The sequence below is a fragment of the Bactrocera tryoni genome, unplaced genomic scaffold, assembly GCF_016617805.1.
Source record: "Bactrocera tryoni isolate S06 unplaced genomic scaffold, CSIRO_BtryS06_freeze2 scaffold_25, whole genome shotgun sequence".
Lineage (NCBI taxonomy): Eukaryota > Metazoa > Arthropoda > Insecta > Diptera > Tephritidae > Bactrocera > Bactrocera tryoni.
Window position 1 is genome coordinate 7230377 of NW_024395977.1, and position 72089 is coordinate 7302465.

Below are 72089 nucleotides of genomic sequence, written 5' to 3' on the forward strand. Positions count from 1 at the left end.
ATATGATTCCCTCATGCTTTCTTAAGAAATGTGCCAAATATATATACCAACCCCTAGCAAAACTATTTAACTCATCTCTTATGCAAGGCTTATTTCCATCCATATGGAAAAAGTCATTTATAATTCCTTTGCATAAGAGTGGATTTAGGTCATCTATTGAAAACTATAGGGGAATAGCAAAGTTGTCTGCAATACCTAAACTTTTTGAAGCAATTATAACAGACGACATAACCTTCCGGATCTCTCCACTAATTTCTTGTTCTCAGCATGGTTTTTCGTAAAGGGAAATCTACCACAACTGATTTGCTTGAATTTGTATCACATGTATCAACGGGCTTTAGGGAGAATAAGAATACTGATGTTATATATACAGATTTTAGTAAAGCTTTTGATAAAGTAAACCATTCAATTCTTTTGAATAAAATTGATCTTCTTGGTTTTCAACCAATATTTCTAAAATGGGTTGCTTCTTATCTTAGTAATAGAATTCAACAAGTCATATTTAAAGATACTTTTTCTGACATAATCAATGTTCCTTCAGGCGTTCCTCAAGGTGAGCCATCTTGGTCCAATTCTGTTCTTGTTATTTATTAACGACATATCATCTGTTGTTAAGTTTTCAAAAGTTTTATTATATGCTGACGATGTAAAACTTTTTAAAACATATACTTCAAACAGCGAAAGATGTCAGTTGCAAACAGACTTAAACAACCTAGTTTCTTGGAGTGATAGAAATGACATGCCATTGAACCTTAAAAAATGTAAAACGATGTGCTTTTCACGTAGAGCTGTAGACCCTACCTCATACGCAATACAAAACTTTAGGTTGGAGCAAGTATGCAGTTTTGTTGATCTGGGAGTAACTATGGACCCCAAACTCAATTTTAATCTTCACGTATCTTCCACGGTTTTTAAAGCTAAAGGCGCTCTTAGTTTTGTTAAACGTTGGTCTAAAAGAATTTAGAGATCCGCTTACCACAAAAATTCTTTTACATCTCTGGTGAGGCCTATATTGGAGTATGCTTCTGTGGTTTGGAACCCTAGTTACCAAGTCCATTCGGATAAGTTAGAGTCCGTTCAAAACATTTTTTGCCTTAAATCATTTGCATTGGGATTCCAGTTTAAATCTTCCCCCTTACATTAACCGTTTAAAACTTATAAATCTCCCGACACTCGCTAGTCGTAGGGAGATGCTTGGTATAATATTTCTTGTAAAACTCATGAATGGGTCAGTCTGTAGCCCATCTCTCTTATCTGATATTAATTTTAACGTTCCCGGTCGCCCTACCAGACAGTTTAGACCCTTACTTTTAAAATTTTCTAGAACAAATTTTGAGTTAAACGAACCATTCCGCCGTATATGTCATGATTTCAATTTTCATTCCAGCACATTTGATCTAACAGACTCACTCTTTACCATTAAAAAAAATTATTTTATTTACTCTTAACAAGTAACATTTAATAATTATAAACTTTAATCTAATTCTTAATTTCGGCTGTTGAAATTTTTGTTTCTGTAGCTGAGCAGCTTAAGATCGCAACGCTTAAAACTCTCTTGCCTTTTATGACTCGGCTAATTCCGCTCGTTCGCGGATTGCGCCCCTCGCGTCGGTGGGGCGGGAGGAGGGTAATCGTTGGGTATTATTATTATTATTATATCAATTGATATGATAGCATGTAAACGTATAAAAATATAAGCCAAAAGGCCAACAGACGTCTGTAAAAGCAATGTATGTATATTTCTGAGTATAAATTTCATTGAATTCTCAGCTCTGTTCACTCATTTCTGTTAAAATTTCTGCTGCCGAGCCAAAAGTGGTGAAATCCACTAATTGAAAATTCATGGCTCTTGACAGTTTACACGCTTGTCCGTAGTTGACCTTCTCTATGTTATACGTTCTCTGCAAATAGTTTAGCGGTTGCAACAGTTAATAACAAGTCGCTTACACGTTTGCTAACAGATACCCGTCTTGTAGTGTTGCCATTGGGATTGGCAATGTTTGTGTTTGGGGACTTGCTATCAGGAAATAAAACCATAGGGTTTGCCCCCTTGCACGGGGCAAGAATTGTATATATTTCCTCTTGGTGCACCGGCACAACAACAAACACACGCAGAAAATTATTTGCAATGGCTGTAAAATATGTCAGACCAAAATCCATGTACCTATATTTGCGTGCGATGTCACGCAAAAATATAATTGCAACTTTGTTTTAGTTGTCATAAAGACATATTACGTCGCTAAAGTGTTGAGGAAGGTAAGTTTTAAATAGATTTTATTATTTCTATTTAAATTATAACGATTTGTTACAGTTTATTTTGTTAAACATGTATGCAGAAGGAGCGCCAATTCACAATAGCCATGCATAGTAGTCATTCACAATAAATTGACCGAATCAGCCGTTCATATATCACTAGATTCTGCAACGGGTGCTCTCAAGCCCTTGTATATTTCGGCGAAGTATTTTTGCAATCTGCAATCTTGCAAGAGCAAGCGAATACCCCTCATGTTCACACCGAAATTTTAAAGGGATTATATTAGATTTTGGTTGCAAAGATGAAAAAAAGCTGTTTATGCCATTCCTCAATTCAATATTTATCAAAAGAAAAGATTGTTATATAGTATTTTGAAATAACAGATGTCTGGTTTTAAATATTTTCAATATAATGAAAATAATGGACGCATTTTTTGATTTGTTGAGTCGATTTTCGGGTGAAATTAGATTCATTGCTTTAAAAAAATTTGATTATTTACTTTTTTTTCTATTTGTAGTGTCTAAATCAGCTGTCGTAATGTAATAGATTTAAAATGCTGACAAGTAGATGGTGCAAAATCAGAGTCGCACCGAGAGACTATATCAGCTCGAACCTACCCTACTTCACAGATTCTTGGAAATGTACATTGCCTATGGAGATGGGGCGTCACAGGTTAATGGTTTTTATTTCCATAAGAATATTGAAGAGATAATATGTACATGCTTAGCTTCGATCGCATGATGGCAGCAAAATTAAAAGCACATACTCCATTTATTTTAAGTTGAGTAAACTGCAATTTGGCGTAATAATATTCAAATCATAAATTTTAACAAAACATAACAAATAGTAATTAAAGAAATACATATGTATGCATTTATATGATTAATATTTTACAGATTTTTGTCAGCATAAGTATACATATATCATTGCTCGTATTTAAATAATTAATTTATTTGGTAAATAAGCATTGTGGAACCATTATTTAAGCCTTAAATATGAAATTTATTTTCCAAAATATACATTTATAGAAAAGGGTATCTTTCTACCTTTTCTTATTTTCCACATAATTTTTTTAAATGTTTTAAACGGTCTGTCATTTGTCGAGATGGCTTTATTATGGTTTTTAACCCGACTTGGTTGAAGGCAATTCAACATAAGATCAACCAAACTCTTTGTTGGCATTGCAAACTAACCACATTCTGAGAAGACTTCACAACTGATTTGTGAAGAAATATTTGTGAGGTTTGTTGAGAGGTTATTCTTGCTCAAGCCTTACAAGAAAAACGCACAAAATCTTACCACACGAGGTGAAAAGCACTTTGCTGTGCACCAGCTGTTTTACAAAAACATAGAAGAAAAAATAAAGAAATGGACAACCAATAAAAGTGAATAATTTTGCAAATCTATTAAATTTGGTGCACATATGCATTATATTTCATTTATTTTTAGTATTTCAAATTGTGGAAGAACTACTTAGGATCAGCATATTATTTAAACATAAATATCTGTTTATCCGCACATGTATTAAATACATATATACATACATATGTATATACACATAAAATCTTGTTTGAATTATTTAAAAATAAATATGTATAAGTTATTTTATTCATACTTAGAAGGAAGTAAAATGTACAAAGACCGTAAGCTACATATGAATTGTAATAGGCAAATACTTCTAATAGATAACATCTTTGGAATACTTCCTCCATTCTATTTAAATAAAACAATTGAAATTATCGAAACAAACACCACCGATTTTGTATTGTGTGGTTTGCTTTCAAACATCACAAATTTTTAAGGTATTTGTGAGCATTTGAGCTTTCGAAATCACGTCAACATACGGTAATCCTCTCAAGTAACAAAAACCTTACAATAGTGAGGGTGATGAGTTTTGTGAGGAATGAGAATAGAGCTGTAATATCAAATAATTTACCTGCGAACAATTTCCGGCAATAAAGCATTCCTCATCACCGTATACAACAACCCTGCAAGACGAATATAAAATCATACAAACAATTCGTGCGCCTTGATCTCTTCAACAATTTCTCAATTGAACAAAACATAAGTACGAGAGAACTGCAACGAGTAATAAATTTTTGTTCATAATCGGGTATTGATCCGTTACTCTGTCTGATTCTGTCAGTTCGATTCATGCACACGAATCGAACCGTTTGTCTTCAAATCAGCGATAGAGAACAATTTGATTCACTACCAATCAGCTTATACATGATTTGTTTATGAACGTTCGCATTAGCAGAAAATGCCCGAAATCATGCAGACTCGTGCTTCAATGAATGAAATTATCGACAGCGTTCGGTTTGTATATCATCCCCTAAACAATGATTTACTCGTGTACATCTGTTCTATTTCAAATACATTTGTATGTACATATATACATATGTTGTATGTATAATGGAAATTCGCGTACATACAAACAACAAATGTATGTACATATGTATATACGTACTGGATGATGATGGAATTTATATTGTGTACGCATCGAAAATTTGTATCGTTCGCACATTTTCAAAGCTGATACATTTTTTGCCATACATAATTCAAATCAATTCAGCAGAAAGTTGTTTTGTTTCACATCAATTCAAAAAATCGTCTCAACGCTATGAACTGACATAATACGATTTGAATCGAAGCCAATCATACCGATCACTCGATCGTGAGCCGAAGAACAGATTTTTCGTGTTGCACCAAATCAGTTGACGCCGGCGAGTACTCGAATTGATCAACAATGTTGTCTATGATGAACTGAATTGATTTGATTGTGTTTTTGGCACGAGTGTTTGTTCTGATTTAATCATACTCGTTGCAGCTCTCTGATAAGTACCTACCCTGCAAGACGAGTATCTTTTAGCAAATGTGTAAGCGACTTGTTATTGTTGTCTTTTGCAAACGTTAAACTACATATTTGCGAGTGGGAAAAAAGTAACACATCGCCATTTGATGTTCAATAATTTTTTCGCTCTCAGTAATTGCAAATATGGCATGCTGGCTTGTTCTAAGTTATTTTTTTTTTCAATACTTCTTTATTTATTGGATCTGTGAAGCCTACCGATAAGTATTCAAATCTTAAATCTATTTAAAACCAAAGAAGCTCAAGAATGTGGTTGAGCGTTTTTGGTAGAACGTTGCTCTCTAGTAGGTTGGTAGATCACTTCTGTTTAAGTGAGTTAAGCATCCACTTCCTCTACTCGATAAAACTGGCGCATCTTAATGGAACAGCTCAACTCAGCACGTCCAATGACACCATACTCACTCACCACACTTCTACATCATTCAACCCACTCAACAAAGAGAATGGAAAAAAGGGAAAGGGTTCACAATTCGTTCGATACAATTCGTCACCTGAAGTTCGCCCGTCAATACATCAACATTCGCTTAAGCACTGCGCCGGGTCGACACCTACGCTTCTCTACCGCGATTCTACATTGTTACTTCGATGTGCGGAAACTTGATCGTCAACAAAAATCAAATCATCTTCGACAGTGTATTCTCGCCGTCCCTCTTGTTGGCCTTTAATTTTATTAAAATTAAAAGTTAAAACATTTTGATATTAAAATTTATAAGTTCCTTAATTTATATTGTTAAAATAAAAGCAAAATATACTTTTATTTAAGAGCGTGTGTTCTTATAAATTTTGTATCTCTTTAAACTTCTTTTTAAACGTGTTTGATTGCAGTAATTTGCCAAGGCATTAGCCAATGGGTTTGGATGTTCGCGAAGTTTAGAAATACATATAACTTTGCTGTCCTCTATCTCCTTCTTTACCATAGGAATATCAAGATCTTTATGAATGTTTTCGTTACGAATGTACCATGGTGCACCCGTGATTCTCCTAAGCATTTTAGATTGGAACCTTTGTATTTACATTATATCAATGTTGGTTGCACAGGTCGTACCCCACAGTAGAATGCCATACATCCATCGGATTTATGATTGCATTGTATAACAGGACTTTGTTGTCTAGGCTAAGTTTGGATTTTTTATTTAATAGCCAGTTTAAATTTGCAGCTCTTATCTTCATGCAAGTTATTTTACTAGATACATATATGTTTTCTCCACGTAATACCAGGATAAGTTACTTCATTCGTTTGGGGTACTAGATGTATTTTTTTGCATTTTTGCTCAATAAAATTTATACGCCAGTTGGCTCGCCATTCTTCGACAAAAGTTATGTGCTGCTCTTGATGCTCTGATTGGGCATTTGTTAAGGCTTTCTAGAGCTGTATCATTCGCGAAAGTGGATGTCAATACGTTAGTAGCTGTTGCAATGACTGCTGTATATATATACATACATATTATGTACAGAGTTGCAAATCGTGCCGTGATGCTTTTTCGGATTTAGCTCTCTTATGATTCTAGTAACTTCAGAAGTAGAAGTCCTAATAGATGCAAGCGACTCGTTAGAGGTATTGGGCAAGGTTGGCAACTTAAAGTTCGTCTTTGAGCAATTGGGTTGAAATACCTTTGTTAGGTGATTTGCAAGCAATTTTCCTTACCCTCATTACTACGTGCGCAATTACTATTCAAATGTCTTAGAGGCATGTTGAAATCTACTGGTGGCTTGAAATACTTTTGAGTTTTCCAAACGGAGCTTTGTTTGCTAAATTTTGGACACAGTTCCTTTATATAATTTTCAGTATTGTGTTCCTCTTCGCGTTTAAGCCCTTTTTTTAACTTTCGTACAGCAGATTTCAGTTGAAGCAGAGTTGAAGAGAAACGATTTAACTGCCTTTCACGTCTACATCTCCTTTTCTCGTTTATAAGTTTCTCTATTTCATTATTGGTGATCTTTCTAAAGCCAACTGGTTTATTGTTTCGTTTTAGTGTTGGCAATACATCTGCATTAGTTATTATCATTCTCATTTCATTATTAAATTCTCTTATACTTTCATCAATGTATTCCTGTATTTATTTTGCATATTGCAATATTGATGTGGCTGCTGATATATTTTCCATACTTCAACCAGTTAATTTTATGTGATGTTAGAGAAACTTTTGGCTCAAATATCATGGGCTGTTCGTATAACTTTATTAGTACATGAGAATGATCAGATGATAAGTCTGCACATGTATCATCTGTCATAAGCGATCTATCTATACTTTAGACCGATTTTTTAGTGACATTGTTTTAGCTTTAACTTTGGTGTAGGGAGAGATTCTAAAGCATATTATATAATCAAAATCAAATTGGATTTCTAATCAACACTGCCATTGCCACCATACGCTTTTCCATGCGGATGATTTGTAGCATAGAGTCTAAATCCTGGTATATTGAAATTATTTTTGTTTTTTAAATGAGTTTCTGATATAAGCTTTACATCTATTTTTTTTCAGACAGAAATCTGATAATCTCTAATTTATGTTGGCTAACACCGTTAGCATTCCATATACAGATATTTAGTAAGTTCATTTTTACTTAATAAATTTTGCAGCATTTGATTTTGCGCCAGTTGCATTTGTACAATGCTACCTTTCACCACATTTGCATGGCTTTCTTGCATATTATTATTGTTAGAAGTAATATGATTTGAACTTTTATCTGAGGTGACTATAATTTCATTACGGGGTGTTTTTAACATTTGGTTACGACGTGCTTGAATGCCCTGTGACAACTTCGATTTCAAATCTTTATATATAGGACAACCTCAGTAGTTAGTAATGTGATTTCCTCCACAATTGCTGCATTTTTTATTTAATTCATCTTCCCTAAGGGTGCATTTAGAAGTGAGATGTCTACCGCGTAAAGTGCAATATGATTTGGTGTGCCCATGTTCTTGGCAGTTAGTATATTGTACCGGAAAGTTTCTTTGGTGTGGTTCTTCAACAGTTACTCTACAATGCAGCAAATATTTCAGATTATATATAGGATGGGTCTCATTTTTTTTTTAATTTTTCAGAATTCGGCAACAATTAAATTTTAAAGATTGGCTGTGGTGACAAAGGCAAAATATATGCATATAGACTCAAAATTGTAAATGTGCAAAAACCAAAAATATGGTGACAAAACCATATGCATAACTGTACAAACAAAACAAAAAAAAAACACAACGATACATAAATCGGGCGTAAAATGTAAAAGCACCAATAAAACCTACACTAAAAGGTAACAAACATGCGCGAACAATTAAAACAAATATACTTGCAAGCAAAACAACAGCGCATGGAGGTAGCTGGAGCACGTAAAGAGGAACAAAATGCATTCATACATCAAAAAAGCCCTTGAAGGAATAAAGTGGGAGTATACAATCCACTTTTTCATAATATGTAATATGCATATAAGTATAAAAAAACGGATTTACATACTAATATAAAAACCGGAACTCAAAATTCGTTTTATCAACATTATAAAACGGTTACCAAACTTAAAAGATCCAGGTGTACAGCCCTATTCTGATAAAAACCTTACAACTGGTTTGTGAGGTTTTCTGTGAGATTTTTTTTGCTGTGAACCAGCTATTTTACAAACAAAGACAAACAAGACAAAATAAAGAAATGGTCAACCAAGAAAAGTGCGTAATGCTGCAAATCTTTTTAATTTATTTTTATAATTATTTCAACATAAACATCTTTTTATATTAAATACATATGTTTGTACATTAGGGAGCTTTTTTTGAACTATTCATTGTTTTATATACCCTCATAAAATTTCGTTGGAAATACACTAAAGAAAATCCCTGAAAATTTGAGCTCTTAATATTAACCCTAATGACTGGACTAAGGCACAAAAAATTTTCCATTGAAAATACACGAAAATCGTTATTTTTTATCTTTAAATTTCTATAGCTCAGAGACATTTTATGGCATCGCTTTGACTTTAGACACATATGTATGTGGAATATATATTCCTCAGGAATTGAATCTACAAAAGTGCCCAGTGCGACAAAGTCGAAACCCACACCGCCGAGGTAGTACGGGGCTCTAAACCTGATTTTTCCACAAAAATCGTATTTTTTTGTTTTTATCTCGCTATCATTAATACTTCTCGAGATATTCGGCTTTTTAAGTAAGGCTTTATGGAATTTTCATAGATGATATGTAATAGTAATATTTGCAATATTTGAAACAGAAAGAAAAGAAGAGGATGCGGCTCGAATAATTCGCTACAATATGATGGCTTCTCTCTAAATAATTCAAATATTATATTTCATTTATGCTTTCTAATATATTATTTATTCACTCTCATATTATATATTTTTTTAAATTTTATTTAAATAAATTCTTGAAATAACAATATCACTTCATGTTTTCAAAATAAACTTGAACTATGTTACAAAAAGAGAGAGTTCATGCGCCTCGTTAGCCTTTCTTCCATAGATCTTTTTTTAATTCCAAAGCTTCTTTTTGGAGAGTATATTAATTAGGCAAAGTTTTCTCCAACTGTCTAATTTTGTTTAAAATTCCTTTGCGATTCCATGCAATAGTTTGCCCTCCTCAACTGAACTCTTTTGGAAGGAGTCGAGCGATCTTGCATATGTGGAGAAGAAAAAGGTGAGTCTTCAAGGGTCACATCGGCGAAAATAGGTGATACATACTCGACACCTAATGCTTGCCCTCTTGGTGCAACTGCCTCCCTTATCTGAATAAGCCGGGCCACACTCTCCTCCATTGGGCTTAGCGACTGCTCTAGAGGTGTACCACCAGTCACAAGTTGTTCCTATTATTAGCAAGATTTTTTTAATTTGCTTTATAGCGAATCCACACTTAATAAAAAAATTTATTTTTATTTAATAGTTTTAATCTCATAACCATTACTTACTCGTCCCCATTCGTAGACAGTTCAGCTTGGTGGCCATAAACAATTCAACTGCAATGCCACACTTTCCAACAATTTGGTTTTTGAATTTATTGCTTCCAAACTGTGGCTTTACTTTTCCAACTTCTGGATTCTTCTCCATTAGTTCCACTACTTTTTGTTGAAACTTTTCAGTCTTGCAGCTGTCTAAAGAACGGTGTCCATAAGAACGTGTAATATTTAACAGATGTCGCTTGAAGTCTGTCACTCTCTATGTGTTCAGCAACTGAATTGTGAGGTTATTCTTGCCCAAATCTCACAAGAAAAATGAACAAAAGACTTACCACATGAGTTGAAAAGCACTATGCTGTGAACCAGCTATTTTACAAAAACTAAAAATACAGAATAAAGAAATGGACAACAAATAAATGTAAGTAATTTTGCAAATATATTAAATTTGGTGCATATATTATGATTTAATTTATTTTTAGGAATTCACAATGTTGAAGAGCAACTCAGGAGCGGTTGCAGCATTACAGCATATTATTTATACTTGAAATGTTATTATTGCATGACAATAGGGTGAGACAAAACAGTCGGCTGGCAAGGTTATGGCATCCGTTTTTTGCACTACTGAGCCAGTTAAGATCCATTGCACTGCGTATTTGACAGCAGCTGTATTCTGCCATTCCTAATATTTAGCAATTGTATTATATCTGAGACTGGATCAGTTTGCAATTGTTCACACATATTTACCAGGTTGTTCAATAAGTTGTCCCTTGATAAGAAAAACACAATTTTATGATGCAAAATACATTTTATTATTAAGTATAATCTCCCTGAACAAATGGGAGTCGCAACAATTCGAACTCTTTAATTCAAGGATTTTAACCTTTGTCAAAATCCTCTTGTGACACAGTGCATTGTCCTGATGATAAAAGATTTTTTTCTTCTGCAAACCCGATCTTTTTTCACGGTCCAAAAGGTTCCAATAATATTCAGAATTAATTGTTTTACCAGTTTGCAAGTAATCCACAAACAAATTCCTCTCGCATCCCAAAAAACTGATGCCCAGAAGGTTGGCCGATTTCCGGACACGAACTCGTCTCGAAGCCGAACAACCAGGTTCACAGCACTCTTTAGCCTCGTGTTTTGATTCAGGATCATGGTGATGGACCTAAATCTCATCCATAGTGATGAATCGATGCACAAAATCCACTTTATCCTTTTTAAAACGTTCCAAATATTGCTGAGGAAGACGCATTCGAATGTGTTTTTATTCCATTTTTTACGAATGCGGGACCCATTGTGCACACAGCTTTCTAAAACCCAAAATTTCACTTAAAGTATGACTCACACTGCCTAATAAGATTTGTATACTAAATCTCTTTCAGTCAATGGACGATCTTCCAAAACCATATCCTGTATTTTGGCTTGATTTCTGGTGTTGATGCGCTTTTTGGACGTCCTTCGAACGTCTTCAAGGTACGACCACGTTTAAATTCAGCAACCCATCTTTTTACTGTTTTAATTTTAGCTAAACCATCATTATACACTTTTAATATTCGTTCGTGAATTTCATTTGATGCTACACCTTTCGAAAATAAGAATTTTAGAAGGATTAAAAAAACACTGTGACACGGCGTCACTACATGGATTGTAAACAAATAGTATGAAGAGTACATTGTAGAAACCTACAAGTAACAAATCCTATCATTTTCTCCCATACATACACAGGCGAAAGCTTACAGAATGACAGAAATTACATTAAGAATGCCATAGAATAAGGGAGACTCAGGGCAAAAGGCCAGGCACTTCAATAGGATTTCCTAAATATTCTACTACTAAAACTACCAAAAAAGGCTACATAAAGTGTGTTGCCGTTTTATGATATACAATTTATTACTTTAAGTACGTTTTTGTTAAATTTTCAACTATATTTCGATTATTAAAATTCATAAACACTAAATTTACCTAGTTTTGATTAAAATTTTATTAATTGTATCGAAATATTGGCAAATTTTTCCTATTTGAATAAAAATATTTAAAGAATATTTGTGTAACTACTTAAAAATACAATGTGTTTCGTGTAACCGTGTGATGTAAAAAGCCTTTTCAACGGCTATATTTTTAAGCAGAAAAATCTTTTGAAGTTTAGATTTTTTAATGTGATTAACTTTTAGTTATAATCTGCTGTTATACATATCTGCATTATCTACACTTCGTCCAGAGTAAGTTTATTAACATCCATTGTATAAAATATGTTAATAATGGTGTTATCATATAACAGGATTCCTTTTCGAAAATGTGTTAATGGTTGCAGTTTGGGGGTGCCACTTTATCCCTTCCCATTGGAATGAGAAATATCCAGGTGAGTATATAAATAAGTGATATTAAGTATTAGTAAATAAGTGATATTAGTATGAAGGCTAATATATGTTAGTGCGACGAATTAAATGTTAGGAAAATTTTGTGAAAATACGAAAACAAAATGTGAATAAGTCCGTCCGAAATTCTGAAGTCGCTATTTTATAAAAAACGAATTAAGGATTACGATTTGAGTGCATGCACCTGGAATGTCCGGAGCCACTGCCCTGCTGGTTGATGTCTCCGTTAGAGTGAAGGCTGACATCACCGCCGTCCAAGAAATGCGATGGACGGGACAAGGACAGAGACGAATAGGTCCTTGTGACATTTACTACAGTGGCCATATAAAGGAGCGCAAGTTTGGTGTGGGATTCGTGGTGGGAGGGAGACTCCGTCGCTGAGTACTACCATTCACCCCGGTGGATGAACGTCTAGCCACAATCCACATCAAAGCGAAGTTCTTCAACATATCGCTGATTTGCGCCCACGCCCCGACGGAAGAGAAGGACGATGTGACCAATGATGCCTTCTATGAGTGCTTGGAACGCACCTAAAAGAGCTGTCACCGCCACGATATCAAAATCCTGCTTGGCGACTTTAACGCCAGGGTGGGCAAAGAAGGTATCTTTGGCACTACGGCCGGTAAATTCAGCTTCCACGATGAAATATCCCCACATGGGTTGAGACCGTGTTGCAGTGGAGAGAAAATAGGCTGCCTACCTCGCAACGTTACGATCGACCACAACAAAAGTGATCTAGTGATCTAGTGATCTCAGAGCATTCTTAATTTATGGAGGGAACACTTCTCCAGTTTGCTGAATGGCAGTGAACGTACAACACCAGGAGAAGGCGATCCCGATTCCCCAATCGATGATGATGGAGCAGACGTTCCATTGCCCGAACATGAAGAAGTTCGAATAGCAATTGCCCGCCTGAAGAACAACAAAGCGGCAGGGGCCGACGGATTGCCGGCCGAGCTATTCAAACACGGCGGCGAAGAACTGATAAGGAGCATGCATCAGCTTCTTTGTAAAATATGGTCGGACGAAAGCATGCCCAACGATTGGAATTTAAGTCTGCTATGCCCAATCCATAAGAAAGGTGACCCCACAATCTGCGCCAACTACCGTGGGATTAGTCTCCTCAACGTCGCATATAAGGCTATATCGAGCGTATTGTGTGAAAGATTAAAGCCCACCGTCAAAAAACTGATTGGACCTTATCAGTGTGGCTTCAGACCTGGAAAATCAACAACCGACCAGATATTCACCATGTGCCAAATCTTGGGAAAGACCCGTGAAAGAAGAATCGACACACACCACCTCTTCGTCGATTTCAAAGCTGTTTTCGACAGCACGAAAAGGAGCTGCCTTTATGCCGCGATGTCTGAATTTGGTATCCCCGCAAAACTGATACGGCTGTGTAAGCTGACGTTGAGCAACACCAAAAGCTCCGTCAGAATCGGGAAGGACCTCTCCGAGCCGTTCGATACCAAACGAGGTTTCAGACAAGGCGATTCCCTATCGTGTGACTTTTTCAACCTGCTTCTGGAGAAAATAGTTCGAGCTGCAGAACTTAGTAGAGAAGGTACCATCTTTTATAAGAGTGTACAGCTGCTGGCGTATGCTGATGATATTGATATCATCCCCGCAAAACTGATACGGCTGTGTAAGCTGACGTTGAGCAACACCAAAAGCTCCGTCAGAATCGGGAAGGACCTCTCCGAGCCGTTCGATACCAAACGAGGTTTCAGACAAGGCGATTCCCTATCGTGTGACTTTTTCAACCTGCTTCTGGAGAAAATAGTTCGAGCTGCAGAACTTAGTAGAGAAGGTACCATCTTTTATAAGAGTGTACAGCTGCTGGCGTATGCTGATGATATTGATATCATCGGCCTTAACACCCGCGCCGTTAGTTCTGCTTTCTCCAGACTGGACAAGGAAGCACAACAAATGGTCTGGCAGTGAACGAGGGCAAAACGAAATATCTCCTGTCATCAAACAAACAATCGTCGCACTCGCGACTTGGAACTGACGTCACTGTTGACAGTCATAACTTTTAAGTCGTAGATAATTTCGTCTATCTTGGAACCAGCGTAAGCACCACCAACAACGTCAGCCTAGAAATCCAACGCAGGATAACTCTTGCCAACAGGTGCTACTTCGGACTGAGTAGGCAATTGAGAAGCAAAGTCCTCTCTCGACAAACAAAAACCAAACTCTATAGGTCCCTCATAATTCCCGTCCTGCTATATGGTGCAGAGGCTTGGACGATGTCAACAACTGATGAGTCGACGTTGCGAGTTTTCGAGAGAAAAGTTCTGCGAAAGATTTATGGTCCTTTGCGCGTTGGCCACGGCGAATATCGCATTCGATGGAACGATGAGCTGTACAAGATATATGACGACATTGACATAGTTCAGCGAATTAAAAGACAGCGGCTATGCTGGCTAGGTCATGTTGTCCGAATGGACGGAAACACTCCAGCTTTGAAAGTATTCTTCGTCGGGGGAAGCAGAGGAAAAGGAAGACCTCCACTCCGTTGGAAGGACCAGGTGGAGAAGGACCTGGCTACGCTTGGAATATCCAATTGGCGCCACGTACCGAAAAGAGGAAACGACTGGCGCACTGTTGTTAACTCGGCTATATAATAAAAAAGAGCGGCATTGCGTTTTTTTAGAAAACAACAGTACTAATTTGCTAATACATATATATTAGAGAAAGTCAAAGTTTAAACATGGACAAAAACAAACGCAATATTAAGCCTTTTAATGTGAAATTGATGATGTACAACCAGAGAAAATTTCTGATCAACGGACAAAGAATGAAAAGGGTGCTAAAGATATACTTATTCAATGTTGGATTATCGATTGAATTTGACTCAGGAGGTGTCAAAATAAAACGAAATGGTTGCATAATCGTTGAGAGTATGTATAATAATAATGTTTCTAGCATTGCTTTTAAGTTATGTCTAACAGCTTATGCAGCTCTCAATAATAATAAATATAAATTGTGGCATCCGTAGTAGATTAGGACATATGTATTAGCAAATGAAAATTTAAAGAAATAATTCGAAATGATTTGTTCAAAAATACAAACATTCTAAAAACTACTATGCTTGCATAAATGGAAAGAAGCGTGGTTGCCTATGAAGAAAGTAAAAGATAAAGACTATGTACAACGACCTCTATTTATATATGTATACATTCAGATATCTGTGGTCCAATTTTACCTACTTCAATAGATGACAAAAATTATTATGTGGTTTATATTTCAATTTAAAGGTTGTGAACTTGCATATACTTGTAGATAACGGAAGCGAATATTTATCTATTGAGATGCGTGAATACTGTGTGGAAAAAGGTATAAACCTAGTAATATTCCAGAAATATTTCTACTAAATGGTGTGTCCGCACGCATGATTAAAACCAGAGATAAAGAGATGTCCAACTCCTCTCTCACTGGAAGTGAGAGAACAATTGCTAAACGTCAAAACCACCTAAACTTTGACAGTTGACTGGATTGGGGAGGTTTTGACCTTTTGTAATTGGAAAAGAGGGACGACCAGATTAAAATCCCGCCAAATTATTACTCGAACGGAGAAATTTTTCATTTTTTTGTCTCCATTTGTAACGGCCATTAGTTCGAAGAATAACGAATGCAAAACAGTACGTAAGTTGAAAGATGTGAGTCTATTTTAACTTTTATTAAATAAACTTGCATTTATTTAATACTTTTTATTTATTTTACAGATAAAATGCCGAAAACAACCAGCAGTTGGAGAAAATGTGTTGTTGGCTGCAACGAGGGAGGAAGAACATTTAGTTTTCCAAACAGTGAAACGGACCTCGAACGGTGAGTGAAAAACATTAAATAGTGCAAAAAGTGTTTGTGAATTTGTGAAAAATTTCGATGAAATCAGTGTTTCGATTGTGCAATAAAAATAGTAATTTTGGATAATAAAATTGAATTTCCTTGCGTTTTTATACTCTCGCAACAAAGTTGCAAAGGAGAGTATTATAGTTTTGTTCACATAACGGTTGTTTGTAAGTCCTAAAACTAAAAGAGTCAGATATAGGGTTATATGTATATACCAAAGTGATCAGGGTGACGTGTAAAGTTGAAATCCGGATGTCTGTCTGTCCGTCCGTCCGTCCGTGCAAGCTGTAACTTGAGCAAAAATTGAGATATCATGATGAAACTTGGTACACGTATTTCTTGGCTCCATAAGAAGGTTAAGTTCGAAGATGGGCGCAATCGGCCAACTGCCACGCCCACAAAATGGCGAAAACCGAAAATCTATAAAGTGTCATAACTCAGCCATAAATAAAGATATTAAAATGAAATTTGGCACAAAGGATCGCATTAGGGAGGGGCATATTTGGACGTAATTTTTTTGGAAAAGTGGGCGTGAGCCCGCCCCCTACTAAGTTTTTTGTACATATTTCGGAAACTACTATAGCTATGTCAACCAAACTCTATAGAGTCGTTTCCTTCAGTCATTTCCGTATACAGTTCAAAAATGGAAGAAATCGGATAATAACCACGCCCACCTCCCATACAAAGGTTATGTTGAAAATCACTAAAAGTACGTTAACCGACTAACAAAAAACGTCAGAAACACTAAATTTTACGGAAGAAATGGCAGAAGGAAGCTGCACCCAGGCATTTTTTAAAAATTGAAAATGGGTGTGGCGTCGCCTACTTATGGACCAAAAACCATATCTCAGGAACTACTTTACCGATTTCAATGAAATTCGGTATATAATATTTTCTTAACACACTGATGACATGTACGAAATATGGGTGAAATCAGTTCCCAACCACGCCTTCTTCCAATATAACGCTATTTTGAATTACATCTGATGCCTTCTCTGCATAATATACACATTAGGAACCAATGATGATAACGGAATAAAACTTTACACAAATACGGTATTTGAAAAATATGTAAATGGCGGATAATGAAATCTCGATTATCACTTTATCATGCGAGACAAAGACATTTTGTTAATTTTCATTATACTACATTATATTTTTTTTTCGTGCTCACCAACACAGTGACGGTGACAGATCCTCTCATGCCGACCACTGCTGTAGATTGAATAAAGCATCTAATCTAAATAATTAATAGTATAATGAAAATTAACAAAATGTCTTTTAAGGATATATTCCCTATTATCTTTAAAATACTTGGAACAAAAAAGGCACTGCATGACACCAAAGGCATTTAGAATCATAAAATATTTCTCGCAGGACATATTTGGTTTTGCGCTATAGTCTTGCGATAATATGATACGAGACTTTCGCATTGGCTCTCACTTTTCTCTCAAACGCGTTCCCTGATTATTTGACAGCGAAGGAGATCAGGGAATTTCGATCAGCTGATTTCAGAAAAGGTGGGATGCCAGAAGTACACCGCTATAATTACTTGTCGAAATTAGTGTGAAATGAAATTTCATTGAACTGTGCGAACATATTTTGGCAAAATAAATGTTTATATAAATTAATTAATGATTTTGCATTTTAGCATTTATATATGTATGCATTTTCAAAGTGTTAAATTTAGTGTTTTGTATAATTTATTAAATACTCAATCTAATATTTTTCAGCAGTGGCATCATTGGCAAATGTTATAAAAAATGCGAGTTTTGACAGCTCTCTCTCGAATCAAAGAGTCTCGCATCATATTATCCATCAGGAATAATTGGATGCCCAACTTATTCCAATGTGAGAGCGCCTCAAAATAAGCGTTTTTTATAACATTTTCCATTGTGGCCACATCGAACAAATTAAGAATTTTTGGGCATTTAAATTAAAACGCACAACGTTTATTACGATTGCAAATTATTATATATTGGACTTTTAATATATGGCGAAACCACTTAAATCCTTTTTGATGATTTTATGATATATTAAAGCAACTGACTTTCGATCTTTCAATACTTAATAAGGTGAATTAAGCCTGTTAGTTGTCAATTAATGAATGTTTTTAATCATTTGTAATAGAAAACGATTTCTATTATGCATCAAATTACAAAACGTTTCATGAAATATGTTTAAATTTCGCATTTTCTTTGATTTTTATTGTTTTAAATTTTTATTAACGATCTTGAACGGCGGCAACAAATTTCTCCGTTCACATATATTTTTGGTATAATTTCAATCTGGCCGTTCCAGTCATTCCAATTGCAAAACGTCAAAACCTACCCAATCCAGTCAACTGTCAAAGTTCGGTAGGTGAGCGGCTCTCACATTTCCAGTGACAGGAGAGTTGGGCATCCCATTATTCCTGTTATCCATGATGCTGGCTCGACAACGACTAAACGATAGAGCGTAAGCGTACGTGTGAAGTTAGTTTGCACAATTGTGCTAAGAAATGCCGACCACTGGAATAAAGCCACTTATGGCTTTAAGCAAGCGGCACGATGTTAGTTCGAAGCAGGGATAATGGGATGCCCAGCTTATTCCAGTGTGAGAGCGCCTCAAAATAAGCGTTTTTTATAACATTTTCCATTATGACCAGATCGAAGAAAGTAACAATTTTTGGGCATTTTAATTAAAATACCTAACATTTATTACGATTGTAAATTATTATATATCGGTTTTTTTAATATATGGCGAAACTACTTAAGTCCTGTTTTATACTTTTATAGTATATTAAAACAACTGACTTTTGATCTTTCAATACTTAATAAGGTGAATTAAGCCTGTTAGTTCTCAATTATTAAATGTTTTTAATCATTGGTAACTGAAAATTAATGCTACTATGCATCAAATTACAAAACATTTCATGAAATGTATTTAAATTTCGCATTTTTATGATTTTGATTGGAAACAAATTTCTCCGTTCACATATATTTTGGTAAAATTTCAATCTGGCCGTTCAAGTCATTCCAATTGCAAAACGTCAAAACCTACCCTATCCAGTCAACTGTCAAAATTCGGTAAGTGAGTGGCTCTCACATTTCCAGTGACAGGAGAGTTGGGCAACTCTTTATCTCTGGTTTGAAGTATTTGAACAAATAATAAAACAAATTTTTGAGCTCAATGCCGAAATTTAATAGGTTGTTATGATATGCACACGTCCTGTTTTCTGTACAGCAATAAGTATTAAAAGTAGATACACAAACAATAACAACAATGAATTTTGGCAATGCCTTAAAATAGTTTTGAGATATCTTAAAGGCTCCATAGATATTAAATTATGTTATGTTAAAAACAAATAAGTATAAAAATACTATAATCGGATATGTTAATTCCTGTTGGGCCGGAAATACAACAGCTATATCGGATATATGTTTGAAACATTTTATTCCTGTTTAATTTGCTGGAATTCACAAAAACAAAATTCAGTTGCTGCTTCATCTACAGAAGCAGAATATATGGCTCTATTTTAAGCAGTGAGAGAGGTCATGTGGTTGAAATCTTCAACGAAGGGAATTAAGTTTGACATTAAAGAACAAATAAAATTATATGAAGATAACCAAGACTGCATACACATTGCTAATATCCTACTAGGCATACAAGATAGAAACATATCGATATTAAATATTATTTTACTTGGGATGAGATTCAAAATAAGCTAAAAGTACGTTTACTTATGAACTTAATCTCGTTATAAGCTTGTTCAATAATCTACCCGTTTACATAGGCAAAGATTATCAACTGTCAAATTTGTTGTATTTGTATTCTTCTTGGTGAATTGTAAAGTTTCGTGAATCAATATTTTTACTCGTGAACTAAAAAAGAAAGAATAATAAAAATTAAAGATATGGACGAAAAACAAACGAACCCGATTGTATACTTGATTACGAAGATTGCTGTCAGTAATATGAAGTTGGCAGAAATACGGAAAAGATGACAACTTAGATTGGAAAAAAATATTAACTGAGATAAAAATGCAAAATTCCTTATTGCTTTTTGTAATAAATAACAATAGGCCAAAACGTTTGTGGAAACACGTAAGCAATTACATCATTTTATAAAATTCCCACTTGACGTTGTATTGTAGGAAAGGCACGGTAATTTTTGGGAGCTTGACGCTGCTTTCAATAGTGACCAATTCTTGAAGGAGAGCTTCAGAATGAATCGGAAATCATTAAAAATTTTATGTAATGAGCTAACAAACATTGGCAAACGTGATACTACATACAGGCAATGTATTCCATTAGAAAAAAGAATAGCTATCGCTTTGATGCCCTTGGTTCTTCTGCTGAGTACAGAACAGTTGGAAGACTATTCGGGGTTTCCAAAGCGTCTGTATGTTTTATCCTTAAAGACTTTTGCAGAGCGATGTGGAACATACTATCGCCTAAATATTTAGCCAGCTCATTTCTTACGCAAGAAAAAATTACGGAGTGCGTTGAAGGATTTAGAAAAATTAAAATTCCCCAATGTCTGGGCGCAGTATGTAAGTTTATGAATTTGAAATATTTTACCAATAACATGCAAATACAATTTATTTCAGATGGATGTCATATTGAGATTAGGCCCTCCGCATCTGATGCTGTTGACTATTTCAACTACAAAGGTTGGTACTGAATGGTTTTACTAGCCCTCGTAGACTACAGGTAAGTTAACAACATACATGTTTTGGAAAATACTTAAAACATTTTTTTAGATATACATAGGTTTATGTACATTAATGTTGGAGCACCTGGTCGTTGTAATAATTCCCAAGAATTTTGCGAAACCCTCTGCTTAAAGAGAATGCGAAAAACCTTTGTGACACTAATATCCCAATTGTAATTTTTGGAGACTCGGCGTTTTGCTTTACTCCGTTTCTAATGAAGCCCTATCCCTATAACCAAGCCGCTGAGGACCACGAGAATATTTTCAATTACCACTTATCTAAATCTCGAAGGGTTGTGGAGAACGCTTTTAGCCACCTAAAGGCAAGGTTTAGAAGGATAGGGAAAGGAATTGACAATGATATTAAAAACGCTATATTAATAATAAAATGTTCTTGCGTCTTGCATAATTTTGTAAATGAAATGAATGATAGCATAAACACGAAATGGTTGCAAATGCAAATAAATTTCGAAAGCGCACAGCCACGAGAGCAACCCAATCCATTATTCAGTTCAGGAACCGACGACCCTAATGCAGAGAACATCAGAAATGTGTGTTTTCATATTAATATATCACAATATATCAATATGAATTCATTAACAAAAGAAAATAATTCATAAGAAAAACAAAATAATTAATAAAAACTTAAAATTTATATACATACATAACAATATAAAATAAAAAAATCTTCTCCTGGGCTAGATATATGCTTCGTGGTGTAAAACGTAATTGCTTTGCTTAAATGCTAAGAATTTTTCGAGAATGGCTTTCTTTATCTTTAATTGCTTCAATTTCCGCCTTAATTTTTCTATTTGAATCCCGGAATTCCTCCAAAAATTCATTGTGAATATTATTTGAGGTATGCTTTTTTCTTTCCCTTGCAGGTTCCTCGTCTACAAACAGCAATTCTTCCTGGGAATCCAGCGTAATGGAAGAGCTGTTAAGGGGTGATGCACAGTCTACAACTTCGTGAACTGTAATAAATTAGTTTATAAAAATAAATATAAACTTTTCAAATTTCTGTTTTTTTACTAACCTGTGCTCTCCTCCACAAATGTTGGCAAATTAAAGCTTTTATAGCTCCAGAGGTTACTATTTATTCTAGGGTAGAATTCCCATATCGAAGGGCTGCCGCCAGAGGAACCCATAGATTTCCTATCATCTCTGTAAAATTTTTTGTAATTTTTTGAAAACTTTTATTTGAATAAATGCACATGCATATTAAATAAACTTTATAAATTATATATTTCCATACAAATTTCATTAGCGGAATATACATGCCCCTTTGTGGACATATCCTTAAAAACGTGAGAATTACGTTTTACACTACGAAGCTGTGGCAATTTTTCCTCCGACAAGCATAAAAGAAGTTTAACTTCCTCTTTGTTCTACCTTGATCTCTTTTTCCGGCACGATTCCGATTACTTTGGCGGAGGGGTAAAAAAAACGAATTTCCGTATAAATGGGGTATCTACGGATAGGGGAGCTCCTCCAGAGGAGGAATATCCAAAAATAATGTAAAAATTACTAATATTTTTTAAAATATTCACGATTAAAAGTTCAAAAATTTGCACTAAGAAAACATAATATTTCTCTATGTTTCACAAAAATTTTTCACATTTTTTACTTTGTATATTTAAATACAAACTCTAAGCTTTGAAATAAGCTCACATTTCACATTTATTTTTAAATTTTTAAGCTAAATTTTGTAATTTAAAAATCACTTAGCACACTCATCGTTGAAAAGGTTAGATTGTTTACAATTATGAGGAAAACGAGCCTTGCCACATCTTAAACAGTAAATATGTAGGATTTTTAACAATTTTTCTTTGTTTGTTTTATCGCGTGATTCTTTTTTCTATATTAACCATAAAAAAATACTTTCTACATAAGTATATGTGTAATACGTAATTTATGTGACTGAAGTACTTTCGCGAAGTACTCCTTTATGCATTGGCGGCCTTCGGTCGCGCTTTAAAAAAATAACCCTGGTCGAGCGAATACCCGGGGTGACTGAAGTACTTTCGCGTAGTACTTCTTTCTGCGTTGGCGGCCTTCGGTCGCTCTCTAAAAAAATAACCCTGGCCGAGCGAATACCCGGGGTGACTGAAGTACTATCGCGTAGTACTCCTTTCTGCGTTGGCGGCCTTCGGTCGCTCTCTAAAAAAATAACCCTGGCCGAGCGAATACCCGGGGTGACTGAAGTACTTTCGCGTAGTACTCCTTTCTGCATTGGCGGCCTTCGGTCGCGCTCTAAAAAAATAACCCTGGCCGAGCGAATACCCGGGGTGACTGAAGTACTTTCGCGTAGTACTCCTTTCTGCGTTGGCGGCCTTCGGCCGCGCTCTAAAAATAACCCTGGCCGAGCGAATACCCGGGCTGACTGAAGTACTATCGCGTAGTACTCCTTTCTGCGTTGGCGGCCTTCGGTCGCTCTCTAAAAAAATAACCCTGGCCGAGCGAATACCCGGGGTGACTGAAGTACTTTCGCGTAGTACTCCTTTCTGCGTTGGCGGCCTTCGGCCGCGCTCTAAAAAAATAACCCTGGCCGAGCGAATACCCGGGGTGACTGTAGTACTTTCGCGTAGTACTTCTTTCTGCGTTAAAAATAAAAAACATATTAACTTTTTGCTGACAGATATAATAACCAAAAAATATAACCACTTTATATCCGAAACTCATATTTTAAATATAATAATATACATATATATCGTCACCTAAAATACAAACCAATGTATCATAAAAAAATAAATGGAAATCGCGGACAGATATAATAACCAAAAAATATAACTACTTTATATCCAAAACTCAAATTTTGTTTCAATATGAGTGCATGATAACCGAAAAATATAACCACTTTATATCCAATATTCAAACAAAATTTAAGTTTTCGTTATAAAATTGATACATTTTGGTTATTATATCTGTCAGCGATTTCCATTTATTTTTTATGATACACTGGTTTGTATTTTAAGTGACGATGTATATATTATTATATTTAAAATATGAGTTTCGGATATAAAGTGGTTATATTTTTCGGTTATCATGCACTCATATTGAAACAAAATTTGAGTTTTCGTACTGTACTGTACTGTACACCTTACACTTTATTACGTAATATTATTATATAATATTACTTATACAAATGTATATAATATTATTATATAATATTACTAATACATGTATATAATATTACTTATTTGCTTAATAAATTTAAAAAAGAAAATATCCATATGCATGAATAGAGGAATTTTGCGAAAAGAGGAATTTCAGCGAATTGCCTTGTCATCACATGGCAGCGCTCCATTTCTTCGTAATTTTTGGTAAACAAATGAGGTTCAAAAGAGTGTAAAATGTAATTTTTAAAATAAAGATTTTTATATAAAAACCTACTAAAAGTGTAAAATGTGGATTTATTTAAAAGATTATAGTGTAATTTAATTAATTTGAAGAGAAAAATGTGAATAAAGTGTGTTTAACGTGGTGAAATAGCTTCTTGAAATGTTCGAATTTTGCGAATTTTTGAACTTTAAGGTCGAATATCTCCTAAACTAAGCGTTTGCGGTACCATATATTTTTTAATCAGGAGGACTTCCTCTTTCCAACGGTACCTTCAAATCGCGGCGCCAAAGAAATCGGAATTGTGCCCTTTTTCCTGAAAAATTAACAAATTTACATAAAATATAATAATTTTATTAAAACTAAGTTTACTAACCTCTTTCCCTCGCTGTCGGCCATTTTTGTTTGCTTTGTCATTTGACATTTCTCATCTTTTTCGAAAAAATTATCGATAAAGTTAGGAATAACATCGCTAATCTAGTTGTGTAATCTGAGATTAACTTTTAACTTTTAATCTCAGATTAACTAGAGAGGAATTTTGTATGGTAAATCTCGTTTCTTAATTACGGATTATCGAGTTAATCTCGTTAATGGAGATAATCCCGTTATATGTAAATATACTATAATAATCACGAAATATAGTTACACAGAGAATCAGCTTGCCAATATGTTGACGAAGACTTTGTCTGCAGCTAAGTTTCTGAGTCCGAGAAACGGAATGGGGCTTATAAAAGGATCTGAAATTGACTACTAAATTTAAATTTAATTACTATTTATAAAAATTATAATTTTTAAATGGCTTATAATTGGTTATTTTATTGGTTTGTTTTGTTCAGATGCTTCTTTTGAGGAGGTATGTTGAAAACATTAGAATGATAGAGAAAGAGATTACGCAATGCGCATGTTTCAGTCAGCTGTTCTTGCTGACGTCACGGTTGACTTATTATTCCCCCGCGCTCTTAAAAGTGAATTCGAATTGTGTTTTCAAGTGTTGTATTGATTGTGAAATTTTAAATTTTTTAAAATGCGTTGCGTAGTGTTCGGATGCAATAATAATAATGGTAAATATTGTGCTACGAAATTGGAGATTTTTCCATTTCCCTAAAGATAAAACAATACAAAAACAATGGATTCATTTTTGTCGTCGTACGGACAAAATTAATGTTAAAAATGCATGCATTTGTGAAGTGCACTTCGGGCCAGAAGCCTTCGAAAGAAACTTGCAGTTTGAAATGGGTAGTTAGTTATAGCATTTTGATTACAATAATTTTACTTTTATAACCAAACACTCTTGCAGGATTAAATTCACGGAATCCAACTTAGTTGCTACCTAGCATTTTTCCCACGTTAACCACTGCTCCTGCAGAGGCTAATGAACGGCAGAAAAGGATGGAGTCTTGTTCCAAAAAAGAGATGTTAACAACAATGTAGAAGAATACCGCCCCTATTGAAGTAATTCAAGAAGACGAGGTTGGAGAGGCACCTCAAACTACAGGAGAAGAGGTCATCGATGAGAAAGACGAGAAAATACTGCCTTTGGAAACAGAAATGTTAGTCCTATTTGATATTGATGAAGTATCTTTTTCTTACATATGTAAGTGTGTGTATTTCTTATTCTTTTTAGACAAAGGCTGAATAGTATTGTTAGAACTTTGAATAAGTGCAAAAACGCGCAGTTAGCAGAAATTAAACGCCTGGGGACTTCCATTAATCCAATTACACGCAATTCCACAGAAATAATTTGGAGCAAAAACTTAGCTGCATTTTCACCAACAGCCAGGTAAGTGCCCAAATTCTAAAAAGTATGTTGCTGTATATATTGAGGCAGTAAATACTTAGCAAATTTATTATATTAAATAACAAAAACTATAAATATTGTTGATTAATATAAAAGGAAATTATTTATTAATGACATATATGTATGTACTAATATTTGATTTAAACGCCATAGTGTGTCATGGTCCGCCCATAAAAATATCATTTACTGATAGTCAGATATTCTTTATGTAGTGAGTTAATATTAATAAAAAGCAGCCCTGTTTTTAGATTTCTCGGTGGTGAGTTTTCTTCTGAATGTATTTGTTTAAAATTGACAGACAGAAAAAATAAAACGGTTTGTATTCGTAAGTTTTTGAAATATTATTACCAATAATTTTAATTTAGAAAGAAGATATTTAGGCATTTGGAGCTGAATTTTTGATACATCGTTCTAATTCTCATCCGTATACTATTTTTGATAATTTATTTTTGAATATTTAAGTTTTGCATTTTTCACACCACTCCATAGGTTTGCAATAAAGCGCGTTACGGACTTTTTTTAGGTGTTCAGTTCCCCGGTAGGCCTATTTTCACATTTACAACTTTAAATAGACATAATTAATAATTTACATAAAAATATTGCACAAAATAATTTAATAATTAATAAAGATTTCTAAGCTCTCACAATAGATGCAACCAAAATCCTACAACTCTAAAAAATATATATATAAATTAAGAAGCTTACTTTTTGAAGGGGGAGGTAGTTACCTACATTTGTGAAATGCACAAAAATTTGATGTGCCGAAAATGAGGGCTGCCTGCCTGCCTATTAAAAATTTTTAAAGGAAAATATGTTTTAATTCTTATAAAAAGTATTTTAAAACATCGGGTTTTGAATTTTCGCAGCAACAAAAAGGCTCTACAATTTTTAATATAAACTTTATTATTAACACTAATATGTATTCTTATTAAAAACTTCGACATATCTTTCTTTTCAAACTCAATTTCCAATTGATGTTTTCCTATAACGGCTAACGAGTTGTCAATTTGTATATGTCAAACGACAAATTACCACCCAGGATTGTATCCTACTGCATGCAAAAATTTGGAAATACTTGAAGCGTGTTTAAAAATTGCACAAAAAAAAAACAACTGATTTAACATTAAACAACAACTAATACCCCAATAAAATTGAACAGATTTGCAAATTAATTCAATATAATTACTTAAATAACGTAAACACTTGCATTATTTAATATCTTTTAAAGTCTCGGTCATCAAAATTTAAAATTTATATGTAGTTTAAATGCTTACACAACACCCTAAGATTTTCTAGAGGTGAGTATATGTATGTAAACAAAGAAAGGGTTTATTACTGTATATACTGAGCTTCTTATTGCAAAGAAAAACAAACAACTGAAAATCAGCTGATTGTACGTTGGTCAACCGTGACGTAGATGCGCAGAACGAACAAAATTTGAACTCGTCACTGCGCAATCTTGTTTCTACCATTCTTGAGTTAGCATTCCATATATTGAAAGCAATAAGCTGTCACTTCAGCAGTTTGACATTGGAGTTTTCATTTCTATGAAATTTTCGAAGAAGCAACATATCCCATTTGCATATATGCAGATGGCATTTTCATTTCGGTAATATGAAATTTAGTAGAGCGAGTATTATGACCGTTATGTTATATTATAAAAACAAAGTACATTTTCAAAATAACATTTTTCCAAAAAATTAGTATTTAGTTTAATATTGTTAATTTACAGAAAAGTAATGTAAATTAGGTTGGTAATGAGCGGTGTTTTAAATTTAATAAACTTATACAAGTATAAATCAAAATATCATTGCTCATTTTAAATTTATTATTTTAATTGGTATATAAAATTTATGCCGCAATTATTATACAGTAGTCTAAAAATATGATTTCTCATTTTTCCCAGAAATACGTTTTTAAAAAAGGGATCTTTCTCCTTTTCTTATTATCTTATTTTTCTCAGAAATACATTTGTTAAAATAAAGATCTTTATCCTTTTTTTATTTTCCACATAAAAGATTTAAACAGTTCAAGAGCTCAAAACATGCGCTACATCAGCTACCTACCCGACGGCATTCCGCAATGTGATAAATTGTTCAAGAGCTCAAAACATGCGTCGCATCAACTCGAACCTTCCTACCCTACGCTTTTTCGCAAATGACTATGTTATGATAACAAATGCCCACATACAGATTTGGCAATTGCAATAGCAATAGATTTGACACTTAGTATGCCATAAATTTTATTCTGTCGAGATGCCCCGTTATATACATGGTATGATTGTGCATATCTGCTCAGTGGAATTGTATGGTAGTTAGTGCTTACAGATTACTTCGATTATATACATATGTGTACTGAAATGATTAAGTTGAGAAATATTTTCCCGACAACTAGGACCCATAATGGTACTGTAATTTTTTTGCATGGTTCAGGTAGATCGCTATTTCTTGTTTAAGAAATAAAAATACAGTTTTGGTATGATGTTTCAGGAGATACTGGGTCTAATCTTGCTGAATGGGTACGTTTTATATTAGGACGCGACATGGACTTTGAACACATTAAAATTATATATCCTACAGCTCCGGTACAACCATATACGCCTTTGTCTGGACAACTTTCCAACGTCTGGTTTGATCGTCGTGCTATTTCGATCAAGGCTTTAGAAAACAGAGAGAGTTTATCGCTAATGTATAAAAAGATGAATGATCTAATCCAGAATGAAGTGGATCTTGGTGTATTACCTAATAGAATCATTATTGGCGGCTTTTCTATGGGAGGTGCGTTAGCCCTACATATAGGGTATCATTTAAATTGTAGTTTAGCTGGAATATTTGCTTGTTCATCTTTCCTGAACCGTGATTCAATAATATATGAAACCTTGGAACAAAAAATAGTTGCGGAAAACAATTTCCCCGAGTTACGGATGTATCATGGTGCAAAAGACGAGCTTGTGCCTTTATATTGGGGTAAAGAAACTTTTGAAAAGTTAACAAAACTTGGTGTAAATGGACAATTTATTACTCTCGACAATGCGTTGCATGAATTAAAGAAACAGCAAATTTTGGATATTAGGGACTGGATTTTAAAAAAATTGCCCGATAAAAATCAAAATACACTAAATTTATAAGTTTTTAAACCTATTTTATTAATTTTTTTTTAATAACAACAGAAGCTTGTTTTGCAGATGCTTTTTTGGCACACTCATCGTTGAAAAGGTAAGATTGTTTACAACTATGAGGAAAACAAGCCTTGCCACATCTTAAACGGCAAATATGTAGGATTTTTAACAAATTTTCTTTCGTTTGTTTTTTCGCGTGATTCTTTTTTCTATATTAACTATAAAAAAATTCTTTCTACATATGTATATGTGTAATATGTGATTTATGTGACTGAAGCACTTTCGCGTAGTACTCCTTTCTGCTTTGGCGGCCTTCGGCCGCGCCTTAAAAAAAAAAAACCCTGGTCGAGCGAATACCCGGGGTGACTGTAGTATTTTCGTGTAGTACTCCTTTCGGCGTTGGCGGCCTTCGGCCTCGCTTTAAAAAAATAAGCCTGGTCGAGCGAATACCCGGGGTGACTGAAGTACTTTCGCGATGTGGCTGGGATTTAGATTAGCATCCCCGGATTTCGGGGATAAAATGGGTGTCACTGGAAAGGTGGCGTTCTCCAGATCACGAAAATATATACATTTAGTTGCCGCTGACTTATAGTTTTTAAGATATTTGCATTTAAAGATGAAAAATTAGCAACTTTTATATTGATTATTTGCTTATTGTGAATAACTTTTTCACTTATATTATGCACTTTTCACTTACTAACACATCACTATAACGTTTTTGTATATAAATTTCTTTAATATTTATTGCAAATAAAGCTTTATTTTAATTACTTAATTTTAGTTAAATTAACAGCATTTTCACAACAAGAATAGGGTTGCATACTAATAAATGGTATTGCCATATCTGCCTAGTTGTCAACAAAAGAAAATAAGCAAAAACATTATACCCCAAATACATAAATGGAAAACGCAATATCTTAGCAATTTCTTATAACAAAAAAACAGTTGCAGAAAGGAGTTCAACGCGAAAGAACTCTGAACACCCCGGTGTTGGATCCGTCAGAGTTAGCTTAGCATTAGCGGGCTTAATTTACATTTATTTGCGCATTTGACCCATGTGAATGCAAATTTGTAATGCACAAGAATTTCGTGCGTTTGGCTGAAATTAGTAGGCAACATTGGTTAAAAATGACAGATTTTTGCTATTGTGAATGGTGATTGACCGAAGGAAGAAGAAAAAACGTAAACAAAAGATTTGAAGAAAGCGCTTGTGGCGAATGATGCACCACAATTTATTATAAAATTACACTGATTATTTATTAAGATAACTCAAAAGACTTCTTCACTTGTTGGCGTCTATACAAGAAGTGACGCTTCTTAAACCTAAAAGCTTAGAATTCAGTTGAAACTGTAAATTTCCAAGAAGAATATAAAGAGAATGAAATAATAGAATAACTGACAAACAGTGCTGCCAGATGTGGTACGACTTGTCTGTGTGCCCACAGTACTCCCCCTCAAATAAGGTCCTGCTGGACTTATTTAAGGTTGAGTTCCTTTACTAGGTCCTAGTCCGGGTGCTTGGTGCAGTTAGGCTGGTTGATGTATGTAGCGAATTCATTTGCTTGGTGAGAGTATGGCTGTGCGGCGTACTGTTGTCACTAGCCAATTGGTATGGTTAAGTAGTTGTTGCGAATTTATTTGCTCGGTGAGAGTACGGCTGTGCGGCGTACTATTGTCACTGGCCAATTGGTATGGTTAAGTGGTTGTTGTGCAGTTCTCGGTTAGGGCTATGACGGTTGCATAGGAGCCTACACGTGCGAGACTGGGTTAGGGTCTACGAGCGACCGATTGGATATTTGTGCAGTTCTCGGTTAGGGCTATGACGGTTTCATAGGAGCCTAAACGTGCGAGACTGAGTTGAGCGCCTTAACTCCGTAGGTTCCGACTTTGCTACCGTTTGCAGCTTGCAGTCGAAAAGAAGTTACTATTTTTAGTTTACGAGAAAGCGGAGTTGCCGAAATCCGTGCCATTGTCGACGAGGAAATTCGTACTCGATGTGCGGTCGTAAATGAATAGTTGGCGACTGGTTACCATTGTTGATAGTGCGAAATGTAGTTGTGCACTTGATAGTGTTGCATGTAGCGTGGAGGCGGCGACTGATGCAAAGTGCGTTGAGCCGGATTCACTGCAGATGATGCGATACATTGTGGACTCTAAATGATGTCGATCATATGTACCGTTGACATGTGCTGCATTGTTTGTAGCGTCATTTTTGGTTGTGCGTGTTGCATGATGACGGCTTGTAGTGCCTGCGACAATTGGTATGTGGTCGGAGGTTGTGATATTGGTTGATGATGAGGTCAGAAGTTGGGTAGTTCGTACATCAGGATATGGAGGAACTGTTGCTAGCAAGATGATGATGATGATTGCTGTTGGTAGATAAGCGGTACTGTACTTATGTGCGCTGCTCCAGCGACAGGTCCTGTTGAAAAGATAGTGATTTAAAGTTTAATATAGGTGATGTTGAAATGGCAACTGCAGTTGTAGCGTCCGTTGTTGCTGTTACTGCGCTGTTGCTGTTGCACCTGCGATTGCAGTTGCATTTGTACGTGCTGATTTTGCTGTTGTTGTTGTTGATGGTTGTGGCCATGTTGTTGCGCTGTACCAGTCAAATTCGGCTGATACAAATCGCTGGCGTTAGTGTAGTAGGTCGTGGCACCATCGCCGGCGGCTGGCGCCTCTATGATGGCAAGCGAGAGGCCCGTAAGATCGGTGCTGGACCCCCATTGGATATCTTGTCCGCTGCCGAAGCCGTAGGCGTACAGGTGGCGTATTGCGTTGGTCGTTTGCGCCAGTTACAGTTGCGCGGCCTCGTAGGCGCAACTGGGCGGCTAGGTGATGTAGTGTTGTTACACTGTAGTTGTACCAATTATGGTGTGCTGTTCAATTGTAGGGGTCACCATTTATGTGGCGAATGATGCACCACAATTTATTATAAAATTACTGATTATTTATTAAGATAACTCAAAAGACTTCTTCACTTGTTGGCGTCTATACAAGAAGTGTCGCTTCTTAAACCTAAAAGCTTAGAATTCAGTTGAAACTGTAAATTTCCAAGAAGAATATAAAGAGAATGAAATAATAGAATAACTGACAAACAGTGCTGCCAGATGTGGTACGACTTGTCTGTGTGCCCACACGCTAAAGGTAGTAAGCTGTTTTTATATTGCTAATTATGTTATGTGCCAGTATATATTTAAAAACTAATTTTAATATTTTTAGATGGAGATGAATAAACAAAGAACAACGTGGACAAATAGTGATGAAGATGATTAATAGATTTGCACATCTACGCAGACATATCTGTGCAAATGGCGCACAAATTTACTGCAAAAGAAGTGCATGTTAAAATACGTAATCTTACACAAAAATATAGGTTAATATACATATATCGATATAAAATTGTTAACATTATTAACTTTTGTTAAATTACAGAGACGAAAGGAAAAAAGTTGGGCCCTCGGGGGGCAGCCCATCGCTGAGGAAACATTTTGATGCAGTCCATCAAATTATCGGACCGACAGCAGCGAATACTGCTGAAGTATACGAATCGTTTATTGTGGTAAGCTGAGTTTTATACGTTTATTATTAAAATATTTTTTTCTTCAAACATATCGAATTCAACATTACTTTCGTTCCAGTCATCTATGGCTATAGGATCACCAGAACCAATGTCGCCAGAGCCAGAACAAATGTCGCCGGTGTGTACGCCAGTAATTGCATTGACGAACTCGCCATTAGGTAGCTCGACAACAGCAGCGGGTGAATCTCCAAGTAAAAAGAGAAATTACATGGTCGAACTAATAAAAGTGGCAAAAGAACAAAACGAATTGCTGAAGACAGTGGTGGAGGACGGGAAAATAATGACTGAGAGAGTTGTTACTGCAATTGAAGAACAAAGTAGTAATACAAAAGAGTTTATAGGTATTATGAAAACTATTTTAGAAAAAATGTAATAATAAAATGAATTTTAACTGAATATTAATTTTAGAAAAAATGTAATAATAAATGGATTTAAACTAAATATTAATTTTGGAAATGTATTGGAACACAAATAGCTACTGCGGTAAGTAAAGTGTTTTGTACCGTTTAGGAAACTCATTGCGATGGCATTCCTAATTGCTGCCGCTGTTGAATCATTTTCTCCTAATCTTGTTGTATGATTGGGTTGATGTCTTGTTGCATCTTCTGCTGCGTCTTGAATCCAAGCTGAAGAAACTTCATCGTTCTCAATCTTAAGAAAATTGTGCAAAACGCAACACGCTCTAATTATAATATTGACATTTTTAAGAGATACTTGCAAGCCTCTTCCAAGTTTACGAAAGCGCGCTTTAAGCTGACCAAAAGCATTCTCTATCACTCGGCGACATTTGGACAGTCGATAGTTATAGAGCTTTTCTACTGAAGATTGATTAGCCACATATGGGTATGGTTTCATCATGTGATGTGATAAACGGAAGGCTGAGTCGCCAATAAGAAGCACCGGTACATTGATGCCTTCAATTGCTTGGTTATTTTGTTAAAAATACCAGCGTGCTCATGGAAATGTTTAAGGGAGCTCCTCTCAAATATATAGGAATCATTATTTCGTCCTGTGGATCCTATATTTATGTATGTAAACTTTGATCTGAAAGTAATAAAAAATGTAAACACATGTGTATGAAAATCAATGTAGTCACAAATTTAACTGTGATCGCAACTTGCCAACAAAATGACCGAATACCATCCTTTATAGTTATACTAATCTACGGCTTCGTCTTTTTTGGGCTGAACTTCGATGTGGCAACCATCTACAGCACCAAAACATTGTGGAAATCCCATCATTTTGAACCCTTCGACATCTCTTTTTAGTTCTTGTGGATGTGGGGGATATGCATCAATGCAGTCCGCAAGACTGTCGCAAACTGCACGCCCAATGCGAAACAAACTAGCAACGGATCTATATTCTGCTGCCGAACCCAATGAAAAAAGAGCAATAGCTACTATTTTTTCAAGTGGGATACAGCGCCGCATGTTGCTATCCATTTTACCGATATTTTTTACTTTTTCGCACAATTTTTGGAAAGTGCTTCTATCTACGCGAAAGTTTTCCTTAAACCTTGCTTCATCCATTGCAGGAATATCGTGCTCCCAAAATTTACCACTTCGGTACTTAAAATACAAATTTTTTTATTTCAATCCCAAATTAAAATATTTATTTACTTACGAATTTCCAAACATTTCGTATGTGTGGCTGAGCGATTGCAATCCCAGTTCTTAAGCTTGCGTTACAATCAAGAATTGCTTTTACTTTCACTCTATTTTGTTTTAACTGATTTAGTAATAAACAGATTTTGTCGTTATATTCTTTTTGATTTTCTAAGAATAACAAAATTGCCATTAATAATCTCTTTTTATCCATTTCTATTTTGCTTTTTTAATAAATAAACAAATTTCACAATCAGCTGTCGAAATTCACAAGTCTGCCGTCTGTCACCATAAAATTTCAATTCGCATTTGCGTTGCTTAAGGCGCTTTAATTTTGCTCGTCTGTCAGGGCTATTATATACAAAAACGTTAAAGTGAAGTGTTAGTAAGTGAAAAGTGCATAAGATAAGTGAAAAAGTTATTCACAATAAGCAAATTATCAATATAAAAGTTGCTACTTTTTCATCTTTAAATGCAAATATCTTAAAAACTATAAGTCAGCGGCAACTAAATGTATATATTTTCGTGATCTGGAGAACCTTTCCAGTGACACCCATTTTATCCCCGAAATCCGGGGATGCTAATCTAAATTTTACCGCGCGATGTACTCCTGTCTGCGTTGGCGGCCTTCGGCCGCGCTTTAAAAAAATAACCCTGGTCGAGCGAATACCCGGGGTGACTGTAGTACTTTCGCGTAGTACTCCTTTCTGCGTTGATGGCCGTCGGCCGCGCTTTAAAAAAATAGGCTATGTTCGTAAATGCATCATGGCTTGCAGCATAAGCAACACTGCAAGTTTGACGTTTGATACTTCTTATACAATTTTTGACAATTTGCAGATACATTTGTTTGCATTTTAGAACGCGTATGATACTAAAATGGAAATTTTGCTGAATCTAACACTAGACGAAATTTGTGAGCACAGAAATGATAGATTTTCTTTAAATTTAAGAAAAAGAAGGGTATTGAAGTCAAAAAGAAAAATTTGTAGGTACAAATGTTTGTCTTTTAAAAGACAAAGTATTTATAGAACAAACTTTCGGGATTTTTAAAAAACAGTTTAAAATTTTAAACTTGAAGCTTCGAGCATTAAAGCCACATCTAATGTAATACTCGCTTGCGCTATCTTACACAATTTTATCATAAATAAGGGAGGTTATTTTGAACATATTAACGATACAATAACACATGCCGATATGGAAACCAACAATGAAATCGAAGGAATTCAAGATGCCCCCATTCGCCGTGTTGATTCAGATGATATCAATGGAATCGATAGAAGAAACTATTTTACCACTCTGTTTTCATCATAAAAAATTTACTTTACCTCACCTTCCTTTATTTGAATAATTTTTTTTTATTACTTTTTCTGATGAACTTCATTTTAATTTTTATTGTTTTCATTAACATTTTTAACTTCGGTCACAACTTTCTTCCACAATACATTTTCTTTCTTTCTACCCGATTTAAACTCGTTCTCCATATTCAACCGCTCTCTTAGCAATAACTGTGTCTCCGCATTACTGAGATTTTCACTAAAAATTTAAAAATAATAATTTATACAATTATTATTAACATAATTTAACTAAATTTCAGTACAAAAATTAAAATAAAACAGTTTTGCACTTACTTTTCGTCAGACATCGTAGTTAAATGCAGTAAACAATTTTTTGATAGAAATTATGAGTGACAGTTGATAGAAGTGTTGTCTTTTTGAACGCTTGATTATTGCAGTGCTGCAATATTGGCATTTCTCGGATTTTATCCGACCAAGGGCTGTTTTTTCGGCGATCTAACCCCGTTTGGATCGGTAAGTGTTAATTTGTGTTAGTCGTCACTAGAGCAATGCCTTGCAGCAGGGTTGCTCCGTATCCTCCTGACTCGCGCTGGCATTGAGTCCAACCCGGGCCCGGAGGAATTTTTCTGCTGCGTGTGTGCAAAACGGCTCCATCCAAACTCTACCTCGGTCAGGTGTAACACATGCAATGGATGGAGCCATCTTAAGACCTGTTCAGGCCTTAAGACTCATAGGGAGTGTACACGCGTTACGTGGCCCCATGTTGCCTGCGCAATACTGCGACCCAAGCCTCTACGGTTGTGCAATCCGCACATAGATCGTGCGCCGCGCCGCCACCCAATCCGAGTGGCCAACAGAGGACTCCTACGGTCCCTAGGAGCTCAATCAGGCAACATAGCTCCCCTTCTGACTTGTCTCCCCCAACCTTCATCCCGCTCCAATCCTCGTGCGAGAACATACCAGCAGCTCTTGGTCCCTCGCACAGTCTGTTCCGTGTGTCAGACCGTCATACGTCGGAACGTGACATCCGTCAAGTGCAATTCTTGTACTGGCGTGTTCCGGCCTGCGCACCACACGTGAGTGGAGTGACTCATACGTTGCCCCATGCTGCAGGAGTCTGCCCCCGCAACTCACAACAGTGGCGTCGCCTATCAACACCCCAGCGCGACAACCGCCCCTGCGGGTACTACAGCTGCAACACCTTCCACCCACACGTCACTCCCTCACCCCCAGGATCACCCACGGACACCCGCGACAAACCCGGCTACTTCAATTTAACTCCAACGGACTCCAGAGCAAGATCGAGGAGATAGTTGCACTTATGAATCGGGAACGTCTATCGATAGCTGCGGTCCAAGAAACCAAGTTAAACAGCCGCTCAGATCTTCTGAGTTGTGCAGGTTTCAACGTTATACGTAAAGATCGCAGGGATACTACCCTAGAATGTCAGGGTATAGCTCTCCGGTCAGGAGATGTCGAGCTCGAAATATTTAATATATACATCCCTCCAGTTACATGTTGCCCAACAGGATACCACCCGAATATAGGTGCGCTACCTCGTGGTGAAAACCGTTTGGTACTAGGCGAGCCCCCTCCAGAGTTATGGGCACCTGAAATAGCTCGCCGGATATTATCATTGCTAGCGGTGGTCTGATAAACAGCATAACCTGGCGACCTATTCTAACTCTCGCATCAGACCATCTGCCCATAATTATTTCGATCGAGAAGTCTCCCGATTTTGTTTCTGTGGACAACCGCACCTACTTTAACTTTAACAAAGCTAATTGTGTCGGCTTCACAGAATTTACTGAGAGCACCTTCAACGCTCTACCCATTCCTATGGACGTATGCGTTGGCGAACGTCAATTCCTCAAGGTGATAGCAGCAGCTACCGCTCGCTTCATCCCGGCTGGAAGAATCGCGGAAATCCGTCCCAATTTCCCAGCCGAAGCCATGCCAATCCCGGGGATCCCCGAACAAGGGATCTCAATTTGGAGATTCGGCGTATGGTAAACCACCATAAGCGGACGAAATGGATGGAGCACCTGCAACCTCTTTGGGCTCCTGTGAGTCAGCTTTGGACTACTGTCATAGTTCTGTCTAATCCGAACAGACATGGCGACCGAGTTGAAGTTCAATTCAATGGTCATGCCTCTTCGGACCCGAAGAAGTGCGCGAGCTATTTTAGCAGACCGTTTACACTGCATCCTTCGGTAGACAAGGCCAAACGATGTGTTAACCGATGGCTGCGCAAAATGCCAAAAGACTGCACGTCTCTTACTTTCACCGATGAGGTGAGACATTGAGAAAACTACGCTTCCTCCATGACTGAAGAGGCTGAACGGTCGTCAATCATCCGTACTTTTTCGAGGTGAAACATGTAAAATGAGAAGAATTAAACAGGGGGTTCCGTAGGGTGGTATCCTATCCCCGTTACTGTTTAACTTCTACATCTCGAAACTCCCGCAGCCACCAGAGTTGGTTCCCATAACCTCGTACGCAGATGATTGCACGATATTGACGTCGGGCAATGGAATTGATGGCATGTGTTCGAAAGTAAGCAACTACCTCTCCGACCTTTCTCGTTTCCTCACTGCACGGAACCTCATACTTTCCCCCACCAAACCCACAGCGACCATTTTTACTAACTGGACGAAGGAGTATAGACTTGAGATTAATATTGCAGTCGATGGCGTCAAAATTCCGAGTGTCAATAATCCAAAGATTTTAGGTGTAACCTTCGTTAGTCGATGCTCCTTCACTCCCCATACGACCGCGATTTTCGCCAAGGTACATAGCCGCAACAAAATCCTCAAGTCGCTAACCCGCAGTATATGGGGAAAAGACAAAGAAACGTTGTTGGCAACATACAAGACAATCGGCCGCACGGTCCTAAACTACGCAGCGCCAATATGGTCGCATGGATGCAGTGGTACGCAGATAAGGAAACTACAGACCTGTCAAAACACTGCACTCCGGACCACTACAGGATGCCTTTTGATGTCGCTCGTTGAACACCTCCACAGTGAGACGATTATGCTCCCAGTTAAGGAGCATAATGAACTCCTCTCCAGGCAGTTCCTGCTGGGATGCTTTCGCAGAAATCACCCCTGCAGTCATCTGCTTGGAGCGGAACCACCTCCTAGGAGTATAAAAAGGTCATTCGTGGATTACGTCGACGACGTCGTACACTACGCCGACCGGACTTCGTACGCAACTAACTTTAGACAGGTACTGACCGCCATTCACATCGGAGCCATCAACACCTCCACCGACTCCCTTCCCGTGAATGGCGTTCTTGGAGTCAAACCACCACCCATCGCAGGCGAAGAGCTCCAGCTGCCGCGAGAAACGCGTGTGACCCTTGCGCAACTTTGTTCTGGATACTGTAGCAGGTTAAACTCCTACTTATCCAGAATAGACCCTGACATACCCGACGTATGTCCTGCATGCAACGAGTCTCCGCATGACACTGACCACCTCTTTGCATGCCCCATAAACCCCACCCATCTAACACCCTCCTCCCGTTGGTCCGACCCCGTCGAAACAGCACGTTTCTTGGGCCTACCGTTAGATGACATCGACGACAACACATATGACATTTACCATCCCAACGGGGATTAAATTTCCGTTAAAACAACACAACAACAACATTACTTGAAGAAATAATGTATTTTTTTCTTGAGCAATTATTTAAAAGCTGCATACTAGGGTGGGTCGATTCCGGACTTTTTTCGATTCGGGATTTCTAATAGTGCGGAAAAGTTGCCTTAGTACTTCCTGATTCCAATGCAACTTTTTGTTTTAAGAACGGATTGCATCTTGAACCAACCAACTTCGGCCTTGAAATTTCGGACATTCGCCTAAAATCGTGAAATTGTCTACTTAGCGCCTGAAATATGCATCTCATGGCAAAATGTATGAAACAAAATTTATTTGTCACGTCATTTGCTACCGAAATGGTATACGTCATCATGGTCGTAGGACGAACCGTTCCCTTGATACGACCGAAAATGCGGCGCTCCGCAGCGCAAGGTGAAAATCGGCTTGAGACCACACTTCTTGACGTTGATTTTGCCGAGTGCTATCACTCACATTCATTCACCTACGCCATACGGCACGTTCGGACTGGTCTCCACATAAATATTTTTTCATCGAGTTCCTTCACTCTTGTCGTTGATTTCGCCGAGTGCTATCACTTATATTCTCTCAACAGAACACAGAACTCAAAATGTCTGTATCTAAATTTAAATTTAGACAGAAATGTCCTGTGTTTAGCATATATCCGTACAATCTCTTTGAGTCCCAGTTACCTACTTACCAGGATGTTCTTTTGTGTTATCAGTTTAAAAGATTTCGTATAGGGCGACTCCGAGGCGACAACTATGAACCTAGGAGTAAAGAGGTTATAGAAATAGTTGCAAAAAAGGTTGAAAATACTTTCAAAAAGTCATCTATTCCGATAGTTTCACACACCAGAGTTGTACAAATGCTCACCACATACCATAAGAAATTTCTGACTCTTAAACAAATGTTTTTAAGGAACCCAATAGGTTTGAGCTCTAAAATGTACGACTTTGTCTCTTCTGCCGGAAAATTATTTGACATCGCTGCTTGTAAATGCATTTATTTTTCTTCTTGCACTTGTCCAAAGGAAAGGAAAGTTCCTATCAATGAACAACCATTTCTCTTGGACCAGAGAACCAGAAGAATTGGTCGCATTGGAAGTGTAGATCTACCTGAAACAAAAAAGATTACAAAGAAAAATGAACGTAAAGAAAAGCTTTCAAAACGTCATTCAACATCAACACTTACCAGAAAAGTATCAGCTAGAACACGTGACCATTCAGATCAGCCAGACTCTCATACAGACGACAACAATGTAGGTGCGTCGAGCATGGATTCTTCCAAAAACGATGCTGATGATGAATTTTCTCTACCATCCTCTAAAACCAAACAAAATACACTAGTATTAGAACACACTGCTTTAGCTGCCCAAAGATTTGGAGTAAGTGATAGAGCAGCGGCCTTGATTGTTTCATCTGCTTTTCTGGATGCCAAAAAAGCAGGTTTGATAACAGAGGATCAGGCTAGCTTTGTCACTGACAAATGCACGATTAGTCGGGCAAAAAAAAGTGTTGGAGTTAAGCTCCAAAACACCGAATGTATTAACTCTGTATATGGGCTGTATTTTGACGGCCGCAAAGACAATACACTTACACAAGTCAGCGAAGGTGAAAAATACTACCGCGACACTGTCAAAGAGGAACATATTTCTCTTATAGCGGAACGTGGTTGTCATTGCTTTGGCCACGTCACATCTCCTTCCGGGTCAGCTGAGGATGAGACGCAAGCTATATGGCAATATTTACAAGACAATTCAGTTGATGTGGAACATCTAGAAGTTGTCGGTGCTGATGGCACCAACACGAACACAGGTTGGAAAGGTGGAATCATTCGGAAACTAGAAGAAAGAATAGGTAAGCCATTACAGTGGGTTGTTTGTCTTCTACATTTCAACGAACTTCCATTTCGTGCTCTTTTCGAACACATAGATGGTGTCTCAAAGAGTCCAAATACATTCTCTGGCGACATAGGTAAACTGCTCCCTGATTGTGAGAAGTTGCCTGTTATCAAATTTGAAAGTTTTCCATTCTGCCAATTACCTTCTGAGGTTATTAATCCGACCCAACTTAGCACAGACCAAGCTTATCTCTATAAAATATCAGAAGTTGTTATTTCCGGTCAATGTTCCTCAGATTTAGCGTCTATACATCCAGGTAACATGTGCAAATCTCGGTGCTTCACCTGTGCAAATAGAATTCTGAGATTATACATTTCTAATGACAAACCAACAAAGGAAATAAAGATTTTGGTCAAATACATACTTACAGTTTACTCACCTTTGTTGTTCTCAATAAGATTCAACAGTTCAATCAAAGATGGCTCGCGCCATCTCTATGCTGCAATTCAAAGGTCGAGATACTTACCTGCTAAACTGCGCAAGGTTGTCTATTCATCCATTCAACAGAATGCTTTCTTTGCTCTTCCAGAAAACATTCTCCTTAGTATGATGACTGACGAACGGATAGAAGTCAGAAAGTTGGCCCTTTATCGTCTTCTGGCAGCCAGAGAAGCAGAGTCTGACACTGTAAATGGAATTGTTAGATGTAATAATGTGCCAAAGCTGAATTTCAAAGCTAATAATTATTACGATATGGAAGACTATTACCTTGACTGTTCCACCAGTTCTTTGTTCAGTTTCTAACGAAGAACTCATAAAAGAGCTGGGAGACACTGCAGAGGTATGGAAATTTAGTGAATTCCCCTCTCACACCGTGGCAGTCGAGAGAACCGTCAAACTGGTGACAGAGGCATCTTCTAAAGTTATTGGCACCCAATCTCGTGATCGTTTTATACGCTCTACACTGAAATCTAGGCAACAAGTGCCAAAGTTTAGTACAAAATCTGATTTTATCAATAAATTTGACACAGATTCAGACTAAAACAAGCCTGACATATTTTTGGTTGGTTGGGTTGTGCTTGGAAGGAACCCGAAAAGCAGCCACCTCCACGCGGTGGGTTCTGGGTGACCAATACAGGTTAGCTGAGAGCTGCAACAATTTTCACCTTGCGCTGTGGCGCGCCACCTTTTCGCTCGTATCTCGGGAACGGTTCGTCCTACGGCCATGATCACGTATACCATTTCGGTAGCAAATGACGTGGCAAATAACTTTTGTTTTATACATTTTGCCATGAGATGCGTATTTCAGGCGCTAGGTAGACAATTTCACGATTTTAAGCGAATTTCCGAAATTTCAAGTTGGGGTTGAAGATGCAATCCGATCTCAAAACAAAAAGTTGCATTGGAATCAGGAAGTACTAAGGCAACTTTTCCGCACTATTAGAAATCCCGAATCGAAAAAAGTCCGGAATCGACTCACCCTACTGCATAAGGACCTTCAATTTAAAATTCACTTAGCACACTCATCGTTGAAAAGGTTAGATTCTTTACAATTATGATGTAAAAATGTAGGATTTTCAACGATTTTTCTTTGTTTGTAATTTCGCGATATTTTTTTTTTATAATAACTAAAAAAAAAATACTTTCCCTGGCCGATCCAACATCGGGATATATTAAGATAATAAAAATTCTGAAAGATTTTACATTACTCAATACACGATAATGAATTTTGTATTGAGGTCATAATTACACCCCTATTCTGTGCACTTGACAAATTCAACATATTTATAATTTCTCAAAATTTGAAATTTATCAAGCATTTTTTATTCTGTATCTGAAATAAAAAGCTCTTTTCTTTATAAGTTGTGTTATTATTGTTAAACGAAAATGAAAATTGTTTGAATAGGAATCGCTAGCGGCATTTAAAATGTTTACGCGACGATAGCAATCCATTTTCTTTCAGCGAGATTTGAGCGAATTTTCGATTAACTCGTGAAATTTGCTGTCGTCTAAATGGTGAACTAGCCCCACACGATAATCAGAAAACGTCACTACCTTTAACTGCAAGGAGGTAACAACGTTATCTTGCACATGAGTCAGTCGTCCCTTTCGAGAAGTGTGCGGACTGTAACAAAACTTATTGTGAAGGTGAAGAGAGGAGAAATAAAGTTTCCCAGTTCAACAGAGGAAGAAACTTTTATAAAACCGGGGCAATTATTATTGTAATACAAATAATAATATACTAATTTAAGCTAATTTATTATTCTTAAAAATTTGGAATAAAAAGCACTAAAAGAGCAATTCACGGCACGCATATCGCTATCAATATAATTTGAATAGAAATCAGCTGTTTCTATTTACATTATTTTGTTCATCACACGTGTGGGGAAAAGCTTTGCGAATTGAAACTTTTACTTTTTTCAAGATTGGCACAGAATACCAAAATATTTCTTGCTTGATAAATATTTGAGTTAATTTTCAATATTTTATTAATTTGTCAAGTGCACAGAATAGGGGTGTTAGTCTGTTGTCTCATTTTTATTCCATTACAAAATATGGTAACACTAATTTGTAACCATTTTCTTATTGTATGATTAAATAGATTTCAACTAAAGTTTAATATATAATTAAAGTTATTTTTACACTACTTAATATAAAATAAATAGTTAGAAACGAATTAGTGAAGTGTTAGTGAACAGTTGAAAATATAAGTGTAAAATTAATTATTTATCGGCGGCGAATTTTTGAACTTTAACTGCAAACATCTCAAAAACCATAAGTCAGCGGCAACTATATATGTGGGATTGCAACCCTGACCTGACTTACGCACGCATGCAACTCTTAACAGACACACTGAATAAACGGACTCAACGAATAGCAACCCTGCCAACCACGGCTACCCACTTGAGTCAATTATTTCAATACAACTACACATTTTTTCTCTATGCATTAACATCAACGCACATTTTCGGGTTATTTTTTGTTTGCGATGAAAAAAAGTTTGTTTCATTTCTTGATTTATTTGAATGAGTGCGAAGGAGAAAACATTATTGTCAATAGTGACAATAGAAAATCCCAAAGAGGGTAATAAAAAAACGATTGAAAGACGCATGTCGTTCGTGATCGTACCATCGTAAAGGAGGCTCATACAACAAGAAGGTAAGTAAATGAATTTTAAGCGATTTTTTAACAATATTTTGAAAATAATTAGTTCATTTATTTTTATAGCTTTGGAAATCAGAACTGAATTGGAAGTAGCAACAGCTATGTACACATATCATCAGAAGCAGGCAAATATCAATTGTTAAGTAAGTATGTGAAAAAAGTGTGTGTACTTTGAAATTGGACTGCACAGTCCAATATAATACGCAAAAATAAATACATACATACGTATATGTACATATGTATTTTATGCGTTTAAGGCGGCCTGCACAATCCAAAATAATATGTGAAAACAAATGTTTGCTTTATATTTTAAATAATCAGATAATATTATTCTTTTATTTCAGATATTATTATGATTTTTATACTCTCGCAACAAGTTGCTAAGGAGAGTATTATAGTTTTGTTCACATAACGGTTGTTTGTAAGTCCTAAAACTAAAAGAGTCAGATATGGGGTTATATATACCAAAGTGATCAGGGTGACGAGTAGAGTTGAAATCCGGATGTCTGTCTGTCCGTCCGTCTGTCCGTCCGTCCGTGCAAGCTGTAACTTGAGTAAAAATTGAGATATCATGCTGAAACTTGGTACACGTATTTGATGGCTCCATAAGAAGGTTAAGTTCGAAGATGGGCAAAATCGGCCCACTGCCACGCCCACAAAATGGCGGAAACCGAAAACATATAAACTGTCATAACTAAGCCATAAATAAAGATATTAAAGTGAAATTTGGCACAAAGGATCGCATTAAGGAGGGGCATATGTGGACGTAATTTTTTTGGAAAAGTGGGTGTGGCCCCGCCCGCTACTAAGTTTTTTGTATATATCTCAGAAACTACTATAGCTATGTCAACCAAACTCTACAGAGCCGTTTCCTTCAGGCATTTCCATAAACAGTTCAAAAATGGAAGAAATCGGATAATAACCACGCCCACTTCCCATACAAAGGTTATGTTGAAACTCACTAAAAGTGCGTTAACCGACTAACAAAAAACGTCAGAAACACTAAATTTTACGGAAAAAATGGCAGAAAGAAGCTGCACCCAAGCTTTTTTTAAAAATTGAAAATGGGTGTGGCGTCGCCCACTTATGGACCTAAAACCATATCTCAGGAACTCCTCGACCGATTTCAATGAAATTCGGTATATTATGTTTTCTTAACACCTTGATGACGTGTACGAAATAGGGTGAAATCGGTTCACAACCACGCCTTCTTCCAATATAACGCTATTTTGAGTTCCATCTGATGCCTTCTCTGTATAATATTTCCGTAGCATCTATGGTTCGAAATTGGGCGAAATATATTCACAACCACGCCTACTTCCCATATACCACAATTTTGAAGTCCATCTGATCTGTTCACGTTAAAGTATATAAGTTCAACACGAGTGAAGATAACGGACCAAAACTTTTCACAAATACTGTATTTCTGGTGTAGCATAGCCCGAATAAAAATCACCGAGATCAGACCATTTTATTGAAAATATCGGTAAATATCTCAGATATTCTAAACACATTCATAACATGCCAAAAATGGGCAAAATCAAGCCAATATTTCTTCTTGCCCCCACATACCTCTTATTTGATTTTCACAATTCTAGTGGACTTTGTGCCGAATATATTGGTCAAATTTTGAATTACCTTAATAAATTTGCATGGAAATATGTTCATACTTAAGTCAACGTGTTGGCCCCCATATACATATGTAATAACACAATTTCTGCCTTTACTTTTTACTTTACGCCGAATATGTATATTGCGTACTTCCTAAGATATCTTTAAAATATTATAAGAATACATATATGTGACCTGGAAAACGGAAAGGGGGCTTAGGTGTCAAAAAATTAATTTTCACTTTTTAGTTGGTTCGGATGGAAGATGAGATGCTTTTTCACGTGATAGAATCCAAAAAGTCATAACTTGTTTGAAAGTTAGTTCCCTTTTTTTCGTGGACCAGGTCACATATTATACATTAAATTTTTTAGGCACATGTAAAATCCAACTATATTTGAAAGTCAGTAAGAAATACTAACGTAAATTAATAGTAGTCTAGTATCAAAGGCACGCAATTAGAAAACCTGCTTTTCAGATGGACCAAATTAGTATTAATTGTTTTAATTTGGCTTATGCGAAAAAATCGCGATTTACAAAGCTCCATAGATAGCTTATGGACGGTTTAGGTATTAAGACACAGATGTGTACATAGACCTAATAATTTACAATATTTAGCATATATATTTAATGGGAATTAGTATTTATTCTTTAAAGTTGTTTTCAATGTATTTGGCTGCAAATCCCCTTACTCAAATGTTATTGAATAATTTTTAAAACAAAAATGGCTTACCTACCTGTGTCTATTCATAACAACTCAAACTTTCAACCTTGATATATGGTATACTTAAAAATTGTTTTCACAAATTTTCTACCTACATAGTTTAGCCTTCACGAGCGAACTTTGCGGAAGATGAACTCCTTTGTTTCAGAAAGCATTAAAAAGCAATTTACGTAGGAGTTTCCGTGTAAATACTTTCAAGGCTATTAAGCAAATTACTAATTTCTAAGAGATATATATATGTATGTACTATACGAGTATATGTATAATTTATATATTATTATGCTATATGTTTATACTTTCAGTTACAGTAAATAACTTGAGTAGTGAAGTCTACATTTTTAGCTGAAGTTTTAATTAATTAAGTGAAAATTTCCCATAGTGGTGTTAGCATCATAAATCATATCAATATAATAAAATATAGAACGAATCTATATCATCATCCACTTGAAAAGAAGACTGAAAGAAGACCAGCAAGTTACCCTAAAAAGAGAACACAGGAGTCATTCGGAAGAAAAATCAGAAAGTATTTACACACTTGTTTTAATAGATTATGATTAAATTATTTATTATACTCTCGCAACAATGTTGCTAAGGAGAGTATTATAGTTTTGTTCACATAACGGTTGTTTGTAAGTCCTAAAACTAAAAGAGTCAGATATAGGGTTATATATACCAAATCGATCAGGGTGACGAGTAGAGTCGAAATGCGGATGTCTGTCTGTCCGTCCGTCCGTGCAAGCTGTAACTTGAGTAAAAATTGAGATATCATGATGAAACTTGGTACACGTATTCCTTGGCTCCATAAGAAGGTTAAGTTCGAAGATGGGCAAAATCGGCCCTCTGCCACGCCCACAAAATGGCGGAAACCGAAAACCTATAAAGTGTCATAACTAAGCCATAAATAAAGATATTAAAGTGAAATTTGACACAAGGGATCGCATTTGGCTATGTCAACCAAACTCTACAGAGTCGTTTTCTTCAGGTATTTCCATATACAGTTCAAAAATGGAAGAAATCGGAAAATAACCACGCCCACCTCCCATACAAAGGTTATGTTGAAAATCACTAAAAGTGCGTTAACGGACTAACAAAAAACGTCAGAAACACTAAATTTTACGGAAGAAATTGCAAAAGGAAGCTGCACCCAGGCTTTTTTAAAAATTGAAAAATGGGCGTGGCCTCGCCCACTTATGGACCAAAAACCATATCTCAGGAACTACTAGACCGATTTCAATGAAATTCGGTATATAATATTTTCTTAACACCCTGATGACGTGTAGGAAATATGGGTGAAATCGGTTCACAACCACGCCTTCTTCCAATATAACGCTATTTTGAATTCCATCTGATGCTTTCTCTGTATAATATATAGTACATTAGGAACCAATGATGACAGCGGAATAAAACTTTACAAAAATACGGTATTTGAAAAATATGAAAATGACGTATAATGAAATCTCGATTATCACTTTATCATGCGAGAGTATAAAATGTTCGGTGACACCAGAACTTAGCCCTTCCTTACTTGTTATTTAATTATTCTTTCTTTTCAGATTTTATCACCATTTTTATTTAATTAATCTTTGCTTTCAGAGTAAATTCTATTTGTATTTAATATATTTTATTCTTTCAGATAATATTAATCTTCTTTACAGATATTATTATCAATTTATACAATTAATCTTTCTTTTTCTTTTAGATATTACAAATTCAATGTAATTATTATTTATTTTCAGGTGTTAATAATCTTTATTTTATTTTCAGGTATTCGTCTTTTATAATATTTTTACACTATTTTATTTTCGGTTGTAATAATTCTTTTCTTTAATCAATCTTTTTTCAGATATTAATTATTTTTTTAAATTAAATATATTTTTATTTATATATAAATTATAATAAATTGTATGTAAAATTGTAAAAAATAAAATAAAAATTTTAAAAATTAAAAAGTTTTCTTTTAAATTTTAAAAGTAGCAATTAAAAAATGCAACCCTGCATCAGCTATTTAAAAAGAGAAAATGCAACCCTGCATCAGCAGATATTAGAGCAGCATAGATATACTTTTTTATATAACACTGCTGAATGACAGCAACAAAGATGTATGATCACATGTATACGTACGTGAGCGGGTAAAATTTTCGCTCGGCCTATGGCAAAGTACACATGATTACCCTATGGAGTACCCACTTTCTTACCCAATGATTATCTGGATCTTTACCCGCTCATGATTGGCAGGGAATGAACGCCGACAGCGACAGTTACAAAAGGCGTCACTCGAATATTAACAGGCGACCGATACAGACGTTTTTTCCTCCCTCTTAATTTTATCAATTATTTTCTAAAACTGTTTAAAGAAATAGAAAACCCGATTGTGAAATAAATTGAAAGTGCTTAAAGTAAAATCGAAGATTGTGAAAAAGAAATTGTAAAATTTAAACTGAATACGAGATTTGTGAAATAAACTGTGTTAAATAAACTAAAAGGTGTTTCTGGTCCCTGGTCGAGCCAAGACCCAGGGTGACTGAATTAATTTCGTTTAGTACTCCTTTCTGTATTGGCGACCTTTGGCCGCGCTTGAAAAAAATAACCCTGCTCGAGCCAATACTCAGCGTGACTGAAGTACTTTTGCGTAGTACTCCTTTAAAAATCTAAGTATTTTATTACGTAATATTATTATTTAATATTACTTATTTGTTTATTAAACGAAAAACATTGAAAGAAAGAAAGAGTATAAACTACTCATTTTAATGTGAAATATAATTTATAGACGCTTGTTTTTATTAGAACTATGATTGCTAAAGGAAGAGCAAGATAAAATAAACAAAGAAAATATTCTTACGTATGTGTGTAAGTATATAAATATTTTTTTTGCGATTTAAGAATTGTGGTTGATGATTGGTAAGTTTTATACAACACTAGAAAACCCGTCGAACTCCGTTTCGCCACAAAATTGCTTCGTTTTATGTAACATTTCGTTTGGTGATTAACAGATAGAGAAAATTTTTGTTTTTTTTTTTTTGTTTTATATTTGAAAAGGAAAAATTATATTTAATTTCGCAACAGTAATGAATTCATTTTTGGAGGATGGAGTCATGTGTAGAAGTTCACGCAAGTGAGGAAAGTTCTCTGATCGCCATTCACTTGGGAGTGGCCAGAAACGATTCTTTTACACATGGCTCAAGCAGCTCACAACTTCCGGTCTTTGACCAAGTATCCTCTGGGTAGCCTAAGAACATCCGTTCGAAGGCGAGCCCCCCTTTTGATGACGACCATGGCAAACGAAATAAGGACTACGAGATAAGGGCATGCACCTGGAATGTCCGGACCCTTAATTGGGAAGGTGCCGCTGCCCAGCTGGTTGATGTCCTCGCGAAAATAAAGGCTGACATCACCGCCGTCCAAGAAATGCGATGGACGGGACAAGGACAGAGAAGAGTAGGTCCTTGTGACATTTACTACAGTGGCCATATAAAGGAGCGCAAGTTTGGTGTTGGATTCGTGGTGGGAGAGAGACTCCCGTCGCCGAGTACTATCATTCACTCCGGTGAATGAACGATCAGCCACAATCCGCATCAAAGCGAGATTCTTCAACATATCGCTGATTTGCGCCCACGCCCCGACGGAAGAGAAGGACGATGTGACCAAAGATGCCTTCTATGAGCGCTTGGAGCGCGCTTATGAAACTGCCCCCGCCACGATGTCAAAATCGTGCTTGGCGACTTTAACGCCAGGGTGGGCAAAGAAGGTATATTTGGCACTACGGTCGGTAAATTCAGCCTCCACGACGAAACATCCCCAAATGGGTTGAGGCTGATTGACTTCGCCGGGGCCCGAAATATGGTTATCTGTAGTACTAGATTCCAGCACAAGAAGCTACATCAAGCTACCTGGCAGTCTCCGGATCGAAAAGCCACCAACCAGATCGATCATGTTGTGATAGACGGAAGACACGTCTCCAGTGTTTTAGACGTGCGTACGCTCCGAGGTCCTAACAACGACTCGGATCACTATCTTGTTGCAGCCAAGATACGCACCCGCCTCTGTGCAGCAAAAAACGCACGTCAACAAACACAAGGAAGGTTCGACGTCGAGAAGCTGCAATCACAACAGACAGCCGAACGATTTTCTACTCGGCTTGCACTCCTGCTCTCTGAGAGCACTCGTCAACAACTCGGTATAAGGGAACTGTGGGACGGCATTTCAAATTCCTTACGTACAGCTGCAACCGAAACCATTGGTTTTCGGAAAGTGCAAAAGAACAGCTGGTACGGCGAGGAGTGCCGTGTCGCAGCGGAGAGAAAACAGGCTGCCTACCTCGCAACGTTACGATCGACCACTACACGTGCGGGATGGGATAGATACCGAGAGTTGAAGAGGGAAGCGAGACGCATTTGCAGACAGAAGAAGAAAGAGGCCGAAATGCGTGAGTACGAAGAGCTTGGTAAGCTGGCCGACGGGGTAATGCTCGAAAATTCTACGAAAAAATGCGGCGGCTTGCAGAAGGTTTCAAGACCGGAGCATACTCTTGCTTTGAACCCCCCAAAGGTGATCTAGTCACCGATGCCCAGAGCATACTTAAATTATGGAGAGAACCACTTCTCCAGCCTGCTGAATGGCAGTGAACGCACAACACCAGGAGAAGAAAGAACCCGATTCCCAATCGATGACGATGGAGCAGACGTTCCATTACCCGACCATGAAGAAGTTCGAATAGCAATTGCCCGCCTCAAAAACAACAAAGCGGCAGGGGCCGACGGACTACCGGCGAGCTATTCAAACTACGGCAACGAAGGAACTGGATAGGGTAGCATGCATCAGCTTCTTTGTAAAATATGGTCGGACAGCATGCCCAACGATTGGAATTTAAGTGTACTACGCCCAATCCATAAAAGAGAGACCCCACAATCTGCGCCAACTACCGTCAGGATTAGCCTCACCGAACATCGCATATAAGGTTCTATCCAGGCGTATTGTGTGAAGAAAGATTAAAATACACCGTCAACAAACTGATTGGACCTTATCAGTGTGGCTTCAGACCTGGAAAATCAACAACCGACCAGATATTCACCATGCGCCGTCTTGGGAAGAAGACCCGTGAAAGGGAGAATCGACACACACCACCTCTTTGTCGATTTCAAAGCGCTGCTCGTGCAGCACGAAAAAGGAGCTGCCTTTATGCCACCGATGTCTGAATTTGGTATCCCCGCAAAACTAGCTACGGCTATGTAAGTTGACGCTGAGCAACACGAAAACTCCCGTCCCAGGATCAAGGAAGAACCTCACCGAGAGCCGTTCGATACCAAGCAGGTTTCAGACAAGGCGACTCCCTATCGTGTGTGACTATGCTTCAACCTGCTTCTGGAGAAAACAGTTCGAGCTGCAGAACTAAACAGAGAAGGTACCATCTTCTATAAGAGTGTACAGCTGCTGGCGTATGCCGACGATATTGATATCATCGGCCTCCAACACCCCGCGCCAGTTCCTGCTTTCTCAGGCTGGACAAAGGAAGCACAGAAAATGGGTCTGGCTTGGTGAACGAGGGCAAAAGCGAAATATCTCCCTGTCATCAAACAAACAGTCGTCGCACTCGCGACTTGGCTCTCACGTCACTGTTGACAGTCATAACTTTGAAGTTGTAGATAATTTCGTCTACTTAGGAACCAGTATTAACACCACCAACAATGTCAGCCTAGAAATCCAACGCAGGATAACTCTTGCCAACAGGTGCTACTTCGGACTGAGTAGGCAATTGAGAAGCAAAGTCCTCTCTCGACAAACAAAAACCAAACTCTATAGGTCGCTCATAATTCCCGTCCTGCTATATGGTGCAGAGGCTTGGACGATGACAGCAACCGATGAGTCGACGTTACGAGTTTTTGAGAGAAAGGTTCTGCCGAAAGATTTATGGTCCTTTGCGCATTGGCCACGGCGAATATCGCATTCGATGGAACGATGAGCTGTACGAGATATACGACGACATTGACATAGTTTCAGCGAATTAAAAGACAGCAGCTACGCTGGCTAGGTCATGTTGTCCGGATGGATGAAAACACTCCAGCTCTGAAAGTATTCGACGCAGTACCCGCCGGGGAAGCAGAGGAAGAGGAAGACCTCCACTCCGTTGGAAGGACCAAGTGGAGAAGGACCTGGTTTCGCTTGGAATATCCAATTGGCGCCACGTAGCGAAAAGAAGAAACGACTGGCGCGCTGTTGTTAACTCGGCTATAATCGCGTAAGCGGTGTCTACGCCAATTAAGAAGAAGAAGAATGAATTCATTTCGATTACAAAAATTAAGTGTTATTTAGTTGAACTTCTTTAAGTAAATGAAAGTGAATCCAAAGTAAATACTGAATCAAAGCGTTATACGTGTCCGCAAATTATCCGTTTCGTTGAAGTGTTCTTTGGTAAACCACATTTTTTGTTTTTTGGTCTGATGTTAACACAAACAAAGCGGATGGTTTCTCAACTCGTGAACACGCAACGTATAACTGCCCATGTGAAAAACAATGATTTCCTAAATTTATCCCGCAAACATTAAGCGATTGGTCCTGCGACTTGTTAATGGTCATTGCGAACTGGAAATTGCAATCGTTTAAAGTCAAACGGAAGATCAGTTGGAATCATTGGTATTCGAGGAATACATACATTTTCACTTGCGTACTTTCCGTTAATAATGGTGCTTCTTCTTCTTAATTGGCGTAGACACCGCTTCCGCGATTTTAGCCGAGTTAACAACAGCGCGCCAGTCGTTTCTTCTTTTCGCTACGTGGCGCCAATTGGATATTCCAAGCGTAGCCAGGTCCTTCTCCACCTGGTGCTTCCAACGGAGTGGAGGTCTTCCTCTTCCTCTGCGTCCCCCGGCGGGTACTTACTCCCTTATTTGTCGAATACTTTCAGAGCTGGAGTGTTTTCACCCATCTAGACAACATGACCTAGCCAGCGTAGCCGCTGTCTTTTAATTCGCTGAACTATGTCAATGTCGTCGTATATCTCGTACAGCTCATCCATCGAATGCGATATTCGCCGTGGCCAACGCGCAAAGGGCCATAAATCTTTCGCAGAACCTTTCTCTCAAAAACTCGTAACGTCGACTCATCGGTTGCTGTCATCGTCCAAGCCTCTGCACCATATAGCAGGACGGGAATTATGAGCGACCTATAGAGTTTGGTTTTTGTTTGTCGAGAGAGGACTTTGCTTCTCAATTGCCTACTCAGTCCGAAGTAGCACCTGTTGGCAAGAGTTATCCTGCGTTGGATTTCTAGGCTGATATTGTTGGTGGTGTTTACGCTGGTTCCAAGATAGACGAAATTATCTACGACTTCAAAGTTATGACTGTCAACAGTGACGTGAGAGCCAAGTCGCGAATGCGACGACTGTTTGTTTGATGACAGGAGATATTTCGTCTTGCCCTCGTTCACTGCCAGACCCATTTTCTGTGCTTCCTTGTCCAGCCTGGAGAAAGCAGAACTAACGGCGCGGGTGTTGAGGCCAATGATATCAATGTGGGGTTTTTATGGGTTTTTTTTATTGACCATATTTTACAAAGAAGCTGATGCATGCTCCTTATCAGTTTTTTGAATAGCTCAGCCGGCAATCTGTCGGCCCCTGCCGCTTTGTTGTTCTTCAGGCGGGCAATTGCTATTCGAACTTCTTCATGGTCGAGCAATGGAACGTCTGCTCCATCGTCATCGATTGGGGAATTGGGTTCGCTTCTCCTGGTAGTTGTGCGTGCACTCCCATTCAGCAGGCTGGAGAAGTGTTCTCTCCATATTCTAAGTATGCTCTGGGCATCGGTGACTAGATCACCTTTGGAGATTCTACACGAGTATGCTCCGGTCTTGAAACCTTCTGTAAGCCGCCGCATTTTTTTGTAGAATTTTCGAGCATTACCTCTGTCGGCCAGCTTATCAAGCTCTTCGTACTCAGGCATTTCGGACTCTTTCTTTTTCTGTCTGAAAATGCGTCTCGCTTCCCTCTTCAACTCTCGGTATCTATCCCATCCCGCACGTGTTGTGGGCGATCGTAACGTTGCGAGGTAGGCAGCCTGTTTTCTCTCCGCTGCGACACGGCACTCCTCGTCGTACCAACTGTTCTTTTGCACTCTCCGAAAACCAATGGTTTCGGTTGCAGCTGTAAGGAGTTTGAAATGCCGCCAAAGATGTTGTTATTTCGCAAACCAAGTTCATCGAACCAATAACAACACATCGGTAGTTACTGTTGTCAATTGACACATCGTAACTGAAAGCAGCTCGATTCAAACTTGCGCAATTTTGTTTTGAATGTCGCGCTCGCGCTTCACGCGTTTGTGAAATCTGATTCCTTTCACGTTCATTTCGATCGTCACATTCTTGTGCAGCATTATAAGATTGGTAATTGGCTTGGTTTGCAGTATTTCGGGTTCTTCTACCTAAATTACTTCGTCTAATAGGAGGCACATCTAAAATGCAATAATTAGTTATCATAGGTAACTAAACCATGCACAAAACAGGATATAAGTACGATTTGCTTCGTGTATCAGTTGACAAAAACAAACTCAGTAGAGTAGGTGACCGAAAATTAAAGAAAAAAACGCTGACTATGATAGCTTGATGTTTAAATTTTTTTTAATTTGATAGTTAATTTGAGTCAATTCCTTCAAGCCGTACTAATGTTTTATGTATGTAAAATAGGGATATATTAAAACACTTATTAAACACTTAAACTACGCTGTTTGTGTTTGCCTGATGTAATGACGGGGAAACTGATTCATTTTATAGTAAGACAAAAGAAATAATATCGCGAGTTTATATGCCGATAGCTTTAAAGGCGTAAATCGTACTTACTTGTAAAATAAAAGGTTTTTATATCTTTTTAATTTGAGAACAAAGCGAATAGTTTAAAATAACCTATTGTTTTCTTCGGCGGAATTGTACAAATTATAAATCTGTAACGTGGCTTTTACCACCTTACAATAATTTACTCCAACACTGTACATCATTTATCCTTACCATACCTCAACATAGTGCTTTCCACCATGCTAGAAACATCCTACACTTACTAAACTTCACCTCACTGCATTGACCAAAGCTACGTTCACAATTTACCTCACTACGCTGACCAAAGCTGCGCTATGCTTCTATATAAGCAAGCACTTCATACCAAATGCGATCTTTTCTTCCAACTCGCCAGCCAGGACGGTCACACAGCAGCAAGCAGCAATAGGCAGTGGTAAGTGAAGTGGTTAGTTTTCGCAGGCATTGCGAAATACCAGTGCTCGCAATGACTCTGCCTTATAACTTAATCGATGTGTTAGTTTTCGCAGGCGTTGCGTCGAAACGATATCACACCAACTCGGTGTGATATCAGTGCGTGCAATGGCTCGACCGTAGTCTCAGTTGGTTTGCGATACAGCGATATCACAGCTGCGCTGCCTCGAGCAGCGTCACTACCGCAGTCTCCATACCAGTGCACCGTTAACATATCAGTCACAGCTGCGCTGCCTCGAACAGCGTCACTACCGCAGCCTGCACACTAGTGCACCGCTAATATATCAGTCACAGCTGCGCTGCCTCGAACGGCGTCAGTACCACTGCTTGCACACCATAGTTACCAAACTAACGCGATTAACAGGCGACTCGCGTGTAAGTACGGACGAGAGAAAAGGAATAGTTCTCGAGGAGTTTCAACGCGTTCGGTTGACATATTAACATTTTTATAATTTCTCCTTCGCAGGGGATCGATAGAATACTGCGCTGTACCGTACAGTCAACACCGTGTTTGGGAGTGACTACTCCTCACCAGAATATAGAAGGACCACCACCTTACCGTAATTACCGTGCCGACTTCGGCAGGAACCAACGCCTGGCACACCAAATCCAATCGATTCCACCTGACTCGCCATATAAATATAAGCTGGTCTGGCTGTCCACATAAGGGGTGTGGATACATCTATTACAAAAGGTAAATATTTTTTGCTAAGGGTTCGTGGGTCCCAAGGCTGACCCTGGAGCGGTTGAGCATACCTCAGCTACGGACGAAACCCCATTACAAATCTTGTTTCTTGTTTTATTTTCACACTATGAACTTTATTTATGACACTTTATAATTTTCAAAAAGAAAGCAAACGACGGAAATTGGACGATTCAAAAAATGTACAAAGAAATCAATTATAAAACAAAACAAACAAATTAAAAAAAAAATTTGTATTGAAAAGTCACTTTGAAATCTACGCTCTTAAATCAGCTAAAAATTTATATTTTTGGTTTTTTTTGTTTATAAACCATCTTCATTAGATTTCTTTCAAAGTGGACGTTGAGAACATATCTTCATTGTTTAAACAACAGTGAGTACTTTTAATTTAATATGAACTTTATGTAATAGCGAAAAGCTCAAATTGATTCTACGTTTTAGTTAGATAAAGTTTGTATGGGAAAAAGAAAAGGGCAATTATCCGATTTTTTCTTGTCGTAAAAACCATCCTTGAACCTCAACGAACATTTTAAAAAAAGAATTGGCAAAATTGGATCAGGCGTTGTTGAGTTATGCGCTTAGCAACACATTTTACGCTTCATTTTTATATATAAGAAGATATATATTTTTCACAATTTTACAGTGAACACAATACCGGTTTGTCACATGAAATTAACTGAGCAGAGACCAATGAGTAGCTGTCAAACAATGTAACACGCACCGGCACCATCTATTTAAAAAAAGATTTTCCGGCTTTTATCTTGAAATTTTTCCTTAATTTTCCTTGCTATAAACCTCACGATGCCCGAGACCTTTCCAACGAATGCAAAACCGTGGAAATCGGTTCGTGCGTTTTGGAGGTATAGCGTCAGGAAGGAAAACCCTACTTATTTTTGTATATTAGATTTCAAAATGAACTATACTTCATAAAAATGATTTTAACTAATTTAGGATAAATTCGACGATTACTTTGAATTTCCTTCAAGAAACAATTGTTGATTTCATGTTTCTTCTCAAAACCAGCGTTGCCATATTCTCATTTTATTGAAAATTAGTACTAGATTTCTTTAGAGCTGCATACTAGCAGAAGAAAGTTTATTGCCAATGCCCAGGGTGACTGAATTACTTTCGTTTAGTACTCCTTTAAAAATCTAAGCATTTTTTACGTAATTTATTATTTAATACTACTTAGTTGTTTATTAAACGAAAAACATGGAAAGAACGTTTATACTCATTTTAATGTGAAATACAATTTATAGACACTTGTTTTCATTAGAATTATGATTGTAAAAGGTTAGCATTGTGAATGATGCACATTAGAAGAGCAAAAGAAAATAAACAAAGAAAATATACTTTTGTGTGTAAGTATATAAATATTTTCATTCCGATTTAAGGAATGTGGTTTATGATTGGTAAGTTTTATACAACATTTCAAAATGAACTATACTTCATAAAAATGATTTTAACTAATTTTGGATAAATTTAACGATTACTTTGAATTTTCTTCAAAAAAAAGTGTTGATTTCATGTTTCTTCTCAAAACCAGCGTTGCAATATTCCCATTTTATTGAAAATTAGTACTTGATTTTTTTAGAGCTGCATAATAGCACAAGACAATTTATTGCAGGATATTTTGTTGATCATTTCTTAAGCGTTTTTTATATGAAGTTTTTAAATTTCTTGAGAACTGGAAACTACCCTTATATTTTCTCATTATCTTATGGCAGCGCTCCATTTCCTGATAATTGTTAGCACATAACCGGGCATCTCGACAGGCAAAAATTTACGGCGTACTAACTGTCAAATCTATTGCTAGTGCCAAATCTGTAAGTGTGCATTTGTTATCATAACATAATCTTTACGAACAGGCGTCGGGTAGGTAGGTTCAAGCTGATGTAGCGCATGTTTTGAACTCTTGAACTGTTTAAATATTTTATATGGAAAAGGGAAAAGATACTTTCTTTACAAATGTATATCTGGGAAAAATAAGAATTCATATTTTTGACTACTATATGATAATTGTAAAATAATAAATTTAATACAAACAATGATGTATTGATTTATGCTTGCATAAGTTGATTAATTTAAAGACTTCGCTCATTTCCAAACCAGTTTGCATAATTTTTTTGTAAATTAACTATATTTAACTAAATATCATCTTCTTGGAGAAATGTCATTTTGAAAATATACTTTATTTTTATAATATAACGCGCGCACATGTGTGTCGTGTATGGCGTTGTGTGCGCACAAAATCTCATTTCTCTCGTGTCGTTGAACAGTGAAGATCGCGGACAATGGCAAGTGTTAAGGGGACAGCCTGCTTCCGAGGCTTCAAAAAATCGATTTTTTGGGGGGAAAGAAATAATTAATTAAAGCGAAATTTCTAGGCCTTTTAGTTATATATTTGAACATATTTCACAAATTTTTTCGATACGAAATCTTTGATATTCTGCCTTTGGGAAGCAATTGCCCGATGCGATGGGCAGGATGCAGGACGCAATTTCTATCGGAAACAGAAAATTCAAATAGATTTATATTTTTTAATAATTTATCTTCTAGTAAAACTAAGACAAATCCAAAAAAAATGTTAAATTTTTTTTAAAAATTGAAAAAAAAGTGGCTTTTGTCCAAAAAAATTTTACTTTATGTTGTTTAAAAATATCTTAATTTTTTTTTAGTTTAAATGGAAGATAATTTTATGCCAATGATAATAAACTTTGCCCTAATTCCATACGAAGTTTAGTTTTTTTCTATCCTGCCCGCCAATTAAGAATAATCGCCAAAATGAAAAACCGAGAAATGATGCTTCAAAGTTTTCGCTTTTTGCCCAAGCGCTCATACATATATCTGTTAGACGCTCGGTCACTATTTCCCTTCTAGCTCCGACAATATTTCGAATTCCAATCTATAACTTTGGGGAAATATTGTTAGATAATTTTTAAAGAGATTTAAGCAAAAAAAAAAACAAAAATCGATTGTTTGAAGCATATAAAGCAGGCTCCCCCCTTAATAAAGATTTCGTATCAGAATTTATTGATCTTAATATTAATTGGCAATTTGGCAAACGAAAAGTGATATATATATAAATAAAATTGAGAAAAATAAAAGTTGGAATAACTTATTAACGAAATACAAAGAAATCGATAAAAGTGCTACATTAGAAATAAATTCGAAGAAATGTTCCGCTTGCTTGTCGCACATGTTCACTGTGTGAAGAACGAACGCAAAATGGATTTGTGTGTCGTGTATGGGCGAAACGAATTCACACAGATCGAACGCGCATGTGTGTCGTGTATGGGCCCCATAAATGAGATACGTTGCCTCTTCGAAATTTTCATAGAAATGAAAACTGCGCTGTCAAATAGCTGAATTGACAGCTTACTGCTTTCAATATATGGCATACTAATTACTATTCCATATATTACTTTCCATAAGAAATATGGAGTCCCCACAGGCAATAGATACGGCAATACAGTTTGTATGACATACATTTTTTAATGTCAAGATGCCCAGATATGATGCTCACTACAAGTGTAAAAGGTAATTTTTAAAATTTAACTTTCTTACTTATAAAACTTGGAAAAAGTGTAAATTGTGAATTTGTTTAAATGTTTACAGTTTAAATAAATGAATTTCAAGTGAAAAATGTCCATAAAGTGTGTTAAATGTAGTGAAATAGCTTGTAGAATTGTTCGAATTTTAGGAATGTTTGAACTTTATGTAAAGTCGAATATCTCGTAAATTAAGAAGTAGCGGTAACTATAAATCCATATATTTTTTAATCAGGAAGACTTCCTCTTTACTACGGTACCTTCAGACCTCGGCACCAAAGAAGTTGGAAGTTAGAAAAAAATGAATCAAAAAGCATTTCGTGCGTTAATGAAGCATTGGTTTTTAGGGGAAAAATACTGTTGAATTTGGGCTGTGTATCAGGGAAATCAACCCGGTCCAATCGATAGTCGGCCTAGTGGCCAGCATATTATGAAACGGTTCACAAGCGTGGAAAGACAAAAATTCGGCTGGCAAGGTTATGACATTAGTCTTTTGGGATGCTTCCTCTTCTTTACTGGCGTAGACACCACTTACGCGAATATTGACGAGTTAACAAGAGTGCGCCAGTCGTTTCATCTTTTCGCAAGGTGGCATCATTGGATATTTCAAGCGTAGCCAGGTCCTTCTCCACCTTGTCCTCCCAACATAGTGGAGGGTTTCTTCTTCCTCTGATCCACCTGATGGATACTGCGTCGAATACATTCAGAGCTGGAGGGTTTTCGTTCATTCCGACAACATGACCATCGACCATAAATCTTTCGCAGAACCTTTCTCTCGAAAACTCGCAACGTCGACTCATCAGATGTTGTCATCGTCAATGCCTCTGCAGCATATAGCAGGGCGGGAATAATGAGTTCTGCAGGACACGGACACCCGCGACAAACTCGTATACTTCAATTTAATTGCAACGGACTTCAGAGCAAGATCGGGGAGATAGTTGCACTTATGAATCGGGAACGCGTATCGATAGCTGCGGTCCAAGAAGCCAAACTAAACAGCCGCTCAGATCTTCCGAGTTGTGCCGGTTTCAACGTGTTACGTAAAGATCGCGAGCGAGATAATGGTGGTGGCCTAGCCTTCATATTGCACAACACCGTCCAGTATCATCTAATCGATGAAGACATCGACCGCAGGGATACTACCATAGAATATCAGGGCATAGCTATCCGGTCAGGCGATGTCGAGCTCGAAATATATAATATATACATCCCCCAGATACATATTGCCCTTCAGTATATCACCCGAATATAGGTGCGCTGCTTCGTGGTGAAAACCTTTCGGTACTAGGCGACTTTAAAGCGCATCATGATCTTTGGCATTCCTGCCTGTCAAATGATCGTAGGGGAATGGAGCTGGCGTAACAGATTGACGATTCGACATTCTGCACAATGAATGACGAAGCCCCCACCAGAGTTATGGGTACCTGTAATAGCTCGCCTGATATTACCATTGCTAGCGGTGGTCTGATGAATCTACGCTCTACCCATTCCTAAGGACGTGTGCGTTGGCGAACGTCAATTCCTCAAGGTGATCGCAGCAGCTACCGCTTGCTTCCTTCGGGCTGGAAGAATCGCGGAAATCCGCCCCAATTTCCCAGCCGAAGCCATGCCAATCCCGGGGAACCCCGAACAAGGGATCTCAATTTGGAGATTCGGCGTATGGTAAACCACCATAAGCGGACGAAATGGATGGAGCACCTGCAACCTCTTTGGGCTCCTGTGAGTAAGCTTTGGACCACTGTCATAGTTTTGTCTAATCCGAACAGACATGGCGACCGAGTTGAAGTTCAATTCAGTGGTCATGCCTCTTCGGACCCGAAGAAGTGCGCGAGCTATTTTAGCAGACCGTTTACACTGCATCCTTCGGTAGACAAGGCCAAACGATGTGTTAACCGATGGCTGCGCAAAATGCTAAAAGACTGCACGTCTCTTACTTTCACCGATGAGGTGAGACATTGAGAAAACTACGCTTCCTCCGTGACTGAAGAGGCTGAACGGTCGTCAATCATCCGTACTATTTCGAGGTGAAACATGTAAACTGAGAAGAATTAAACAGGGGGTTCCGTAGGGTGGTATCCTATCCCCGTTACTGTTTAACTTCTACATCTCGAAACTCCCGCAGCCACCAGAGTTGGTTCCCATAACCCCGTACGCAGATGATTGCACGATATTGACGTCGGGCAATGGAATTGATGGCATGTGTTTGAAAGTAAGCAACTACCTCTCCGACCTTTCTCGTTTCCTCACTGCACGGAACCTCATACTTTCCCCCACCAAACCCACAGCGACCATTTTTACTAACTGGACGAAGGAGTATAGACTTGAGATTAATATTGCAGTCGATGGCGTCAAAATTCCGAGTGTCAATAATCCAAAGATTTTAGGTGTAACCTTCGTTAGTCGATGCTCCTTCACTCCCCATACGACCACGATTATCGCCAAAGTACAGAGCCGCAACAAAATCCTCAAGTCACTAGCCGACAGCACATGGGGAAAAAACAAAGAAACGTTGTTGGCAACATACAAGGCAATCGGACGGCCGGTCCTCAACTACGCAGCACCAATATGGTCGCCAGGATGCAGTAGTACGCACTCCAGACCTGACAAAATACTGCACTCCGGAGCACAACGGGATGCCTTTTGATGTCTCCCATTGAACACCTTCATAGTGAGACGCTTATGCGCTCAGTTAAGGAGCATAATGAACTCCTCTCTAAGCAGTTCCTGCTAGGATGTTTTCGTAGAAACCACCCTTGCAGCCATCTGCTTGGAGCGGAGCCGTCTCCTAGGAGCATCAAGAAGTCATTCCATGACTACGTCGACGACGTCGTACAGTATGCCGACCGGACTTCGGAAGCAACAGACTTTCGACATTTACTGACCGCCATTCACAGTGGAGCCATCAACACCTTCATCGACTCCCTTCCCGTGAATGGCGCAGACGAAGAGCTCGAGTTGCCGCGAGAAACGCGAGTGACCCTAGCGCAACTTCGTTCTGTAGCAGGTTAAACTCCTACTTATCCAGAATAGACCCTAACATACCCGACGTATGTCCTGCATTGAACGGGTCTCCGCATGACAGTGACTACCTCTTTGCATGCCGTACAAACCCTTCTCATTTAACACCTTCCTACCGTTAGATGACGTCGACGACAACGCAAACAATCCTTACCATCCTAACGGGGACTAGATAACTGTAAAAACAACAACAACGGGAATAATGAGTGACTTAAAGAGTTAAGTTTTTGTTCGGCAAGAGGGGACTTTTCTTCTCAATTGCCTACTTAGTCAGAAGTAGCACCTGTTGGCAAAAGATATCCTGCTATTCAACAGGCGGGAGAAGAGTTCCCTCCATAATTTTAGTATGCTCTGGACAAGAGTATGCTCCGTCTATCACAACATGGTCGATTTGGTTGGTGGCTTTCCGATCCGGAGACAGCCAGGCAGCTTGATGTAGTTTCTTGTGCTGGGATCTAGTAATACAGATAACCATATTTCCGACCCCCGGCGAAGTCGATCAGCCTCAACCCATTTGGTGATGTTTCCTCGTGGAGGTACGTGATAGTACTCGACGACGGAGTCGCTCTCCCACCAAGAATCCAACACCAAACCTGCGCTCCTTTTTATGGCCACTGTAGTAAACTACCTACTCGCCTCAGTCCTTGTCCCATCCAGCGCATTTCTTGTACAGCGATGATGTCAGCCTTTATTTTCACGAGTACATCAGCCAGCTGCACCTTCTTAATTAAGGGACCGGGCATGCCAGGTGCATACCCTCAAATTGTAGTCCTTATTTCGTTTGTCATGGTCGTCATAAAAAACGGGGTCTCTCATCGGAGGCAGTTGATAATTTTTCATTTTGGGCGTTTTTTTCACGTAGTGTCACAGGTTCTCCGGGCTGCTGAGTGTTTTCAGAGTCTTCTTTAGCGATGTATGCTGGCTTGAGCCTATCCACGGAGATAACCTTTATTCTTTCAATTATCTATATGCTCTAAATACGGTGGTTCTAAAGGTCGCTTTACTGCGTCGATGCGGAGAAAAGCGTGGGAGCATTATAGAGATTTTCAGGGTGCAAATTCGAGATTTAGTGTGATGAGAAGTTGGTGTGGGCCTTAATCCTCTAATATGCTCACACAAGGTCAGCAGCACCAAGGAGCACCGTTGGAAAAACTTTCGGCCAAGGAGAAACAGAGTTGCACATTAGAGCTGCCCTGAGCATTCTGTGCCATCTTTCTACCAGTCCTTTTGATTGCGGATGATAGGACGTTGTTCTTATGCGATAGGCACCAATCAGTCGTGTCAAAGCCGTGAAGAGCGTAAACTCAAACTAGGCTCCTTGATTTGCGGTAATGGTGAGCGGTGTGCCGAACTGAGTAATCCAGTTCGAGTAGACAGTAGTGCAAATGACATCAGCCGCCATGTCCTTCAGAGGAACAGCAACGGGCCATCTGGAAAATCTACCTATCAATGATGTCGAGTTGTACATGGTTGAACCTAGCGTCAGGTACGTCAATGTGCTTAGGTGTGAGGCGATTGAGACGCTGAATCTTGGAGCGTTGGCACGGTATGCAGTTGCGGGACTAGTTCAGTGCGTAGTTCTTGATGCCCGGCCAAATGTACATTTGCTTGAGTGTGCGGGCCGTAACTCGACCACTGGTATGGGAGAGCCCATGGACCGTGTCGAAGGCCACTCCTCGAAAATCTTTGGGAATGAAAGGTCTTACCAAACCGGATTATATGTCACAATAAATTGAGGTGTTTTCGTCAATTGATAGACGTTGGAATTTCAAAGTCGTGTTGTTATTGGTAATAAGCTGCTGGAGTTCTTCGTCCTCTTGCTGCTCATGCTGAATTCTTTCGGCACTCAAAATGGTCGGCATGCTAATGGTACTGATCCTGGATAGGGCGTAAGCCACCACGTTCTCTTTAACTTTGAGGTAAACAATCTCCATGGTGAACTGGGAGATATAATGGTGTTGTTTTAGCTGTCGTGGTGAAGCTCTGCTGGATTTCTAGGCGAAAGCGTAGGTTCAGGGATTGTGATATGTTTTAAGGATGAAGTAGCATCCCTCCAGTATGTGTCGGAAAAACTTAATTGCTGCAAATACTGCTAACAACTCTCTGTCGTACGTGCTGTACTTCACCTCTGTGGGGATGAGCTTTTTGGAGAAAAATCCAATTGACTTCCAGATGCTATCCTCGAACTGCTCTTACGATGCGCCTCTGGCTGATTCAGTCAGTTGTTGTTCTAGTTGCTGCAGCAACACTCATCTTGCAGTCCTCTAGGACTTTTTCAGCCTCTGGTGTCCAAGACATTTTGCGTTTGTCGTTTTTCTTGGCATTTTTTAGAAAGAAATTCAATGATGCCTGTAGTTGTGAAGCATTGGGAATACGTTTGCGGTAGTAATTGATCATACCCAGGAATCTACGGAGATCGGTGATGGTCTCAGACTTGGGAAATGCCAGGATCGTCTCAAGGCGTTCAGCTAGAGGTTTGTATCCGTCCTTGTTAATTGCATAACCAAGGTATGTCACCTCTACTTTAGTGAAGTTGCACTTACTGGAATTCATAGTGAGTTTGTTGGCGCGTAGTACGTTGAAAATATGAGGTCATCAATGAAACAGACAATTAAGTCCAAACCTCTTAAGATGTTGTCCATGTGGCGCTGAAGGGTTTGGGTTGCAATGCGTAGTCCCGGCGGCATTCCCAGGAACTCAAAAGAACCGAAAGTTGTTGTGACTGCTGTATTCTCGACGTCTTCTGGAGCCACTTGGGTACCATGTGGATGGGACGGGCCCAGTTGCTGCTAGAAGGTCGAATCACCCCAAGCTCTAGGAGCAAGTTGATGTCATATTTTGCTGCTTTTAGTTTGTCACCGGCGGACTCGTTCAACTACCGGAGGGCCCGTGGTGACAATGTGGTGAGCCACGTCAGCCATGCTATGAGAGGCTGTTATGACGCTGGGTTTGGTTGTATCAATAAAACGATTTAGCAGGTCGACATACCTGTTATCGGTATGGATGTTAAAATAGGCTTGTTGGTCCACTGTCGAAATACCATATTTTGTGATTTCAGCAAGTTCTCCCGTCGTAGTGAGTGATGTTAACAGGTCGATGAGTCGATGTTTTTTTTGGGTCTATCAGTGGGCCATAGTGTACGATGATGTCAGCCCCAATGATCGTAGACTGAACGTAGGCGATGATGATGGGCCATGTGAAAGCTCGACAAAGACCAAGGTTGAGAGTGACTGCGTAAAGTTTAAATACCGACGGTACTAGTTTTTGCTTGACAAAAGCTCGTAGAACTACAGAGGCCACTGAGCCAGAGTCAACCAGGAATCTCTGGTGTGACGATCTGTCATGTACATGCAGGCGATACTCCTTGTTGGATGGAACATGATGACTGCTTTCGCAAACCGCCTTGACTGATGACGACAGCCTCGCTAGTTTCCGTGGTTGGTAGTAGGCTTGTAGGTGCAGGGTTGAAGGTATCGGTGGGCTCTCTCACCGAATTTGCTGTGATAGAAACAAAGACCTGAGTTCGAGATCGTGGACTTCTCTTGCTGCTTTTGCTGAGTTTGCTGGACAACTCTGCTGGTAACTGTGATGTGACTGGGAATAGAAACTACTGTTTGCGACGACCTGGACATGAGCTGGTAAAGCGTGGGTGCTGGTTGACATAACCTGAAAACTACTGTGGTTTTCCATGGCACTGCCTGCAGCTTCGGCGAGCTGGTCAAGCGTGCTATTATTCTGGACGGCTTTGAGGATTTTGCATTCGATGTCAGGCAGCAGCGCCAACCACTTACTACGAAGAAGCTTTTCTGATACTCTGTTGCCAGCCAGGGTTCTCATCTCCCTGAGAAGCTGGTTAGGCTTCGGATTCCCGAGTTCAAGCTCTCTCAACAGCTTGTACAACTGAATCGGCGAAACGTTTAATGAGATTGGTTTGTAAATAGGTGTACTTATCTTGAGCTGGTGGTGACCTGATTATGTCCGATACCTCCTGGAGTACTTCTGGCTTCAAGGCGCCGACAACTGCCTGGTACATAGGATTGTCGTTCCTGATATTTCGCGACCCTAGCTGTGTCTGTGGAGTTAGGGTTGTGTAACTGCCATAATTTGTGCATCGTTATTAGACTGGACGTTGTGATACGGATAGTGATTGTTAAAGTTGCCTTGTACCGCATTGAAATTGATGTTTGCACCAGATGGTCTGTTGTCTGTGACAGAAAGCCAGTTGCTGTGTCGCTGAAGAGCACGTTCTGAGCGCCTCCGGATAACAGAGGATCCTGCAGGTCGTCTCGCCGCTGTTGTTGCGTCTCTGCTACCTTTTGGTCTTGTTGATTTTGCTCATCGAGAGCAATTTTTGTTGTACTTCTAGTAACATGCGAATACTTTTGGGATTAGTTTGACGCAATCCTCAGGAATCACGTCGGTGTCACCAATTTTAGCGTTAAAAGCTTTTTTGCACCAATAGTATCAACTGACTCTTATATGAAGTACAATAACACTTTAAGACTTTTACGTCTTTTATTTATATACAAGTATATACAAAATCTGTTAGAGTGTGGTAGCGTCAGAAGTTGCTAGAAGAATAACTGTTCAGCGGCATGAGACTTGTAACTGCAATTCAGGTCACTGTGCTTGAGGTGGAATTTGTTTCAGTCGGAGTTGCCACATGCATCGATTTGTTCATTGCTCGTTTATGTATGTCAATCTAAGGTTTGAATATTTGATACTTCGACGGTAGCGCGGTCTACCGGTTCCCAAGCAAAACATTGCAAATTAACCATTACTTACAAATGAAAAATTAATTTTGAAACATTTCCACAGTGAACCAAATTGTGAATCTAAACCATTCTCGATTTCTCTTGAATACACACAAATAATTTCATCAAAATCGGCCCAGCCGTTTTGGAGGAGTTCAGTGACATACACACGCACGCAAAAAATATATATATAAAGATAGGTACCGCAAACGCTTAGTTTACGAGGTACTCGACTTTAAATTTAAGATTTTCCTAAAATGTGATTTTTAAATTAATAAATTTAGCTAAAAAACAACAAAATAAAAGTGAAATGTCAGCTTATTTTATTATGTTATTGGTACAAATTTTTGAATTTTTAATCAGGAATATTTAAAAAAATATAAGTGTTAAAAACATAATTTTTATTATATTCCTCCTCTGGAGAAGCTCATATCCATTTATACCTAAATTCGTGTTTTTTACCCGACCGCCAAAGTAATCGGAATCGTGCCATTTGTTGCCATTTCACATAATATTGATCAATTAAATTTATTGAAACAATTACAAAAGCAACGAATAACCACTGTTACCAAACTAAATTTGCAAATGAACAAAGAAAAAGGTTATACCGCCATCTCAAAAAGAGTTTTACGCGAAAAAACTGAATTCACCCCGGTGTTGGACTGACCAGGGTTATATTTGTGCAGCGGGGCCGCCAACACAGAAAGGAGTTCTACTCTAATAAGGTTTTATTTATTTCGTGTTAATGGAGTATAATCTGTTTTCTTTATTTATTCCAGTTCATTTATAAAATACGTCGATAAGGTAACACCGAGTACCAAAAGTAAAAGTTACAAGTATTAAAGTATATTAAAGTGAACAAAATAAATGTAAAACCAAATAAATGCGTACTTTATATAGTTCAAATTATCATCTTAAAAAGCAAATATTTCGAAAACTATACATTTTCCATCATACATGGAGTTATGTGTAGAAGTTCACGCAAGTGAGGAAGTTCTCTGATCGCCGTTCACTTGGGATTGGCCAGAAACGATTCTTTTACACATGGCTCAAGCAGCTCACGACTTCCCGTCTTTGACCAAGTATCCTCTGGGTAGCCTAAGAACATCCGTTTGAAGGTGAGCTAAAGTGAGAAGGCCAAGTAAAAAACACTACCAATGAAAAATTACAAACAGCCTTGGAAGAGAACGACCATGGCAAACGAATTAAGGACTACGATATTAGGGCATGCACCTGGAATGTCCGGTCCCTTAATTGGGAAGGTGCTGCTGCCCAGCTGGTTGATGTCCTCGTGAAAAAAAGGCTGACATCACCGCCGTCCAAGAAATGCGATGGACGGGACAAGGACAGAGACGAGTAGGTCCTTGTGGCGTGGTGGGAGAAAGACTCCGTCGCCGAGTACTATCATTCACTCCGGTGAATGAACGTCTAGCCACAATCCGCATCAAAGCGAGCTTCTTCATCACATCGCTGATTTGCGCCTCCGACCAGACGGAAGAGAAGGACGATGTGACCAAAGATGCCTTCTATGAGCGCTTGGAGCGCGCCTATGAGAGCTGCCCCTGACACGATGTCAAAATTATGCTTGGCGACTTTAACGTCAGGGTGAGCAAAGAAGGTATCTTTGGCACTACGGTCGGTAAATTCAGCCTCCACGACGCAATATCCCCATATAGGTTGGTTCCGGAAAATGTAAAAGAACAGCTGGTACGAAGAGGAGTTCCGGGTCCCAGCGGGGAGAAAACAGACTGCCTATCTCGCAATGTTACGATCGACTACAAAACGTGCGGGATGGGATAGATACCAAGAGTTGAAGAGGGAAGCGAGATGCATTCGCAGATAGAAAAAGAAAGAGGCCGAAATGCGTGAGTATGAAGAGCTTGATAAGCTGGCCGACAAGGGTAATGCTCGAAAATTCTACGAAAAAATACGGTGGCTAACAAAAGGTTTCAAGAGCGGAGCATACTCTTGTAGAACCCCTAAAGGTGATATTGTCACCGATGCCCAGAGCATACTTAAATTATGGAGGGAACACTTCTCCAGCCTGCTGAATGGCAGTGAACGCACAACGCTAGGATCGATTCCTCAATCGATGACGATGGAGCAGACGTTCTATTGCCTGACCATGAGGAAGTTCGAATAGCAATTACCCGTCTGAAGAACAGCAAAGCGGTGGGGGCCGATGTATTGCCGGCCGAGCTATTCAAACACGACGGCGAAGAACTGATAAGGAGCATGCATCAGCTTCTTTGTAAAATATGGTCGGACGAAAGCATGCCCAACGATTGGAGTTTAAGTGTGCTATGCCCAATCCACAAAAATGGATGCCCCACAATGTCTGATGGTGAACAAGAGCAAGAGAAAATATCTCCTGTCATCAAACAAACAGTCATCGCTTTCTCGACATGGCTCTCACATCACTGTTGACAGTCGTAACTTCGAAGTTGTAGATAATTTCGTCTATGTTGGAACCAGTGTAAACACAACCAACAATATAAGCCTGGAAATGCAACGCAGGATAACTCTTGCTAACAGGTGCTACTTCGAACTGAGCATGCAATTGAGAAGTAAGGTCCTCTCCCGACGAACAAAAACCAAACTCCATAAGTCACTCATAATTCCCGTCCTGCTATATGGTGCAGAGGCTTGGGCGATGACAACAACCGATGAGTCGACGTTGCGAGCTTTCGAGAGAAAAATTCTGCGAAAGATTTATGGGCCTTTGCGCATTGGCCACGGCGAATATCGCATTCGATGGAACGATGAGCTGTACGAGATATACGACGACATCGACATAGTTCAGCGAATTAAAAGACAGCGGCTACGCTGGCTAGGTCATGTTGTCCGGATGGATGAAAACACTCCAGCTCTGAAAGTATTCGACGCAGTACCCGCCGGGGGAAGCAGAGGAAGAGGAAGACCTCCACTGCGTTGGAAGGACCTAGTGGAGAAGGACCTGGCTCCGCTCGAAATATTCAATTGGCGCCACGTAGCGAAAAGAAGGAACGACTGGCGCGCTGTTGTTAACTCGGCTATAATCGCGTTAGAGCGCATTTTGAGCGCCTTATTTCTAAACGATTGATCTTCGATAGAACTCATCAAGAAAAAAGCTGTGGAGTGACAAAACAAAGGTTAATGGGATAGGAACAGAGGACAGAACATTTGTTTATTATCCTAAGTGTCAATTATATAATCCTAAGTACACTCAGATGATGCTAAAACAGTGTGCTGAAAATATTAGGGGGATTCTCTTGGTCTTGCAAAATCCGTGCACGGTGCACGAATTGCAGAATTTTCCACTTGGTGCAACGTTACAACAACAAACACTCACAGAAAATTATTATTATGGCTATAAAATATGTCGTGCAGTGACACTTAAAAATATAATTGCAACCCTGTTTTAGCTGTCATTTTACATTAAGACATATTTCGCCGTTAAATTGTTGAGGAAGGTAAATTTTAAATAGATTTTATAATTTCTACTTAAACTATGAAGACAAAAAAATAGAAAAATTTCATTGCTGATACATTTAAAAAAAACCCATATTGGACCATATGTTTTCGATTCCATTCCTAATGGAAATTTATTCAAGGTGAAGGTTCTAACACGCCTCGAGGCTAGTAAAAAACTGGGAAGACCGATATTTTGGCCATCCCAAAGCCCTGACTTGAATCCAATTGAAAACCTATGGAATGAATTCAAGACTGAAAATGCAGAGGTTAATTATATAAATATGGACGATTTCTGGCCTTTGCTAACAAAGCTTGTTATGCTTTATCTAAAGATTGGTGTCAATATCTCGTTGAAAGTATGGGCAGAGAACGTTTATTATAGAGAAGGTGAAACTACGGACAAGCGTGTGAACTGTCAAGGTCCATGAATTTTCTATTGGTGGATTTCACCACATTTGGCTCGGCAGGAAAAATTGTAACAGAAATGCGTGAACAGAGCTGAGCATTGAATGAAAATTGTGCTCAAACACTTGCTGTCATTACTTCAGCCGCATGTTGGTCTCTTTGCTTATATGTATGTTTATGTGAAATAATATTCATAGAAATGAATTTCGTTTATTTATTGATAATCTGTAAATAAGACATACTTTTTGAGTATTTTTTATGCTTGATAATATAATAGCCCTCACAGACGACAGCGCTAATATGCATTAGCGGGC

At 38.0% G+C, this 72089-nt stretch overlaps 3 protein-coding genes and 1 long non-coding RNA gene across 13 annotated transcripts; 3 read left to right on the forward strand and 1 right to left on the reverse strand.

The window, feature by feature from the left end:
- Positions 1-9459: 9459 nt before the first annotated feature.
- On the reverse strand, positions 9460-30197 carry LOC120780267. 9 transcript variants are annotated; one of them, XR_005705844.1, is made up of 6 exons: positions 29900-30197; positions 24663-25036; positions 21984-22111; positions 21612-21921; positions 10032-10399; positions 9460-9975 (listed from the first exon to the last, which is right to left on the reverse strand). XR_005705844.1 is itself a non-coding variant. In XM_040112526.1 (4 exons), exons 2-4 carry the CDS (start codon positions 10168-10170, stop codon positions 9667-9669), a joined length of 330 nt encoding a protein of 109 aa, XP_039968460.1. In that variant the 5' UTR covers positions 10171-10399; positions 29900-30191; the 3' UTR covers positions 9460-9666. The 9 variants fall into 9 exon arrangements, 6 of the variants coding, with proteins under 6 accessions (XP_039968460.1, XP_039968461.1, XP_039968462.1 ...); XR_005705846.1 differs by lacking the exon at positions 29900-30197 and having other exon boundaries at positions 9460-9739; positions 9808-9975; positions 24663-24828; XR_005705845.1 differs by lacking the exons at positions 24663-25036; positions 29900-30197 and adding an exon at positions 22203-22421.
- LOC120780266 lies at positions 25303-33208 on the forward strand. Its single transcript, XM_040112524.1, has 6 exons — positions 25303-25522; positions 25584-25836; positions 25911-26066; positions 32425-32578; positions 32638-32764; positions 32844-33208. The coding sequence occupies exons 4-6, from the start codon at positions 32514-32516 to the stop codon at positions 33156-33158; spliced, it is 507 nt and encodes a 168-aa protein (XP_039968458.1). The 5' UTR covers positions 25303-25522; positions 25584-25836; positions 25911-26066; positions 32425-32513; the 3' UTR covers positions 33159-33208.
- On the forward strand, positions 28344-29224 carry LOC120780265 (lysophospholipase-like protein 1). Of its 2 annotated transcripts, XM_040112522.1 has the most exons (3): positions 28344-28516; positions 28574-28602; positions 28664-29224. In XM_040112522.1, exons 2-3 carry the CDS (start codon positions 28599-28601, stop codon positions 29209-29211), a joined length of 552 nt encoding a protein of 183 aa, XP_039968456.1. In that variant the 5' UTR covers positions 28344-28516; positions 28574-28598; the 3' UTR covers positions 29212-29224. The 2 variants fall into 2 exon arrangements, with proteins under 2 accessions (XP_039968456.1, XP_039968455.1); XM_040112521.1 differs by having other exon boundaries at positions 28574-29224.
- An 11057-nt stretch (positions 33209-44265) lies between the features above and the next one.
- Positions 44266-47272, forward strand: LOC120780477. Its single transcript, XR_005705875.1, has 3 exons — positions 44266-44307; positions 44377-44456; positions 46948-47272. It is a non-coding gene; the product is annotated as an uncharacterized LOC120780477 (long non-coding RNA).
- The last annotated feature ends 24817 nt before the right edge of the window (positions 47273-72089 follow it).

What these genes read in the sequence shown, in the direction of transcription:
- LOC120780267 (XM_040112526.1), bottom strand. Translation starts at nt 10,170, where the DNA reads ATGGAGAAGAATCCAGAAGTTGGAAAAGTAAAGCCACAGTTTGGAAGC. An exon ending in CTGTCTACGAATGGGGACGA is followed by an intron (nt 9,930 to 10,031) that starts GTAAGTAATGGT and finishes TGCTAATAATAG; the next exon opens with GAACAACTTGTGACTGGTGG. An exon ending in GGGCAAGCATTAGGTGTCGA is followed by an intron (nt 9,736 to 9,807) that starts GTATGTATCACC and finishes TATGCAAGATCG; the next exon opens with CTCGACTCCTTCCAAAAGAG.
- LOC120780266 (XM_040112524.1), top strand. Translation starts at nt 32,514, where the DNA reads ATGGCGCACAAATTTACTGCAAAAGAAGTGCATGTTAAAATACGTAAT. An exon ending in AATCTTACACAAAAATATAG is followed by an intron (nt 32,579 to 32,637) that starts GTTAATATACAT and finishes GTTAAATTACAG; the next exon opens with AGACGAAAGGAAAAAAGTTG. An exon ending in TATACGAATCGTTTATTGTG is followed by an intron (nt 32,765 to 32,843) that starts GTAAGCTGAGTT and finishes CTTTCGTTCCAG; the next exon opens with TCATCTATGGCTATAGGATC.
- LOC120780265 (XM_040112521.1), top strand. Translation starts at nt 28,432, where the DNA reads ATGTGTACTGAAATGATTAAGTTGAGAAATATTTTCCCGACAACTAGG. An exon ending in AATTTTTTTGCATGGTTCAG is followed by an intron (nt 28,517 to 28,573) that starts GTAGATCGCTAT and finishes ATGATGTTTCAG; the next exon opens with GAGATACTGGGTCTAATCTT.